The sequence below is a fragment of the Elaeis guineensis genome, chromosome 1 (assembly GCF_000442705.2).
Source record: "Elaeis guineensis isolate ETL-2024a chromosome 1, EG11, whole genome shotgun sequence".
Lineage (NCBI taxonomy): Eukaryota > Viridiplantae > Streptophyta > Magnoliopsida > Arecales > Arecaceae > Elaeis > Elaeis guineensis.
In genome coordinates this window covers 113,147,794-113,219,882 of record NC_025993.2, presented here as the reverse complement: position 1 = coordinate 113,219,882, position 72,089 = coordinate 113,147,794, and the positions used below count along the sequence as shown (strand labels likewise).

The 72,089-nt window shown below is 36.4% G+C and overlaps 5 protein-coding genes and 1 non-coding gene across 6 annotated transcripts in view; 4 read left to right on the top strand and 2 right to left on the bottom strand.

Moving 5' to 3' along the window:
- Positions 1–7,797, bottom strand: part of LOC105038611 (rab GTPase-activating protein 22) — a 16,307-nt gene extending 8,510 nt beyond the window's left edge. Inside the window, exons 1-3 of the mRNA XM_010914468.4 lie at positions 7,659–7,797; positions 7,116–7,280; positions 307–405 (exon numbers count right to left, since the gene is read on the bottom strand). Of these exons, the coding sequence (XP_010912770.2) occupies positions 307–405; positions 7,116–7,238 (222 nt within the window). The 5' untranslated portion in view covers positions 7,239–7,280; positions 7,659–7,797. The remainder of the gene's footprint in view (positions 1–306; positions 406–7,115; positions 7,281–7,658) is intronic.
- Positions 7,798–15,678: 7,881 nt separating this feature from the next.
- Positions 15,679–22,592, top strand: LOC105038610 (protein NLP2-like). The gene is given in 6 exon segments (XM_010914467.4): positions 15,679–16,720; positions 16,723–17,244; positions 17,837–17,878; positions 18,004–18,756; positions 21,021–21,165; positions 21,294–22,592. Coding segments are annotated over 6 exon segments (2,895 nt in total). The 5' UTR covers positions 15,679–16,366; the 3' UTR covers positions 22,373–22,592.
- A 2,519-nt stretch (positions 22,593–25,111) lies between these two features.
- On the bottom strand, positions 25,112–25,185 carry TRNAV-AAC (transfer RNA valine (anticodon AAC)). The gene has a single exon. It is a non-coding gene; the product is annotated as a tRNA-Val (tRNA).
- A 4,679-nt stretch (positions 25,186–29,864) lies between these two features.
- LOC105038609 (uncharacterized) lies at positions 29,865–30,886 on the top strand. The gene is made up of 2 exons (XM_010914466.4): positions 29,865–30,009; positions 30,238–30,886. The coding sequence occupies exons 1-2, from the start codon at positions 29,960–29,962 to the stop codon at positions 30,719–30,721; spliced, it is 534 nt and encodes a 177-aa protein (XP_010912768.1). The 5' UTR covers positions 29,865–29,959; the 3' UTR covers positions 30,722–30,886.
- Positions 30,887–43,199: 12,313 nt separating this feature from the next.
- On the top strand, positions 43,200–46,868 carry LOC105038608 (uncharacterized). The gene is made up of 3 exons (XM_010914465.4): positions 43,200–43,449; positions 43,708–43,845; positions 46,529–46,868. The coding sequence occupies exons 1-3, from the start codon at positions 43,321–43,323 to the stop codon at positions 46,706–46,708; spliced, it is 447 nt and encodes a 148-aa protein (XP_010912767.1). The 5' UTR covers positions 43,200–43,320; the 3' UTR covers positions 46,709–46,868.
- Positions 46,869–57,456: 10,588 nt separating this feature from the next.
- LOC105038607 (large ribosomal subunit protein uL18) lies at positions 57,457–63,408 on the top strand. The gene is made up of 9 exons (XM_010914464.3): positions 57,457–57,602; positions 58,652–58,721; positions 58,806–58,897; positions 58,997–59,123; positions 59,211–59,290; positions 59,383–59,499; positions 61,813–61,947; positions 62,766–62,935; positions 63,128–63,408. The coding sequence occupies exons 1-9, from the start codon at positions 57,516–57,518 to the stop codon at positions 63,243–63,245; spliced, it is 996 nt and encodes a 331-aa protein (XP_010912766.1). The 5' UTR covers positions 57,457–57,515; the 3' UTR covers positions 63,246–63,408.
- The last annotated feature ends 8,681 nt before the right edge of the window (positions 63,409–72,089 follow it).

The following is a 72,089-nucleotide window of genomic DNA, read 5'->3' as shown; positions in this document are numbered from 1 at the left end:
TATATAACTTGCGACTTGAGAGCACTACATAAAGTTGCATTGCTCAGTTCTTTCCAAAGGATTTTTACATGCAACATGAAATTTTGAGAAGAGTGTGTTCAGATCTCAAAAGCTAAAGAGGTTGAAGGATAATATTAAGATCAGGCTAATTAATATGAATTAATAATTATGAACCATCATGAACTATTGGTGGTATACTTATGGAACATGTTAGCAGGCACATCAGATGAAATAAAGTTTTAGTACAAAAGCATGAAAAGCATTAAATATTTGGAAAGAGCAACAAGAGCCTGACAAGCAACTTACCCCTAATACAATTAATTTAAGTACTTTTCGAAAGCCTATAACCTTCCCCTCGCTATCAAAAATTGTTTGCCACTTTTCTGGCTTGAGCTTTTTGCTTCCCTGTATATACAATTCAAAAAGCAGAAAGAGGAAAAGGAAAAGGAAAATTTAGAAGAAAAATATTACATACTTGCACAGTGACAGAATTTCAATTAAATTTGGCATAATTCATATGCAGAACATTAATTTAATATAAAATGATATATTTAAAGACAATTATTCAACATTAATATTATCATGATTACAAAATTTTCTAAAATTTCCACAAGAGAGAATCAGATAACAGCATCAAGTTGCAAGTGACATCAGTAGAGGATGTTATCACATTGCTATAGTTGAGAATGAAAATATGCAATCACAAAAATAATATGATCTTGATCATCATTAGATTTCATGTTATGGTGCATAATTTTTAACTGCATTTCAACCCAGTCATCACAATATCACATCATAATAATAATCACATTTGCCTTCGCCACAAGCAAAAGTCACAATATGTCAGAAAATGATGAAGGTTAAAATTGTTGCCTACTTGTCAAAAGTCCAGTTACCGAACCACCATTAACAACATATGTAGCAGAAATCATTTGGTGGCAACATTATCCTCATTCATTTCTTTCCATCAGAAATAGGGATGAAAATGGGCCTAGGCCAACTGCCATATGTCTAAGATCCAAAATTATTTCATGCCAAGTATCAGCACATCCTATCTTGGCCAAGCTCAAGCCCAAGCCAAACTCCAATATTATTACATTGAATAATAAAATTCTACTGTTAAACTCAAATTCCCAAGCATATTTGTGAGGGTCCACTTGGGGTGTTGTCCATCTCCACACCACATGCATCACACATGTCAAAGTTGCATATGTAACTGCCACTCAGCATCTTGAAGGATCAGCAGCCAACAGTGCTACAAAGTGGAAGTAAGCTAAAGCCTAACTTCTCCCCTCCCGCCCCTGTTCTCTCTTCCATTGTCTTTGAAACAACAGAAAAAAAAAACACACACACACACACAGAACAAGAGAGATAGAGAGAGAGAGAGAGAGAGAGAGAGAGAGAGAGAGAGAGATTGGCCAACAAGGCAAGTGGTTCAGCTTTGCTTGGTGGAGCAAACCCTATTATAAAAACATAAATCATGCTCTCACTGCCTCCCCACACACGTGCGCACACACGTGCACGCACACACAGATCCCATATCTCTGCCACCCTCCATATCTATCTTTTTCTCTCAACTTCCAACTACCAATCAATTCCATAGGTTTGGTAGTTGCTACACTTGGGACCACCTAGCAACCCCAACTAGCCCACCAGTTAACTCCAGCCCTCATTTCTGTTGTAATAAGCCTTAGTCCTTAACCCATCCCAAACTTCATACTGGCCATTCCTGTTATAGCCCAAAATATGGGCTCTGCTCACCTCCTTGTTACACCCAGTCTGTAACTTCTCCATTCCCTGAAGATCCAACCCACCACACTAGCTCTGTAACCTATCCTTCCTTCCACAACGTCTCTCCCTACAACAAGCACTCAAGCTTGAGTCCAGCAACTCTCAAGCCAAACCTGGCCTAGCCAAAGCTTTTGAATTTGCCCTAGCTACATGATACATCCATAAGTTAAAGAACTAAGTACTTTTGTTAACAACAAAGGTTTTCTATGTAAGATTTTCTTTAAAAAAAATGTGATGATAAGATTTGACTGCAAAAGAATCTGCATTACTAAATCCAAATTAGGAACTAGTTAATTTTACAATATTTCAATGCATATGCATAATCCTTGATTCAGCTATTTAGATTAAGGCATACTTACCAATTTTCAAATGAACATGAGAGAAAATATAAAAGGCAACCAGATAAATGAGCATCAGAAATCATTGTCAGATAAAATAAGGAAATATTCAATAAAACAAGAGACAACACATGGAACTCGCAATAACCACCAGCAACCAAATGGCTACCATTATTCTTTTAATTTTTTGGCCACATTCCAACAAGTATCTCCAAATTTTTTACTCAAGACTTGTTCAAAAAGTAGTTTAGATAATACACAAAATCCTAACACTTAACCAAAGAGCAATCCCTGAGAAACCTAAGGAGAGACTCTTGAACAGGTTGCAACAATGGAACTAACCTACCATTGGGGACATAGCTTAGTATATACAATTTCAATAAACCGTTTGAAAGTAATTTTTTGTGAACATCGTACAACTATATTTTACATTAATTTCTTTCACACTCCACTCAAGCTCATTTTTTTAATTACAGGTCAGAAGTTAATAAACATGCATATCATTGACCTTCTTGAAGAAGTTTGGAATTGCTAGTTGTTAGTGATACAATGTCAATCAATAGATAGAAACATAGTTGGCCATAAGGAATCTTATAAGATTCAATAAGGAGGTACAACTAAAAAGGGGGTACTGAAGATAGAAGACTCTCATCATAAATACCAAGAGGCAATATAAATTTACACAACATGCATACTGCATACAAAATGTTCACCCCAACCAAGAAATAGTCAAGTCCATAGGACAATCCACCAGCTGATGATGCTGAGAGGGATCAACCAATCAAGGCCCATTATCAAGCATCAAGTCAAGTAGGCATCATCGATGAGATGAGAATTTTATTGCTGCATCAGAGAATACCTTTGTGAAATATAGGTAAAGTTGAGACTTGAGAACAAAGAAACAATGTAGCACGCCAAGGCCACAAACCAAAATTGGAAAAATTTTGATTAGGCCACTATATATACATCAACATGAGTAATAATCATCTTGTTGGCAGTAGGCAGCACTACAAATTTGCTAGATAAGATCAATGTGAAGAGAAAACAAAGCTTGCACCAAATTTGGATGGGAAAAATAATTCAAACAAGGCACAGGGAACTTGTCTAAGTCTATTTGACAGAGGTTGGGGGAAAATCCTGGCCCCTAGAGGGCACAAATAATCAAACAAGTGGCATCTGGAACCCATTTTTGAAAGAACATCACAAAAAAATTCAGCTATTCTTTATGTTAATCATGTTAATTCCATTAACAAGGTCATTCATGAACTGTCAAATATGGAAACAAAAGCATGAAAAGTCATCATCTAAAGCATAAGATATTCATAATTGTGTTGTCGCTTAGGAAACAATGCTATGTCCCTATGTCAAAAAAGAAAAAAAAGCAAAGCCAATAATTGATCATGCCTACTTGCAACCTTTAACAGTATGCTATCTTCAAACAAGATAGAAGGCCTTGACAGATTGCTGAATTAAAACAACGAGTAAAACTACGGATTGTTGAATGCATCAGATGAAGCACCCATGGAAAGAATAAGACTCAAGAAGAAAGGTCTGAAGAGAAAATGACTCAAGAAAATATAACTCTGCTAAGGTGTATGAAAAATACAGGTATATCACCCAAATGTAGAGGCACGATTCACTCCAAGAAAAGAACTCACTAGAGTTAAAATGAACCAATGTAAAACCCAAGACTCGCAAGATTTTTGAAGCAATGATCTTGTTTGTAAGCTATTGACCTCTCTGTTACAACTTATAGTCTTATACAGTACCCACAGCACTATAGCACAGGTACATGTCAAAGGCTGACCAAGGAGCAAAGGGATTTGACGTCAGGCTTGAATTTAAATCAATTTAGAAGATTGGTACAAGTTGATAAAATAAATCTTGAAAATATAATCAAATATGGCTGATATCATCAAATCTAGACAGAGTTGGAAGAATGGCTGATATAATCAAATTCTGACAGATTACAAGAATGATTCTTTTCTATGATTCTTTTCCTCATTTGTAAAAATCTCTTAACCTTTTAGCAAGAAACGAGTGTAAATGCATTCATGGGTTGGTTCAAAGGATCTTGCTAAGATAAATAGGGGGTGCTGATCAGTATAAAAGCAATCTCTTAAGTTATAATTTTTTATTTTCTGCATTAAATACCAGCAAGAGCATAATTTTCCTTTCTATTTCGTTGTTCTTGGAGGTACTTCTCTCCCTCGAAGTGGAGAAACCATCGTTAGGAGCGGAACATCCTAACACTATCCAAATCATTCCAGTGGTCAGGTCAAGGGTTGCCAATTAAATCATGGATCAGTGACCATTCAATAGATTCAAGGGTTAACAACTTAACATACTTAAAACAACTTCTCCTTCCTCACATAAAATTCTCTATCTTGTCCATCAGGTCAACCCCAGTATGGTCTCCTCCTTGGCTCCTCCTAATGTGGCCACCTCCCATATTTGCTATCTCCCTCAATAAAGTGAAAGGAGAAAAGCACCAAGAAAAAGGAGAAAACCAATAGCGAAGGTAGTTTCCTCTCCATCAACCTTGATGGCACATGAGTTGATGCTGGTAGATGACATTGTTATGGACAATAGCAAGGTTCGAGAAACCCTCAAGGCATGATGGGAGCAGCCACTACCACTAATTGGATTAAGACCGACATACATGTTGACCCTAGGGATGATTAGGCCATTATTGAGCTTCAAGTCAACAAGAAAATCATGATCCATAGATTCAATGCCAATGGTTGGTAATCCATAGAGTAATAGCTATGATGGTAAGCCCCTAAGTCACTGTTGCCAACAGAGATAGAGGCAAAACCATAAATAAGCGAAGAGGAAGCTCTTCTTCCTCCCTTCTTCTACCACCTTTGATGTTAAGCTCACCACATTCCCTCACCTCCACTACTTTGATGAGGAGGCTCCATTCTTGTCCAACCCTAGCTACACACTAAGCCACTGGAGATATGGCAACATAAAATAAGGGGTAGGAGCAGTGTGAGGGGAAGGATTAAGAAAGAAGAGAAAGTCTTAGGTTTAAGGGATTAGGGATTAATTTTTTTCTTTCCTTCTTAGTATTGCAACTAGTTGACCCAACAGGTCATTTGCCATCCAACCTAGGATGTTCAGATGGTTAAACCACTCGAGTCAATAGGGTTAAATGATTTTTTGTAGGTGATTTATCAACCTGGCTAGTCCACCCATCCAAGTTTTAAAACATGATCTTGAGCAGAAGTTGAACAATTTACATCAAGCATTATCATGATAAAGACATCAGATATGGAAGCTCAAGGCAGAACTTTATAATAGTTGATAGCATGTTAAATTTCTGAAATCATATTTCATTAAGACAAATTGTGGTAAATTATCATTCATTTAGACATGTCATGCATTACTCTTTAAAAATATTACATTTAATACAATGTCTGTCCTAGGTGATGGAATGTTTACACTACCTTATTTGATAGTGCATAATGCCCAATGGTGGCCGATTCAATTGTCTAGTTTGGCATCTCATTCATTATCCTATCCAAAAAATTGTGCCTGTGTGATGCCATCATCTAGCAAACACAGGGTGCTCAAAACATCCGTTCCGTATCAAAACCTCCAAGATTTGCTCCATCGTATTGGTGCATCAAACCTCCAGCACCACCTAATTCTAAAATTTTGAAGTGCCACTGCCTTATTTTCCTACTATTTATGCTTCTATAGAATATTCAAGCCACAACTTAACATAGGTTCAAGTTGATTTGTGATTCCATTTGCCATATCTTCATCAATATTTCCATGTTATCTCTTATTAGCTCCAAGAGTCAACAGAAAAGGTAAAAAAAAAAAGACTAGAACTTCATACGTTGACATATATAATGATGTAAACTTATTAGTTTATTTACTCAGAATAGCCAGCAAATAACTGTATGATCATGATACTAATAATACATTGGTACTTGTAATTTCATGCACTATCATCCTTCTTCATTTTACTTGTGTTGTTTGTACCTATGATGCATAAGCATAAAACATATAAAAAACAGAAGATATGCTCCGTAATGTTGGGCATCCTTCCTTATGAGTGGAATCCACTCTCATATTAAATCATAGTAGTTGAGGGCATTTGTGAAACTTCATCACCATGATGTTTCTTGTAACCCAAGTGGAGGAGGGGGGGATTCCTCTCTTGATGATAAAAAGAAGATTAAAAAAAAAAAAAAAAAAACTAAAGAGAGCCCACTTTTGTCCATGGTGTCTTGGTAAGAGGGGAAAAAGGAGGAGTTCTCTTCAAGAGGTCTTGGCAAGGGTTGAAGCAAAAGCGAAGAAAGAAGAAACCAAGGCATTTGTCATTGGAGTTGTGAAGCTCAACCACAACTCCAACATTGGTTCAAGCTATCTCCAAGGGTTTGTTGGAAGGAATCAAGAGCATCTCCAAAGGTTTCATAGAAGGCATCAGGAAGATCATTTGGTGAGACCTTTCCATTGTCTCTTGTTACCCACCTTTCTCTTTGGTGATGTGTTATTGTGCAAATCAAGTTTGCTGGCTTTTGATGTGGTGATCCTCTAGTTTTGTCTAGAGGGGAACAAACAAATTATAATCCCCAAATTGCTGATAGTAGAAGAGTTCGGAGAGGGCTTGGTGAACCAAAGGTTTTTTTTTTCCCTTTCACATTGGAGGGGCTTTCCCCATAAAAAATTTTGGGCCTCTTGTGTTTCTTGAATTGTCTCCTTGATTTCACGTGAGTTATCATATTGTTCACACATAGAAGGGAAAAGATATCACTTTTGCTATTCCAGTGTTCTATCTTTCCCCAACTCTTGACAGCACAAAAGAAGTTGTATCAGCTAATGTCCTCGAATGCTTCCCAATCGTCAAGAAGAGCAGCTGCTTCAAAGTTTCAAACTTCTTAAATGAATCAAGACACATTCCACTTATAAAACAATGCAGTGCAGATAGCTAAATACTAGAATCCATGGAATGCCTTAGTTTGAGCCGACCTTGGAAGGCGAGTGATGAAGACATGGGTCTCCAATCTCTCTGACCATGGAGCTGACCCGTTGCAGATTCACCACGCCAGACGTCCCACACATCCATCGCGACTCCTCCCCGTCAAAAGACATCGCAACTCTTCTCCTACTTCACCGTCCCTTCCTTCTCACTCCCTAAAACCCAACAAGTCAAATTTTTTTCTCAAACTCCTCCCAAGATCAAACAAATAGCGAAACTCCCAATCACCCAATTGTCGGTCCGATCCGCAAATCAACCAAAACACATTCCCCCCAACCCACACACACAAAAAAAAAAAAAAAGAAAAAAAAACGTAACCGATCAATTAAATAGCCAGACGCAAAGATCATCGTCGAATCTCGTTAATTCGAGAAGAAAACGAATCAAACGCGAAATCAAGAAAAGAAAAAAGCCAAAAAAAGGAAACGGGAAATCAAAACCCGGCAAATCGAAACAGATTTCGTTCGAAAGAGCTCGAGAAGACACAACCGGCGAGGAATCGAGACGACGAATTGGAAAGCGAGAGAGAGGACCTGAGAGCGGAGGAAGATCGGGGAATGGGGAGCACGGTGGGGCGATTGGAGAGCTCCGGCAGCATGGAAGGATGCTGTGGTTTTTGCCTTCGGCTGTGCGTTGTTAAGTGTATTTAATTGGGGGCTGGGGAGAAGGGAAAATAGTAAATAAATAAAACCCAACGGCAACTGCAACGGATGACGGGCTTCTCGTCGAGTGTAAAGCTTCCCCCTCTCCCCCCAAACTTTTGTTTTTCGTTTTTTTGTTTTTACTGAGAACGCGGACCGATGCGTAGTACGCTCTGCCGGGGCCCGCTCCCCCACGTTTGGCGTGGACCGTTGAATCCATGCTCTTGGACCACACTTGCTCGCCCTAGGTGGACCCGTAGGGACAACGTTTTTACAAAAATTTATTAGAATATTTTTTCTAGAGCCACTACTGATTTGCTTTATGTTGCATTCTCTGATCGTGAACCTCTACCATACGGCCTGCATACTCTAAAGTACCATGCATCCTTGGATGGTTGAACAACCATCAAATAATATATATTATTATATTTTTAATAATATAACATCCATATCATCTTTGATTCTGAATGGATCATCAAATATCAAACACCTTCTATATTATATTCTCTATCACGATCCTCTATCATGTGACTGCATGCTATAAAGTATCATGCATCCTTAGATAGTTGAACAACCATCAAATAATATATATTGTTATGTTTCTAATAATAGGAAGACATCAATAATTTCACATCAAAAAAGATTTACGTTTAGAAGGAAGATCATTTATTGTGGATAAAGACTTGATCCGATATATGAATATTGTCCATTCTGATCCATGAACCTCATGATTTTATCTTTTAAGGACTATTGGAGCCCTCCAATGTATACAGTCTGTGGTGGGTCTCATGATTTTGCATGTACAGTCCGAAGAGCTCCACACTCAGTCAAGATGGATCTTGAACTGCCTTTCAAAATGTACCTCACATGAGAGAAAATGTCCAATCTATATAAGTCATACTCTCTTCAAAAGATGCCTCACATGGGAGAGAAAGTTCTTATTTATATAAGCCATACTTCCTTTTGATTCGTAATCAATGTGAAACTAAAGATGTCCTTCCTATCTATACTACAATACATATATTTTACTAATTAAAATGAAACTGAATTTGGAGATACAAAGATTCTTATATTTTAATTTTAAGGACCGCTCCCGTATCAAAGTGATATAACCATTCGCTTGCATCCAAAAAAAAAAAAGAAAATCTAAACCTATAAACATATTTTAGATACTTAATCTGCACATCTTGTGCGGCTCTACATGCAGTGAATATAATCTTAAACATGTAAATATAGTGACACTGTTTCTTAAACTACTAGTACATGGTCTGTTTGTAAATTTATTACTCCGTGTTCAGCATAGATGATTGAATCAATGCGCCGTTTTTTATTGGTGAGCTGTCAGTATCAATCTTTTTCTGAATTTCAGAAACATTCTTGAATTTCTTCTGCTTTTTTTCTTGCAAGGATAATTTAATTAGAAATTGCCCAATGACCCACAATTCTTATGATTTATTTTATTAGCCATTTAGAATATTTTTTATGAAGTCCTTTATTTGCAGGCTACTGATGTTCTAGTGAAAGTTTTCCTGGCTTAGGATTCTATTTAGAAGTCAATAAGATTGCTTGGTATTAGTTCATGTAGACTACCAATGTTTGGCATGGGTTTCTGAGTCCATGCACGATAAACGTTAGTGAACCAACAATAACAATATCTTAGATCATTAAAAAAAAATGAAGGGAACTTGATCTTCCCCCCACTTAATAATTTGATTAGAAATTACATAGTGATTTACCATTTTGATAGTATCTATGATGTTTGAGGAAGTTTGGATTGCAAACTCATAATGCTCTATTCTAGTGTGAAAGTTTTGCTTGATTAGAATTTTATTGAGTAGCTGTGAAGATTGCTCAAAGTCAGTTTCATGGGTTAAAAGGCTTCTTGTGTTGCTATGTCCAAAGCCTTGACTCAATCATGCTTTTGGAGGTTAACATTCCTTGAAGCAAATTCCTTTGTATAATTAGTTGTATGCCTAACTAATATTGACCAACTCTGCCAGCAAAATAAAGAAAGAAATAAATAAAATAACATATGATAGGTTGATAGGAAGTATAATTGGTTTCCTTCTCTCATGCTCACTGATTCTTAAGTCCATAATTGTTTTGGCTTCATTAATAAACTGAGACAATTTGCAAGGTTGGCGCTTTATTTTTGTTCTATTTGCATCTTTACTACCTTCAGTCTTCTCCATGAGGGATGCGGATGGACAAGGCTTCGCTTGGGCCAGGGTGGTATGGCTAACATGAGTTCGAACCTACTGCAACTCGAACTATATGCCAAGGTTAAGCCCTCTCTACTCCATCCATAGTAGCCACACTGACCTAGCTCAGGCTCCACTGATTGGTTAGTACCCTCACAAAATCCACATAATTTTATTTGGTATTCTGTTATATACCCCTTTATGTCTACAAATAATTCTTGTTTATATTGACATTCTGAAGGAGGCATGCTTATGTTATACAGATGCATAATAAAGCAATTAGCAGCAACAACTATTACTAAACAAGTACCTATGCATTGTAGTATATAGGGTTTTGCTGCGATGCTTCAAAGAATATTTTAATTTTTTTACTGTTTACTTATTTATTGGATTAAATATGAATCAATCGGATTTCAATTGATTGAAGTCTGTTGTGATAAATATTTTAAAAATTAAGATTATTTAATATTAAATTGATAGCGAGTTTTGTAATTAAATTAAATTTTATTTTTTTTTTATCGTAGGTGTTGGGGGGTGCATGAAGAAGCCACTGGTGGAGAGAAATGGAGGACCCATAGGCAGAGGGCTGAGAGAGGCGCGGAGGAGCCATGGATGGCATCGGGGGTTGTGGGTGCGGAGAAGCTGCGACAGAAAAAAAATAGGAGAATCAAAGGGAGAGAAAGAAGAAAAAAAATTAATAATAAAATATTTTTAAAAAATAATAAAATATATTTAAAAATAATAATATGTAATATCTTAAATTTTTATAGTAAAATATTATAAATGAGCATCATAATAAGATCCATACATATACTATATAACCCAGTAGCTAGCTCAGTGAATGTGAGAGGAATGCTATCTCTAGCCCAATCCAACTTTGAAATGGATGAGCCTTGTTAGGCTAGTAGCTGGACCCTCAACCACATTGTGTTAGTCAATATTCAATGCTAAGTCCACCATATATGCACTATTTGGCATTTTCTCATGCATTAGCTTTTATCATGCATCGGAACTTTTCATGCATAATCATGCTTGCATAAGTCAATGTGTTTTAGATTGTGTGTCACACAACATATTTACAATTTGCATGCATGGATATATTTCATAATTCAGCTAATAGGCATTAGCATCATTAGCTCTTCTTCATTTTCTTTTCAAAAAAAAAAAATAATAATAATTACGTCTTTGCTCGAGTGAGAACCTGCGTCACTTGGAAACAGTAGATTGCTGATGTTTTCTGAGCTTCTTTCTTTTTCCCCCATAGCTTTTAATATCCCATATATTTTAGGGGCTTGCATGCCAAAATTACTGTGTCCATATGCTACAGTACTATAGAAATAGAAGAGACAAAATGATTGTGAATCAATCATAGCCCTCTTTCCACCCACCCACCTTATGCAAAAATGAACTCCATTATTTTTGTTAGTTTCTTTGAACTAATTCTACAACTTTTGATATCCAATGGGAGTATGCCATGCTAGTACGCTCATGCGTTGCTTTCAACTGAAGGTAAACTGCAGGGCTTGACCAGTTCAGTGGGGATATATATGCTTCATATCCCTTGTTTTTTCTGAGCTCTCTCTCTCTCTCTCTCTCTCTCTCTCGGTGTGCGTGTGCGGGCGCGCACGTGTGTGCGCATGTACACCTTCACCCATTGCCCCACCCAGGCGTTGATGGGCTTTCTGTGTCCCAACCAAGCTATCTTTAAGTAGGTTGTGCTTGTCTGGAGGGGAGAGAGATATGAAGGGAGGGGCAGTAATTATTGGAGAGTTCACATTCTCTGTAGTGCACCTTTTGCATCACACAGCGCTACGTTAACTTGGATAGCTATCGTATTATCCATCTCGAAGATAAATAACTATCATTTATTGTGTGAATTCAAGCAATCATGCTTTGTGCTATATACAACATGCATTCTAGACGAGCGAGAGTCATCTATTTTTTAAATGGATGATGTGGTGGCTATCTGAGATAATACAATAATGTAAAAGGCATATTACAAAAAATTCTAGATCGTTATTCGATATTTGGAGGAGGTGGAAACTAAGGGACTTTGAGTTTGCATGAAAGTTAGTGGTCCTAGAATCTAATAAAATAGAGATAAAATTCCACTCACTAATTTCTTAAATCTTAAAACTGGTTGAACCAGTAAACCATTCGAATGGAATTTAATAATCATCAAAAAATACCATAAGTGAAAAAAGTACAGAAGCAAAATATTTATGAATTATAGAAAAAATATCATTGAGATAAGGGCTATTATTTCTTATACCAAAAAAAATCACATCGTCCCCATCCTTACATGTGCATGATATAGCAAAAATATCCAAATCATATTGACACTACTACAATTATGAGGTATTTGGTTGGGAGGAGTTGGAATCTAGAATGGAAGTAGAAATGGATGACTCCTATTCTAATTATTTAGTTTGGAAGAGTTTCATTCCAATTCTGATCTCATAATGGAACGAGAATGGTCTGATCTTCCTAAATCAATTCTGACTTTCTCCTAAAGATTCAAATCTTCATTTTGATTCCAATTCTAATTTCGATTCTGATTATAAATCAAATGCTTCGAAAGATATGGTCATTCTAATTCTCATTTCAACTCATTTCGATTTCAACTGATCTCGTTATGAACCAAACACCCTCTTAAAATCAATATAATTCATAGATAAGTGTGATATCATATTCTATAATTGCTTTTTATCGAGTTTTAGTCTTATCCACCATCCAAAGAAATTTCATCAATGGCTTCTTTGGCCCTCTAGGAAATTTCAATACTTGATGAGCCCGATGCTTTCTACTTAGTGTTTCAGTTCTTACTCTAGAGGAAGGGAAAAAAAAAAATCTCAACTTGTGCTATTGATTTTGAAAGCCCAGGAGCTTCCTACTGTCCCATATAACCGTGCTCATCACCTCTCTAATAGCTTTCTGATTTAATCTCTATGAGATCGAGTTCCAATGTACTTGGCTAAATCCATTAATAATTATGTCATATTATAAGTGTTGCTTATTTTATAATAATTAGCTTGAAATTTGACCGGAGCAAATTTTATCTAATCTAGATGGAAAGTCTAACCCAGTCCAAAACTCTTTGGATAATGGACGGCTCCAAGCGAAGTTGATCAAGAGAAGAGATTGCATGGTATGAAAAAATTTTATTCATTGTGAATAGCAATCAAAAAAGAATGATGCTATTATTTTTCATCAATACCTGTTATCTCCATCAAATATGGTTATATTCGCTATTATAATAATGATCATTTCAATGCTAAAAACTTGAAAATAGGATATATTAAGGTAAATAGTGATGATATAATTGTTGTATCAATTAATAACTGTTCTAGTGGGGTCTGTTATAGCATGATATTATTATTACATAAATGAATTTCAGTTATATTTTTTATATAAAAAATAATTTTTTTTATAATATTAATCATTGGATCATAAAATATCTGTTTTAAAATTCATGCAGACAGAATGGTAGGTATAAAAAAAAAGATATTAGAGTACTTTACAAGTCATATAAGAAATCATCCATCGATTGATGTGATGGGAAAGATCAATTTTTCTTTCGTGCCAAAGATACAATCCGAATACTTAAGAAATATGAACATGAAGCAAACAAAGATTAAGAAAAAACCCCACTTCTCATTAACTTTAATTTAAGATTAAATTAATTATAATATTTAATTTGAATAGCAATATTTTTAGTATACTTTTTTTTTTCTTGAAGTAGCATCAAGCCCATAGGTCAACTCTGTCGCTGAGAAAGTGTGGGATTAAGACTTGATGGGGTCCTCCACAAGCGGGTGAATTAAATATTCTTATCATTTGTCTTGAGCAAGCAGCTAAGTGGGACTTTAGGAGGAAAACAAGGGGTGAAATCGCTGGTTTTCCATGAAAGAGAACATGCCTGCCGAAATGTCGCTCGGAATCTTGCGCTGGAGATTCCAGATTCATCCCCAAGCCAAATCATTCTGTGCTTGCCACGTCTCTCGAATCTTGTCACAGCATCTGATTCCTCCGCCAGCCTCACGAACTGCGCCCGGTTGTTACTTTTGATAAGACCAAATTGCTCATAATCTTTTATTTATTTTAAAAAAAATTTGAAGACAACCCTCAACTTGTCCTAAATTTTAAACAAATACTTTAAATTTATAAATTGTTCCAAACTAATTCCGGCCATTCATCCATGTTTAACGCCACACGATGTTTACCAAAAAAAAACACCACATGACCATTATATGATAGTAAAATTATATTACAATCAAACTGTCCTTCGTATCATAAAATTATATTAGGCCCAAACTTTTCTACTCATTCACCTACATAGATCTCAAAACGATTGATGGATGATAAAATCATCTATTTATTTATATAGTTTTAAAGCAACTGTATAGATGATCCAGATTATTCATTCTTCTGCACAAATTTTAAAGTGATCACATGGATGATTAGGTTTATTCTTCCATTTGCATAGATCTGAAAACAATCAGTAGATAATTAAGATTATTCATCCAATTGTACAACTCTTAAAGCAACCACAAATGTCCACATAATCAAATGCCTGCACAAATTCAAAGCAACTATAGATGATCCAAATGCTTGTCCACTTGTATAGATCCTAAAGTAATTAGTGAATGATCAAGTTTATTCATCACCTGCATAAATCTCAAAGCAATATTGGATGATCTAGATATCCATTCGTTTGCATAGATTTTGAAGCAATCATGGAAGATCTAGATGCTCATCTACCTCTACAACTCTCAAAGTAATCAACAGATCACTTGTGGTTGCTTCGATATTTGTGCAAGTGGATGAATATATGAATTATCTATGGTTGCTTTGAGATTTGTGTAAACGTTTGAATAATCCAAATCACCTATTGATCGATTTGAGATTTATGTAAATAAATGAATATCTGGATCATTTGTGATTGCTTGAAGAGCTATACACATGAATGAATATCATCTATAGTTATTTTGACATATATGTTGGTGGATGAATACTCCCGAGTATCTACTGATTGCTTTGAGATTTGTGTAGAAAGATGATAATTTGGACCATCCATGCGGTCGTTTTGAAATTTATACAGAAGGATCAATAATCTGGATATTCACTAATTACTTTGAGATATTTGCAAGTGGATGGAAGATACCGGTCATTCACCAAACACTTTGAGATCTGTGTAGTGGATGAATAAAGGAGTTCGGAGCATTTTGAGATTCATGTGATGGATAATCCAATATTCATTCATCTGGATAGATCTCAAGACGATCAATATATCATTTTATTATTCATCCATCTATATAGATATTAAAGTAATTCAAATATTTATCTATCTACGCAAATCTTAAAGAATCTCAAAACAACATAAAAATGATCTGAATATTCATCTGTCTGTACAGATCTCAAAGTGATTATACGGAGGACCTAAAATATTTATCCACTTGTGTAGATTTTAAAGTTGGAATAGATTAGAAGAGGATGCGGACATTTTCATTAATTAAAAAGGCAGGCTAACATCGGCATTGCAAATTCGAGGGATTCATTTGAAATTTTTTAGCCTCCGGTGGCGTCTTTGAGACTGGCCTAAAGAAAAAATGGGCATATGGCAATTCAAGGCACCTTTGGGTGCATTTTTCGATACCCGCCGCAATTCTGCACCGCATACCTTCGCGGCTTTGCGGCCGCCACTATTCCTTCCGTCAATCCTGACCAATTCTCTTCCATCTTTTCGCCATATATAATTAATTCCACGGAGCCGAATGCTGACCAAAAATGGAATCCGTCGCAGAGAAAAAGGAGAAATCCGCCACCAAGTGAGCCTCTCTCGTCCCGGATTCTTCCTGTTCTCCTCCCCTAGGGTATCAATTTCCGGCGAGCTCCTCAGTTCTTCCACTGCTCCATTTCTGGGACCAGGATTTCGCTTTTGGCCCCCGGATCAGCAGTAGTTTGGTTGGATGTCCAGCTCCGAGAAATCGGGGGTTATGTGGTTATCACAGACGGTTTGATGTTCTAGGATTTGTTTCAGCAAGGAAAAGTTCTTTTTCATAGTCAAGATTTGATTTTTAGCTCGGAAAATGGTTCGAGGATTGGAAATTGGAGGTCTTGTTGGGTTTCGGAACGGTCGGGCCAACAAAGCCGTGGTTGCAGCGTTTTCAGCAACGAAGATTTGAGCCTTTTTATGTGGGAATTGGTCTCTAACGCCAAGTTGGAGGGATTTCTGAGTAATAGGTAGCCGGGTTTTCCTCTGTTAAGACGAGGGAATGCGGCTCTTTTGTATAGAAATCCCTCTGCTGAAGATGAAAGATTTCATTTTTTGTCGATTACTATACCAATATTAACCCAGAGGAGTGAAAAATCGATCATTTGGTTTACCAGAAAGAAAAGATGGATGGTTTTTTGCTTATGGATAATGGGACTGGAGGTGCAGAGGATCCATTCGGCCTTTCGGCACTCACGAACTTTGATGATTTCGGTGAACCTTTCAGTCCTTCAACTGCAGACCAGATTTGCTCTGCACTAAGCTACTCGGCTGCTGCTCAGTTGATGCCCGGGAATTTGGTTTCCATTGGACTGCCTAAAATCTCGGTGGCACAAGGACTGGATGCCGTTACCGGGGATGCTAAAGTCTCAGCTGGTGCTTGTTCTAGCAGCAGGGAGGTGGCTTCCCCGAGGACTAGCATGCAATTTGTGTTGTCCCCTAATTCTTCAGGGATGGAGGGAATAAAGAGGAGCAATAATATTATTTTGCTTCTGATGACATTTCCGACAAGGGAACAAGCTTTGTTCCCAAGCCCATTGCAGGTTTTTCACTTCCAGAGAGGTTGCTCAGAGCGCTGTCCTTGTTTAAGGAGTCTTTATGTGGTGGAATTCTTGCTCAAGTTTGGATGCCTATCAAACAAGGTGATGTGTACATGTTAAGTACTTCTGAGCAGCCCTTTCTGCTGGACCAAAGTCTTGCCGGCTATCGTGAAATTTCAAGGCAGTTTACATTTTCAGCAAAGGCAGCACCTGGCTTGTTTCCTGGGCTTCCTGGACGTGTATTCATATCCGGAACACCGGAGTGGACCTCAAACGTTGCCTATTATCATAGGTTCGAGTACTTGAGGGTAGACCATGCAATTAGTCATGACGTCCATGGATCGATTGCAGTTCCAGTGTTGGATCCCTCTAAAGCTTCGTGCTGTGCAGTGCTTGAGATTGTTACGACCAGGGAGAAAACTGATTTCGATATGGAGATCGATGGTGTTAGCCAGGCCTTGGAGGTCAATGCTGGTTTCTCATTCTTAAACATTAATTTCCTGTTTATGTTTTAGTATCAGGTGGATAGAGTATACTCACAAACATAGCCTCATTAGAAGCATGTTAGTGGCGTGTTTCTGTATTTCTTTGCTCGTCCAACTTCTGCAGATTTTCCACAGCATATGGAATATCACATCTGAACAGTTTTATTGGTAACATATAGGTGGATAGAGGATCACGAATGTGATCGATATTAGCATGTGGACACCTAAATTAATATTTTTGATCAATAAAAGGTGGAGTTTTTTTTTTTTTTTGTTTGTTAATTAGTGCATTATTCATGGTGTTTTCTCTGCCAATTTCATGTTTTCATGGTAGCAAAAATAGTGGCAGTTAGGTTTCCTAGGTGCATCTGGAAGATTTGTTATCTGTGCATGTCTAATATGTCCCCTGTCATGCACTGCTAATCACAGTGGCCTTGTAAGGACATGCCTATCTATATCTAAGTACTTTTAATCAGATCTACTGTTGAAAAGAAACATATTTGTATAGCTCAGCATGTATGCATGCAAACGCATAGTCATATCTGAATCCTTCCTTTGTTGCATTTTGCAGGCTGTAAATTTAAGGACCATGAAAGCCCGGACTCATCAACAGGTGCTAACTAACTCCATGTTCTAATCACATTATTATTAAGATAAGAAAAGAAAACCTTTTCTTAGTCATTGCTTTTTTAACTGTTATTGTTCTCTATTCTCCGAGCATGTTTTCCTTATGTGCAGAATCTCACAAAAAGTCAGAAATCCGCATTCACAGAGATACTGGATGTTCTGAGAGCTGTTAGTGTTGCACACATGTTACCTTTGGCACTTACGTGGGTTCCCCTTTCCTATGGTTGTGGAAGTATGGATGAATGCATGGAAGCTGATGTTCAGATACAGCCAAGTTTTCCTAGGGAAAAAACTATGCTCTGCATCCAGGAAATGGCCTGTTATGTCAATGACAAAAGGATGCAGGGTTTTCTTCATGCATGTGCTCAACATCACCTTGAGAAAGGACAGGGAATTGCTGGCAAAGCACTTCAATCAAATCACCCCTTTTTCTCTCCCGATGTAAAAGATTACGAGATATGCGCGTATCCACTTGCACATCATGCTCGCAAGTATGGTTTGTGTGCTGCTGTCGCAATCAGGCTCAGGAGCACGTATACTGGCAATGATGATTACATACTTGAGTTGTTTCTTCCAGTCAGTTGCAGAGGTGGTGAAGAACAACAACTGTTGTTAAACAACCTTTCAAGTACCATGCAGAGAATTTGTAAGAGTTTGAGAACTGTCTCAGATGCTGAAATATTTGGAGCTGATATAGCCAGAATAGGCATTAACTGGGGAGAAGGAATAGGTTCCTCATCAACTGATTTCTCTGTGAAGTGCTCTCAACTAACGGACGGTGATGATGAACCAACAACTGAGAAGCCTTTTGAAAATCAAATTACAAGACCTAATGAGCATGGAGGAGGTCCTTTTCACGAGCAGGTGGTGGTCTCAGTCTTAATCTTCTTCTTGTTGTCATGTTTTTCTAAGAAATACTCTAGGTGTCCGTGAACCATCTTCATTCCTTCCCCAAAATCTGTAAAAAACTTAGACTTCTGGATTAGTTGCCCCATGACACACACACATGCATGGTTAATGCCTTTTATCCCCGGGTAAGAGATAAGATATGGAGGAAGCCTTCTGAGGCGTATGCAGGAACTCTAAACTTTTCTCAGAGATTATCGTTCCTGAACTCTTATGTCATTAACATGTAACATTTTGCTACACATGATTTGTTGTTTCTTAGTTCTAAACTTCTAATCACAATTTTGCACTCTTGATGGTTCTCATACTTTTAAGATATGTAATATACGTGTTTCCTCAGTTTTTTTTGGCATTTATCATTTAGATCTAAAACATGAGATCATAATTAGTTTAAACATATTCCGACCCATTTTAGTTGTTTCACTCTAAATGCATTGTGTCTGGTTGAAGTCCAAATCAAAGTGCTTGGAATGAGTCCAATAGATGGGGGTTCAATTCAAATGTTTTATTTTAGGTGAAATATCTGGAACCTTAGGCTAGCAAAGTGGGCTTTGAGATAATAAAATTTTAATTTTTGAGTATTGTTTGCTACCACAAAAGCAAACGAGGGAGATTATGTAATCCTGTGCGTAAAAGATTAAGAAACTAAGCAAGCGAATGTAGAATATACGAGAATGAAGTTAAGGAGGAGCAAAGTTCTGTTAGTTGGGTTTTTGGTGGAAGAGATGGTGTCAGACACTTGTGCCAAGTGTTAAATTTTGCATAACTAAAAAATAGCATGAAGCAACTTGACTATGTACAGTTGATGTGAATGTATGCATGTAAATGCATAATTTTTGACTTCATATTGATGTTATTTTAAGAATTTAATGATGATATCTTCTCAAAAAAAGCAAAAAAAAAAAAAGGAATTTAGTGATTTTTTCTGGCATAATGATTTTAGAATGAAAGAAAGGATGAATCATTTGTATCATGTAAAATTTTTATAATCGATAGAGCCAAATATGTGGAACACATATTCAATGTTAAGTAGGTCCAAATAGTTCCAAACATATACAATGTTCTATTCTGCATATTTGTTGCAACTGGATACAATTGGTGACCAATATGCTGCTGATGAATATGAGTGTTTTGATTCTCTTCAATTTTTATCTTTAAAGATGGTGATGTTATAGCTGTAAGCCAGGTTAAAAATACTGGTACCAAATCTTGTACTCATTTGGTTTTGGGTCAGCATGGGATGCTATAGTACTGACTCTTGGGATGGTCTAGTGTCCCAATACCATAAAAATACTGGTACCAAATCTTGTACTGGTTTGGTCTTGAGTCAAGATGGGATGCTATCGTCTTGACTCTTGGGATAGTCTAGTGTCCCAATACCGTACTGAGTTGCCTTTTTTTTTTTTTTGTTCAATTTCTTTTTAACTTTTCTTTTAAATTCTAAATGATTATTTAGTCAATGTTAATATGTCTTTTAGTCAATGATGGTTATATGCTCCGGTGTTGAGGAGGCTGAATCATTGTGAGGGAAGGAAGGCTGGACATGATCTCCTTTCTCCTCACCCTTCTCCACTCTCTTTCTCTCCCTCTCTCTTGTTTGGTCTTTACCTACACTGCCCTCCCGTGACTAAGACAGATAAAGAGAGCATGGTCCCACACTGCTCTCTCTCTATTTTAATTCAAAATCAAACAACCCAGTGGGGTCATGCATGGTACCTGTTTTAGCAGGAGCTAAATCCTTGGTTGTGGGATGAGTAACCCTACCCTTCCATAGCATATTTAGTATGGACAATTGTATTTGCTCGTGCTATTTCTATGAATTTGGTTGAGATGAATGATAAGTGGAAAAAAATATATATATATACACTAAGGGCCTATTTGGATGATTGGCCCCAAAATCCTAAAGGATTTGTGTACTAGGCTAATTCAACTATCCAAATCAGGCTGGGCCAGGCTATATTTACAAAAGACCTCAACAAGCCTTTTTTTTCTCTCTATGGGATTCAGGCCAGTCTACTCCAGAGGCATTCGGGATTTTTGTAAATATAGCCTAGGCTAGCCTAATTTGGATGGTTGCAATGGCCCAGTCCACGAATATTATGGGATTTTGGGCCCAACCATCCAAACAGGCCCCAAGAGATTTTTCTTTTTATTGGTAGCAAGTGATGTTATAGTTATAATGTGGAATTTTAGATTATTTATTTCATATGATTCAATTGCAGCATCTCGATTCTATGTTGCAGTCAAAGCCTAGCTCGACAAGGCATCTGGAAAAAAAGCACAGTACAACCGAGAAGAACATTAGCTTAAGTGTTCTTCAGCGGTACTTTCCTTTTAGTCTCAAGGATGCTGCGAAAAGCATGGGAGGTTAGTTTCTTTGTCCATCTGTATCAGTGCATTAGCAGTTCCATTCTAATGGAAAATATTTTTGTAGCTTAAAATAGTCTTCAGCACAAACCTAAAGTTTCATAGTTATATGATCATCACTGTTTCAGTTTGTCCAACAACACTGAAAAGGATATGCAGACAGCATGGGATTTTAAGATGGCCATCTCGTAAGATTAACAAGGTCAACCGTTCATTGAAGAAGATCCAAACTGTGATTAACTCTGTGCAGGGAGTGGAGGGAGCATTAAATTATGATCCTGCTTCTGGATGTCTTGTTGCTGCAGTCTCTTTGCCTGAAAAACCATCAATGTTAACCTTAGAGCCATCTGGTCGATATTGTTTTCCTGTATCTTCTGCTCCTCGCGTTGAAACTAAACAATTTATTGGGAAATCAGAACCAAACCACTCTTCTATTGATGGTCACCAACAAGTGACTTCTAGCCAATTAAAACTCCCTAATGTGCATAAATGTGAAGGGAATGAACTCCATGTTGCCCCAGATGGCAGAAGCAATGAGTGCAAGTTTACTTCTACTGATGGACCATTACAGCAGGCTAACACTGAAGGTACATCTTCATGGCCAATAAATTTCAAAGATATTTTCCATAGTTCATATCTTACAAAAGAAACAGGCTGCCAACATGCATTCGGCAAAGGTAACTTGAGTTTACAGAGCCTTCAGTGTCAGATTATGTCAAGGGGCTCGAGTTCTATGGAAGCAGTGGATGAAATGAATGCTAAAATACATGCTGATGATGGAATCAGAGAACACAGCCATCCTTCTTCTTCCAGCATGACAGACTCTTCCAATGGCAGTGCATCAAGTTGCCCAATTTTTATGAAAAGCTCTAAAAGTATGGTAGCTGCTACTGAAAGCGGACCAGCCATCACGGTGAAGGCTACTTATAAAGATGACACTGTGAGGTTCAAGTTCTTACCATCCACGGGTTGCCACCATTTGTTTGAGGAAGTTGGAAAGAGATTCAGATTGTTGGCTGGGACATTCCAGCTCAAGTATATAGATGACGAGGAAGAGTGGGTGATGTTGGCAAGTGACTCTGATCTGCAGGAGTGCATTGAAGTATTGGAGTATATAGGATCCCATAGTGTAAAGCTTCAAGTTCGAGATGTGCCTTGTGCTATTGGCAGCTCTAGAAGTAGTAATTGCCTGCTAATGGAGTCATAAAGCCTCAAAGAGAGGAGAGCATCCATTTTAGATACTTGTGTAGAAGTAGGAAGTGTTTTTTGCAGGATATATACTTCGTAGTAACACGTATAGATGTTGTAGATGTAGGAAGAGATATCGAGGGTGTTGGTTGGCAGGATTGATAACAAGCTGCTTGCTATGTGTTGTACAATACAATTTGCACTTTCAGTATTCTGTATATAAAGTAGGTATTTCACTACTTTGAGCTCTCCGAATCTGCATTATTTTCTCCAGTTTGTCCCCTCCTTACCCCATGTTAGATGCTGAGTTGCCAAAATCAAGAGCGAGTGCAGGGCAATAGATACTTTAGACTTTTAGCCAGAGCTTATGGTAAGTGAAAGCAGGTTCAAGATTCTGAGAAAATTTCAAAGCCACAGTTATCCTAGGTTTAGATGTCTACAAATGCACAAATGACAATCTAATTTTTCAATTCAGTTTAGAAACTTGTTTTTGTCATCCTTTCTAGATATTTTTAGTTCAATCACATCAATATTAGCTTATTGGTTTCAAACTTTGAAGTCAAATTTCATGTGTAGTTCATTTTATCTGGATGAAAACTGGATGTATGTGACTGTAGAACCCATACTTTTGTTTGTAACTGATAAAACTATTATGGTATATTCTTAAACTTTTCGCTTATTGTCATCTATATATATATATATATGCATGTTGAAGGATAGAAACTTTTTTTTTGTTGAAGCTCTGCACTTGTCAAAATCTTACTTTAAGTATTGTCACTGATATATATTGCTAGAAGGGGAGAAGCTAAACCTCCTAGCTCCACTACCCTCTCACTTACCTGTGCTGGCATGGCACTCATGTAATGGCTAAACCGCACTTGGGCCCTGCATAACATCCATATAACCTGTGTGTGTTTGCACCAGTGTCTGGAGGGGTGGCAATACTCTTCTGGAATCACACTTTAGACCTCCTTGCTGTTACTGGCATCTATTTATGTGATAAAGTTGCATCAATAGTCTTGCTAAATGTATTTCTCTTTTTTTTCTTTGGAAAAAAAAAATACATGACTTACTAAGTGGGGTTAACAAATATCTAGTGAATCGTTATGGTACTCGGTGATGCAATTTGCATGGTACTTTGTAGGGTTACTTTAATTTTAACTAAGGATAAGTCAAAAATACTTTTTGAAAATGTGAGTATTTAACACAAAATAAAAATATTAATTAAAGTATATATTAATGCTGGATTCAATTCGATCCAAATAAGGATGCATGAGATTGATTTGGCTAAGGATCTTGATCATTGATCCATCTAGATTTTGTACTAAGAATATATTAAAAAAAAATTATTTAAATAATATATAATATAAGAATACTAAAATTTGTACATTAAATACCACTATTAGTCTTTAATTGCAGCATAAAGAAAATTATCCATATTTTTTAAAAAAAAAAGCTCATAAGAAAAATTTTATTAAATATTGAATATATTGGAGTTATTGATATTTTTAAATACTTTATTTTTTTTGAAAATATCACAAAGAATAGAATGAAGTTATTCTTTTTTTAATGTTTTATTAGAGGAAAATATTGAATTTTTTTATGAGAAGAATAATTATTAAAATATGAAATACCACAACATATTTCGAAAGGTTATATTTCATAACATGAATAACCTTTTAATAATTATAATAAATCTTAATTTAACAAACTAATTTGTCGTTATGGTGGTCGGGTGGATCCTATATAATTGATGGATCATTGGTCCAATTCCTTCTATTGGTGCTACCAAATCCCTACATTTAGCTTTTGTGAAGTTTTCTCTGATTTTTTTTTTGTCGTTGGAGATTCTATGATTTTTTGTAGTGACAAGTCATATAAGACATTATTGTTGTAAATATGGATGGTCTATCAAGCCCCAAATGCTAGTGATATGTTTTGGAGGAGGAGATCCGATTACATCATAAGTGGAGTCTTCAAGAACCTTAGATGATTAGATAGAGTCCATTTTTTGATAGTGAATTTACATTAAGTAAATATGTGTCATTTGTTACCCTTGATTAAGTTGGAGGTGCATTGCTTAAAAATGAATTAAGAGAAAAAGATTGCAGGGATGGCTAGGGTTCATCAAAAGAAAAGATATTAACATTGTTTATTGAGCTAGCCCACTGGGCCTATGATATTGCTGGCTAGAACAAGATGATTTAGTTGGTCCATCACATAAAGCACCTATCTTCAGCTAGTTCCAAGCTTCTTAAAGGGATATTGTTAAGGATTATCCAATCCTTGGAATAACATTATACATGCATTCAAACTGTTGGAGACATAATGGCAGGGCTCTATAAACTCACAGACCAAGGAAAGGATATTGTGTTAGAGATTGATTAGTCATGTTTTCATGCTTTTGCACTAAACTCATAGATGTATTCCTCCAACCGAGGCCACTTTAGCTTTACCTTTTATAAGATGATCACTAGAATGATATATGTGCCTTAGATAATTTAAAATACTCTAAATTTTGATATCAATCTGACATATAGAACTGTAATTTTTCTTTTTAATTTTTTTTTTTACATGCTTATCTTTGCAAATATAGCTTATTGCATATTTACTCTTAAAAGTTATTATTTATATATACCTTTTAAATCATCCTATTGTAGCTGAATGATTTTAATAAATAACCACTTTAAGTGCAAAATAATTTTTTTGACATTATAATCTTTAACAAAAAATTTAAAGAGCGTTGGATAAAAGGTCCTGGCGTCGCCCGGACTCGAACCGGAGACCTTCAGTGTGTTAGACTGACGTGATAACCAACTACACCACGACACCATGATGCGTCAGTTGATGATCATTTTTACCCTTGATAAAGTTACAGATTTTGCGTTGCTTACATAATTGAGAGAAAAATGCTGCAAGGATGGCTGGGGTTCCTTAAAAAATAATAGTAGCCGGATATTAGCATTTTTCATTGAGCTAGCCAATGCTCGTAACTTGTCAAAAGCTAAGATATGGCATTGTTGACAGAACCAAGATTGATTCATTCCAAGGCACCTATCTCAACCAATTCCAAGCTTTTGGAAGGAAATAAGGATCATCCAATTGGAGTAATATTATAAATGAATTCAAATAGATAGGAGACTTAGTGGGCAAGCCTTATACGCTCGCTTATGTGCTAAGGGAAGGAATTGTGTTTGCGTTGTCATGTTCACATACTTTTGCACGAAACGCATGGTTATATTCCCCTCCTATCCTTAGACTCCTATGAAAGCTCCCCAGGCCACTTAGCTTTAAGTTTTACAAGATAACTAGAATAACCTATATGCCTTATACCATATTAAACTCAACTAACTCAACTAAGCCTTAATCCTAAACTAGTTATATTGGCTACATGAATCCTTTTCTTCTATTCTGCCTTATTTAGGATCATATTTTTTGCAAATGTAGCATTATCAAATTCTTCTTGATTACTTTAATCTATTTGAGTTTTGATCTACTTTTACCTCTCTCTCCTTCTACATGCAATAAATCACTCCTCCATAAGGCACCTTTCCACTTATATTGTGCATATCCAAACTATCTAAATTATCCTCTCAATTTAGTCTCAATTGATACTCCATCCATCCTTTTGTGAATATCTTTAATTCTTATTTTATCTTTTTTGTGTTATTATACATCCATCTCAACATTGCTTTCAGCCATACTTATCTTGTGCATGTGTTGTTTTCTAATTATCCAATATTTTATACTACAAAACAAAACTATCGTATGGTTGTCCTATAAATTTTTCTCTTCAATTTACATTTATTCATATTTATAGGATTTGACTATAATTTTGCACTAACTATCAACTACCATAATCCTCCTTTATTTGGCTCGCGACAAACGATTGAAAAAAAAAAAAAAAAAAAGATAGAGTTGCCTTAGACAAGATAAAAAAATCTAAATATGGACATCAAGTCAGCATATAGTGCCATAACTTTTTTCTTATTCTTTTTTATAATTTTTTAGATGCATACCTTTATGAATATAGGTCATTGCATATTTACCCTCCACAATTGGTATTTGTATATACATCTCTTAAATCATTCTATTTTAGCATCCCCTCTCATTAGATTTTAGCTGATTATGTTAATAAATAACCATTTTGAATGTAAAATAATTTTGTCATCTTTTCCATTAACATCCTTAACCATTCTATAAGAAACAACTCTTTTCAATGTAAACTAAATGCTGATATTTTCGGGGTTAAATAAAACTTTTTGCATTGTCCGGACTCCAACTGAAGACCTTCACTGTATTGAAAGACATGATACCTACTACATGGTGGCACCAAGCTATGGCAAATGATACTCAAGACAATTATTTATTAATATTGTCGGCTAAAAACTAATACTCCAATGCAAAAATAGAACGATTTCGAAGAATACATACATACATAATACATGTATGTACATATGTACGTAGTATGGGTGCGTGGTGCCTGTGTGTAAATAGTGATTTTTAGAGGGTGATGTGTGATAAGCTATTTTTGGAAGGATATTTTGTCTTGCTAACAAAGGCAAGATCTGAGTAAATTTATTTATCATGAAAATGAAACAAAAGTATGATTAATTCTATAAAAATCAACAAAGGTTTACCAAACCCAGTATCGATGTTTCAACTAAAAGGTTAAAGACTCTTTGGAGAGCCAATGAGCAGGCTGACATATAAGGCGGATATCTTTAAGCAATGCATAGCTAAAAATGCTGGTTTCTCTAAGTATTTCAAACGCAACAATCATGGTTTTACAAGTAACAGTATATTAGTTTAGAAACACTACTTGCATGATTTTGATCTTAGAATGAACAAAACATATCTTCTTCCTCTTCTTCTTCAAACACTTAGTGCTAAGCCACACATTCCCATCTTCATCATCCATAACTATGATCCTCCATGATAATACATCAAAGTTATTATGGGTTCCCTCAATGTCCTTGGTAGGGTTGGGGAACAAATTGCATTCTTTACTGTTATCACGGACTATGAAATCTCACTCCAAACTGTGTCTCAGCTATTGAACCGGTACAATTCACAATGCCAACTCAAAGGGAGCGAATGGTATTGAAACAAACCAGCTGAGTGTCTTTTTGGGTGACAGTTCTGGGAGGTGACCGACGGCTCCTGGATGGGCTCCTTTCTGGATATGATTCAGTACGACTAGAAGGCCAACTTGAACCTGGGAAGGAGGATGGCATATGTCACTTATCAGATTTGACTTTTTAGGAATAGTCTGATCTTCGATGCCGAGATGGTGTCTGTACATCGGATGTTACAGAGAATATGAATCTGGCTGAGGAGTACTATCGTTTCGACATTGCTGGCTTATCCTGTGATATCCTTGAGTTCTGAGACTCTTATGCGGCTCCTGCAGCGAACCGAAGGATTATCTTTATTTTTTGGGATCCCCTACTATCGGAGATTGTTAAGGTCAATTTCGACGGCAGTATCAAAAATGGCAGAGGCAGTGCTGGCTTTGTCATTTGGGGATCGGACGTCAGGTTACTGGCAGTAGGGGGTTCGCATTTGTTTGAGCCCTCTGTCTTAAGTGTGGAGCTTCGAGCTGCTTGGACGGGCGTTATCTATGCCAGACGGGAGCTACAAATGGAGAGATTTGCATTGAGGACGATTCGGTAACCATTATCGGCTAAATTCGGGATGACATGAGATACCTTGAGGCTCATCCGCTTCTCTGTGACATCTAGACTTCTCTTTAGAGTTTACTGAAGTGCTGGTCCATTATGTCTTCTGAAAGGCAAATAGTGCGACAGTCTAGGTCACTTCTTTTGTCGCTAAGTGCATCAAAATTGGACTTGATGACATAGCTAGAGGTGCCTTCGGGCTTTGCAAGATGTTTTGTATTCTGATCTGATGGGGTACATTCACACCAGATTCGTGTGATCACCCATTTGTACCCAATTTTTTTTTAAAAAAAAATTGTTACCATAAAAGAGCTTTTTTATTTTTAGTCTACAAATTTTACATGTCACTTGGCTTATGAGCAAATGCTACGGTGACTTAGAGAAATTTGATAGTGGCCATGCAACCCCAAGGACTTTGTACCCATATCATTAAATCTTGGCCATACTATGCAACACAGACCATTCCCAACAAGCTTAAATAGTCCTCAAACTTTGATCCTGTTTCCATGACCTCACCATGAGTCCTAACATGTTTAAAGTTCACATAGAAGTGTGTGTCCCTGTAGTTTTACTTATGGAGTCCACTGGACCCATCGTGAGGTCAGAAAAACAAGCACAAAATAAGCTGTACAATACTGGTCAATTTGGGCATATATTGGTCTGCTAGTTGATCATGAACTAAGATCAGTTGGCAGAAATTTGCCTTAGCATTCCCAACCAGGTTTGGATTTAGCTGAGTTTTGCCCAAGATATCAACTAGGATCGAGCTTGCCCCTAATTTGGTCGTGCCTTAGATTCTTAAAAACATGTCCAAACTTAGTGGACAACCCATCTAAAATAATTAAGGAACATCACACTTCAGAAACCAAAAGTGTTCATAGGAACTTTCAGTTATATTTTGGGATCATCAACATTTTATTTAATGAATTTTCCATCACCATGAATGATCTTGACCATCTAAATCCATTCTTTAAGATCTTACCATACTTCTGGTCAGCCTTTTCAACTTCTGTCAAGATTAAAGAGCACATGAAGACCTTGAGTGTCCTAAAGCATCCAAGTCTAAATAATCATGTCCCTTTCCTCCCTTTCTCCACTTTGTTTCCAGCCTTTGGACATAACACCACCAACAAGGGAATCATGATGCCATCCATTGGCAATTATCAATGTCTAAAATATGCATATATCAATGTCTTAGCATACTTCCTACCAAGGCAATGAGAATGTTCCCCATCTAACTACACAAGGAAAATGATGGGTATGAGATGTTATTCTGCAAGCTTTTGATTCTTCATACGAAAACACTGCAATTACTAAAGAAATGCTCTTTTTATCATCCTGACTTTCCCCCTCATAAAAATTGCTGTTTCCACTTCTGTTTCAGCATTTAATCATAGTTAGCCATTGTTATGCTTGGAGCTATATATGAATTATCATCATGGCCTTTCCTATTTATTTTTCCTCCATAGAAGTGTAGCTGGCACTGATCGAATATTTCAGTCACAACCAACGGTCACGGGCCAATTTTTATGTTTATGATCGATCGATCTTTATTGTTTGTGGTTATGCCGACAACATTGGCCACTGGGGTCATTGGATTTGACCCACAATAGCTTTGTTATACAATATCATGGGGCCTAAATAGCTCTTATACTAGTGAAGGGCCCTGTTGTGGTTTATATCTAAAGGTGGTGATGGGGGCCATTCAACTTTTCTGGTGTTGTTCAAATCTAGTTTTCAGCAGTCAGCTCTTATCACTCCGTTGTAAGGAATCCTGCCAAAGCAAAAGCATGCTACAATAAAGAAAAGAAAGAGGAAAGGAAAGGACCACATTGCCACTCTAGAATCTCTTCACAAACTCTAGCTGAAGCCACACCACTCTGTTCCACAGATGAACTCCATCGCTCCCATCCTCCAACTCTCCCATGTTTCTCCACTCCTTGTTCATGCAAGATCAAAAGATTCAACAAGCAAGGCAAGCGAAAGTCCCCACTATCTTCCTCTTCTCCTGTATATGCTAGTATTTCATGATATAGATTATAAGCTTCATGCCTAGTTTTTTGAATTGACTCATAGTATTAACATCATAAATTTTTTTTTGGGTCAAAACAATACTTCTCCTCTGAATGTTTCACAACTAGCATAAACACCTTTGTCCTTGTCTTCTTGGGTTCACTTGATCACTTACATGCTCATGTTTCAGAAAGCCGTGGTACCAAAGATTGATGCAGATTGTGATTTTATGGAAGCATGCAACAAAGTCGCCAGGAACAAAATCTGATGGAATTCCAGCAAATTCCAACAAACCAAAGCTAAGGAAATGTACTTCTCTAAGGGTAGCCTCTTCATTCACTCGAGTCTGTCTCTGTGCTCCCATCTCTTCATACACCGAGGTGTTTCGAGCCGATGTCCCTCCAAGAAGAAGCTGCAGCTTGTCGAGATCGAAATCTTTTGTGGCTCCTGATAGAATCATGACTGCCAGAACCTCGGTGGAAGGTCGGAGAGTTTTCAGGGGGAAGTCGTTAACCGATGACACCTTGATGAGGAGATTTGTGGTGGAAGAGGAAGCAATGATGCAGCTGAGGAGGAGGAACCAGATGGAATTTGTGACAAAGAGGAATGCCATGAGAAGGAAAAAGCTTGGGCCCAGTCCTCTTAGAATGATGGTCATGGCTGGAGAAGAGTAGTTATTAATTTTTAACAGATACTATGGCATCTCTGTTTTAGTTGTCCTTGAAATTGGCAAGTAGCTGAACTCCTCCAAATGGAGCTTGCTTTCATTTCTTCATAAGAACATGATATAAAAAGAAATTATCTTTTTTATTGGATAGAAAAAATGTATGAAAGTGTGCTTATTACTTCATGTTATCTTCCATCTTCAGTTCCATCCTTATTCGCCTGTCCTTGATGCTTCTAATAAGCATTGCAAAAACAATGAAGAAGATGATTAATTAACCATGGAGTAGGAATCTTTTTTAATAGGTTTTAATTGAAGCTGAGATAAGAATGGAAAAATTTAAAGATAAAAGCATGTCACCTTTGCTGGCAGCCAAAATTTGGTAGCATGTATGCACTACCTGACAAGATTAAGTTGACTAAAGTGTTAATATATTGTTGTATAGCAAAAAAAAAAAAGCGTTAATATGCTGTTAGAATAAGCAAATTTGTACCACTGTTGAAGCCATCTTTCTAGGACTACAAAGTTCTTTTGCCTTCAGTTCACACCTCGAAAGGTGCTTGATGCAAGATAAACATGCTTACATCTGAGCTTGATTGATATGCACAACCAACATGTTATGTAGACTCTATCAAACATTGAGTCTAAAAATGAGTAACGCTAGGGCTTGGGATTCAGGTAGGGCGAGTCCTTCGGCCTGGTCGAGATCAATTCACATGCAAAATCTTTAACTTCTCACAATTTGATCCAATAGTTGACCATCAAGATGTATGGATCTCATGAATATTGTCACAAGATGTTTAATCCAAAATATCTTAGTTGAGTCAATGCTGAATCAGGCAATTCCAGGCAAGCAGCTAAAGATATTGAATTGACATAGAGGGAACAAAACTGTAGTCTTGGCACATATTGAACATACTCTTGGTAATTATTTGGATTATAAGTAAAAATATTAATGAGCTACATGCTAAAAACACTATATTATATTGCAGAGGACAGAAAACCAAACATTAAGGTCTGCAACTCAGAACTTCAGCCATATTCCAAAAATTGTCAAAAATAATCCCGTCAACTAAAATTGATCGATCCTGCACTACCCCAGGAGAAATTGCTACTTTTCGATATCCATTTTCAATAAAAAGCTGGGTGGCAGCTGCTCTGCTTCCCTTTTCCTCAAAAAAAATAAAAAAAGAAAAAGAAAAAGAACAAGAAAAAAGGCACACAAAGTACAAAAGAACTGACTATCTTTTAAATTTGCTAGCAGCAATTCGCCTTCAAACCCTGAATCTGAGTATGGGAACTGCCTCCCATCCACCATACATTTCTTGTCACATCATTGATGCATATCTGCACTAAACAAAAAATGTCCAATATATTCAAATGATAGACCACACTCATTGGCCTTCGGAAGTCGGCCTCACAATATTCGCTATAGAAACTCTTTAGTCCTTGGAGATGCATGAATTTTCGGTAACTTCATATCTTATCGTATAAACAAGTTAGAGGATTAAGGTTAAAAATATGAATAGATTTAATTTTGTTAAGATCCTATTTAAATCCCCAGATATTTAGATAAATGGGCCCTTAATCCCCCATCTCATACGTAGAACCTAAGAGATAGAACTTGGAATGAGAGGCGACAGACTCTAATACTATGTTAAGTCCTATTGCGGCCAATCTCCTGTTGCACCCATTATCGGTGAAGAATACCTGTTAAATAAAGTCTGCACTAATCGAAATTGTATCCGACTGGGATCCTCCGATACTTAAATCAGTGGAGAGTGATGAACAACAGATGAATATTTAGAGAAGCAGAATATCAGCTCAAAAAAATCCTTACCAAATGCAATTCATTTATTTTTTTTTTATAGACGAGTTGTTGGTAATCGTTTGTAACGATTAGACACGTGGATCCCGCTTATTTCGGTATTATGTGATCATGAGATGGGCGGTTATACCAACCACTGATCATGTTTTAGCCATTATGCATTTTCTACGCTGGCGGTTTCTGGTATGCTGACTCTATATCGATAATCAGAATATGTCGATCGTATGTCGGCAGTTGTCGAAGTCCGAATGACCATCGGTCAGCAACTCTGATATGTCAATGATCTTCGATCTGAAATCAGTTAAGTCGTCATAGTTGGAGTTTGCTAAGGATGGTTGAGAATAGCCGACTATTGATCTACCAACTGATTGATAGTCAGCAGTTCGTGCTTATCAGGCCGATTGAAAGTCAAAATCGAAGGAGTCGGCTGAATTGCCCCCAACAGTTGCCCTCCATTCCCAAATTCAAGGTAGTCTGACACGTGGATTGGCACGTAGTTTGACATGTTGGATGAAGGAATTTGCCACGTATTGTCTCGAGCCCCGATTTTACTGTAGACATTAATGATTTCTTCAAAAATGAAGGGTCTCCAGCTATTTTGTTGTTTTGATAACCGTGAGGTCATCATTGGGGTGTCAATTCAAGAAGATAGTCTGACATCTGACGAATCTAGATGATTTGATTCTGACTAGTCGATTTCGACCACGTATCTAGATGTCATTGGCTCTGTGTCGTTCATGCAGATAGTGGTGAGGTGGCGTAATCTGAAGTAGGTGCGTCGAACCATCCGATCAATGATCAATTTCGATATAGCCACGTGTCGAAATCTGGAGAAGCCTTAATTTGAATAACTTCATCCAGACCGTTGAAGATTATATATATATAATATTATTTTATTTGGATCTTCTGCTTTTGCATTCATCATTTCTTCTACAACAGAAGGTTTCACCTCGGGTGCTGAGAGCTTTTGGTTTTGAGAGCTTTCACTCCTTCCTTCTAGATTTTCTTCTTTCTTCTTTAGGTTTCTCTATCATCTATCGTTTTCAATGGCAAATAGGGGTAAGAAAGTGAAGGCTTCAACTTCTCGAGATAGTAGATCAAAGAATCCGATCGTTGATTCTCTTTTGGATCCGGAGAGAAAGTTTCTTCCTTGTCCAGATCCAATGTGATCAACTCCGAGAATGGTATCGTATTCTGGAGTAATTTCAACTCTGTGCTTCTGGTTCGGATGGTCGGGTAATTCTCTTCCTCCGGATCAGGTTGTGTTTTATGTAGAGGACCTTCGAACCGGTCTTTGATTTTCAATTTCAGAGTTTGTCCAGAATTTTCTTGATTACTATCATCTTTACCTTGCTCAATTAGCCCCAAACTCCATCCGACTAATTATTAGTTTTGCTTTGTTGTGTCGTCTCATTCCGACCAACCCTCATCCTTCTTTTTTTCGAACTTTTTCGTCCTTCATCCTCACTCGAAAGTCAAAGATTGGTGGTTCTTCAACTCAAGGAAGGATTTATCCTTTATTTTCGATCTTCCATCATCCATTTATGGGTGGAGGAATCAATTTTTTTGTCTCTTCTTCGTCTTCTTAGGGCTTTCCTTCATCCTGGAGTGATCCGAGAACCGACCCCAATGAATATAGTCGGATCAATATTATTGATTGGAAAGATTTTCTCTGACTCAAGAATATGAAAGTTCCAACAAAGCGAGAGCTAATGACAAAGTAAGCTCTCTATGACGTCGAATTTAGTTTTGTGATTTCTTTAGGTATAGCATAGTCAGTTATTTTATTTTTATTTACTTTCCGACTTTGTAACTGAACTTCTATTTTTTGATTACAGCTATGCAGTCAACAGTACGAGTCTCAATTGCCGACATTCGTCCACATATTGCCAAGAAGAGAGTAGCGATCGATGTCGGATCATCCCGAATGATGAAGAAGAGTCGGGTTGATTTTGAGTCGGTACCGACGAGGGAGTCCGACATTCCATCGGTGATAGCTGAGTCGATCATAGCATTATCAGCTTCGACAATGCTTCTTCCTGTTGAAGTGTCGTCGGTTAGAGTAGAGACGGCAAGAGATGAAAATGCCGCACCAAAACCACCAGCGGTTCTATTAGCGGGGGTTTAGGTTGAATCTGCAGCCGCAGTCGAACCAGAACCATCTGCTACCAGACAGACTATTTCTCATGTGCCTCTAGCTGTGCCGATGCAGTCCTGGGCACAGTCAAGCTCCGACTTCATTGTGGATTCAAGTGAACGATCACCAACTGGAGAGTGGAGAAAAATGCCGGCCATTTCTATCGAGGATGGATCGTCGACGGTTCTCCCCACCCTCTTCGACATTCAGATTTCAATCGGTGAGTTGGCTTTGACCAATCCAATATTGGCCAAATGACTCATCGAGGCTGCTCTTCTTTTGACTGATAGGGAGAATAGGAAAGATCAGACTGTGTCTGAGATATTTTCTTCCTTCTACCCGACGATCCTCAGGGTAAGTTGACGATACTTCTTTCTCTTTGTTTTTAATCTGACTTGTTCTTTCTTTTCAGTTGGCACATGATATGTACACTCTAGAGAGTGGATATTAAAAATTTATCGAGCTTCGTCGGGCTTGGATGGATAAGGTCACAGTCATAAATGTCGAGAAAGTTGCTGCCATCGAACAGCTTCAAGCGGCAACTAAACGGGAGAAAGAGCTCTAGGAAGAGATCTCCCATGCGACGGTCGAACTGGAGTCCACCAGAGCTAAATTAGGATCGGCTCAACAAAACATCGCATCCCTAGAGTCCTGGATTAAAAGCAAAAAGCATTCAATCAATTGGCTCCGGAGGAAAAGGGATATATGCATAGAAGAACTTGAGGCGGAGCGTGAAAGGCATCGGGCCACCAAAGAGAGATTGGCACTGGTCGATCCAGAGTCGGCCTTCACCAAAGAAGAGGCAGAGTCGACGAAAGGTACTTTGAATTTGACCATCGAGAATTTCAGAGAATCACAGGAGTACAAGGATGAAATTCTCGAGGATGGATTCACCTCCTATTGTGTCAGATATGAAGATGGCAGAGATGCAGTCGAAAAACTATATCTGAACTTGGATCTGAGCAGTATCGTCCCTCCTAATTCGGGAGAAGCGACTGTCGAGGAGACCACCACGCCGAACGAGGTAGATGCACCGGTTGCACCAGAATCTGCTCCAACCATCGAAGCTGTACCGAAGCAAGCTGAAGAAGAAGCCGACTGGTGATCGATGTAATATTTTTTTTTTTTTTGTAATCGGATAATAGTCCAATTTTATAATCGGACCTTGGGTCCAATTTTATAATCTCTTCTTTAATGAATGAAAATAAATTTTTTAAGTATGGAATCCCTTTTCAATCTTAATGTACTGTCAATATCATTGAATAACAGTCGGATTACTGATTATTCATCAGTGAGTTGAATGTCAATCAATAATCGTAATAGAGTTTGTCTATTAGTTGGATGTCAGCTGACTTAACTTGTAGACTTTTAGGTATTTGATAGTCGGTGACAAGCTGAATATATTTCGACTGATCATAGTCAAGTCGGTATATTTTCTACTCGATCGAAGTCGAGTTGACATAATATTTTACTTAGCTAAAACTAAGTCGGTATGAGTAGTCATTCGACTTAAGTCAATTTTTACAGTAAAAAATTGAGATATAGTCGGTACAATTTGACTGATTATTTATCAATTTGACACCATCATTCAACTTAAGCCGATTTTTATAGTGAAAAATCGAGATGTACTCAGTGTGAACTGATTGATTATTTATCGATCTAATGCCATTTCTATAGATAACTTATAGATGACTAAAAATTTCAAGATTCAAAATCCAAATATTTCATTCCGAATATGTCGTACATGTGAACAACTTTTAGTACATCTTCAAATTATCGATATTCCAAGTCTGAGGAACAATCATTCCATCGAGAGTTTCTAGTCGATATGTATCTGGACAAAGTGTCTTGATCATCTTGTAAGGTCCTTCTCAGTTTGGAGATAGTTTTTCTTGATCCAGATATTTTAAAACTTCTGCCTTTCTTAGGATCAGGTCTCTTGGATGAAAGACTTTCGGTTTGACCTTTGCATTGTCATACCGGACTATTTTCTATCGATATGCTGCCATTCGAATTTGAGCTTGCTATCAGACTTTCGAAAGTAAGTCTAGATCGGCTCTCCGACATTCAGAATTACTCGGCTCATTATATTTTTTGACTCTTGCTGATAGCAATCCGATCTCAAATAAAATTATCGCCTCAGCTCCATAGATTAAGTTGAATGGCGATTCTCCTATTGGTATACGAAGAGTTATCCGATATATCCATAAGACTGGATATAATTCTTCTACCTAGAGACCTTTAGCTTCATTCAATCTGATCTTGAGATCATATAGAATCATTCAGTTTGTCACCTCCACTTCACCATTGGATTGTAGATGGCGACTAAAGTGAGTTTGTGCGTAATATAAAATTTTACATAAAATTTTTTAAAATTTTGATTGTCAAATTATCGACCGTTGTCGATAATGATGGTGTGTGATAAATCGAATCTACATATGATTGATTTCTGAATAAAGTCTTCCATCTTACTTTCAGTGATTTGTGTCAAGGGTTCAACTTCTACCCATTTGATGAAGTAATCAATGACAACTACTATAAATTTTCTCTGATCAAATATCGGAGAGAAAGGATCAAGTATGTCGATTCTCCACTGCGCGAAGGATCATAGTACAATAATTAATGTCAGCTGGCTGGCTGGTTGATGTCATATGTTTAGCATATTTCTGACATGATTCACATCTTCAGACAAGTTCAGTTGCATCTTTCTTCATGGTGGATCTATAATATCCTTGTCGCAAGACTTTATAAGACAATGATTTGCCTTCTAAGTGATTTTCATAAATTTCTTCATAAACTTCTTGAAGCGCATAGTCGGCATCCATTGGTTTCAAGCACTTTAATAAGCGATGAGAGAATGACCTTTTATAGAGCTGTCCATTCATCAAAATATATTGTGAAGCCATCCACCTTAGTCGTTTAACTTCTAAAGGATCTGCAAATAGACTTCTATTGGTCAAATATTGGATGATTAGATCCATCCAACTTAGCTCGTCATTGATTGTAGCACTTCTTCGACTTTGTCAATACTCGATTGTTCAAGATATTCGATGAACGTCCGATCAAGTGAGTTGAATAAAATAGTTGCGAATCAGGAAAGTGCATCAGCTCGAGCATTCTCTGCTCTTGAAATATGAGAGATCTCAAAATATTTCAAGATTGGTGTGAGATCTTTCACTTTCTAAAGGTACTTCATTATAATGAGATCTCGAGCTTCAAACTCATTCTTAACTTATATGGTGATCCATTGTGAGTCGGTGAAGACCTTCAAGTTATTAATATCAAGTTCTTTGGCAATCTTTAAGTCGACTAAAAGAGCTTCATACTCGACTTGGTTATTTGAGGCTTTAAAATTAAACTGAAGGGCATATTTGGTTACGATCCCTTTAAAATTGATGAGGATGAGATCAGTTCCACTGCCTTATGCATTAGATGCTCCATCAATATGTAGCACCCACATCGATGCTAAGCTAGCCTTAGGAGTTTCAATTTGCTTCGATTTGCCGTTAAGTTCATCCTCAGGATTATCATCAGATACGGTGCACTCGATGATAAAGTCGGCCAAAATTTATGCCTTCATTGACAGTCGTGGACGATATTGAATATCAAATTCACTAAATTTTATTATCCATTTTGTTATTTGGCCTAAAGTATCGGATTAATACAGAATTATTTTCAACGATTGATCTGTCAAAACAACTATTGGATATGCCTGAAAGTATGATCGAAGTTGTTGTAATGATATAATCAGAGCATAGATCATCTATTATGCTCTTAGATATCGAATTTCAGCATTATGAAGTACTTTGCTGATATAATAAATTGACTGTTGAATTCAATTTTCGTCCTCCTAGACAAGTACCAAACTAACTACCTCTGCTAAAGTCACCAGATAAAGATACAATGTTTCTTCCACCTTTGATTTTATGAGTAATGGTGGAGATGTCAAATATTTTTTCATATCTTCAAAGGATTATTGGCACTCATCTGACCATGAAAAGTCTTTTGCTTATCACAAGGTCTTGAAGAAGGATAGACATCTTTCTGCCGATCTTGAGATGAATCGGCTAAGTACAGTGATCCTTCCATTGAGTTGTTGTATCTTTTTCTTAGAACCTGAATGCTTCATATTAATGATAGTCTTTATTTTTTCAAGATTAGCTTCAATTTCTCGTTGCGACATTAGAAATCTAAGAAACTTTTCATAAGTTACCCCGAATGCACACTTAATCAGATTTAATTTTATCTGATGTCGTCAAAATTTGTCGAAGATTTCTTCCAAGTTCTGAATGTGATCAGAAGTTTGAAAATTTTTCACCAGCATATCATCAACATAGACTTCTATGTTACGTCCAATTTGTGCCTTAAACAGTTTGTTGACTAGCCATTGATAAGTAGCTCTGACATTCTTTAAACCAAATGGCATTACTTTGTAACAGTAGATGTCTTTATCGGCTATGAAGGTAGTATGCTCTTCATCTTCGGGTGTCACATGAATTTGATTGTAGCCCACGAAGGTGTCCATAAAGCTCAGAAGTCGATGTCCCAAATTGCATCAACTAGTTGATCGACTTTTGGTAAGAAAAAATTATCTTTCGGATAAGCTTCATTTAAGTTGGTGTAGTCAATATAGATTTTTTATTTTTTATTGACTTTTCTCACCATCACTACATTGACGAGCCAATCGGAATAATTAGTTTCTCTAATGAAGCTAGCCGTGAGGAGCTTGTTGACTTCTTCGTCGATGACCTTTTATCTTTCAGGAGCAAAATTTTTTTTTTCTGCCTCACTGGTTTAACTTTAGGATCAATATTTAGCTGGTTAGTTATTACTTCTGAAAAAATTTCTAGCATATCGGTTATCGATCAAGTAAAAATATCGACATTTGCTTTTAGTAGATTCACCATTGTTGTTGCTCCAAATCAGATAATTGCGATCTAATTTGGACTATCTTCTCAGGATTATCTTCTCTTAATGGGATAGAAATCAGTTGCTCGAGTGGTTCTCTTCTTTCTTTATTTTCTCTTTAGTCTAATTTATCAGCAGATAAAGAGTCTTCAGATTGATTATTCTTTATAGAGACTATGAAGCAACATCGAGCAAGTTGTTGATCTTCATGCATTTTTCCAACTTCATTTTTTGTTAGAAATCAGATCAATAAATGATATGTTGATACTACCACTCTTAAGGTATTGAGTTCTGATCGTCTAAGTATGGCATTGTAAGCTGAAGAAACTCGGACAACTGTGAATATCAAGAGAATGATATTTTGTTATGGATCTATTCTCGCAGTTAGTGGGAGAGTAATTTTTTCTTTCACGATAACTGCATCTCCAGTAAAACTAAATAATAGTGTTGAGATTCTTCTGAGTCGATCAATCGATAGTCGTATTTGAAAGAAAGTCGAATAAAAGAGAATATCAGTAGAACTTTCATTATCAACTAGAATTTTTTTTACATCATTTACTATCATTGCTGAGACGACGACGACAGCATCATCATGGAGAGTTTTTATTCTCCAAACATCATTCGATCATCCAGAAATCATGTTGATCACTTCCATCGTTGATCGATTGTTGATCATTTCTTCAGCTTGTGGCTGAGACTGTTGGTCAGTGGGAGATTGAGTTGGACGATCTCGTTGAAATTTTTTGAGATAGCCATGTCAGATTAGTGCCTCTATTTCATCCTTGAGCTGAATATATTGTTCGGTATCGTGACCATGATCATGATGAAACCGACAATACTTCTTCTTGTTGCAACTCCTCAATGGTGCTTTCATCGGTGAGGGATGTCGAAGATACTCTTCTCTTTCGATCTACATTAAGATCTACATCAGAGAGCAGAAAGAGGAGTATAGGAGTTATACCTGCTACCATAATTATTCGACCTTGGACTCCGTCGATAGGGTGAAGCTCCTTTATTGGTTGTTGACCGATTTGGTTCGGTCGGAGCTCTATTTTTCTTTTATTTCTTTTTCTGATATTTTTCTTCAGTTTGACGTCAGTCAGAAGCGCCTTCATTTATGCAAATATATTTGTATGCGCGCTCTAAAAGTTCAGCATATGTCCGAGGGAGAGTTTTATTTAGAGAGTAGATAAATCTGGATTCTCTCAAACCTCTCTTCATGGTCGAGATGGCTATATCTTCATTAAGATTCCTGATCTCAAGTGTGGTCATGTTAAAGTGAGCAATAAAATCTCTTAATATCTCTGTCTCACCTTATTTGATGGAGAAGAGACTATCTGATGTTCGTAGCACCTTTCAGCTAGTACTAAAATGGGCCACGAAGGAATATTCGAGCTGCTCAAAGAAACTTATACTCTCAGACTGAAGCTCAAAATATCAGGCTCGAGCAGCTTTTCGAATAGTTATCGAAAAGCCAATACAAAGGAGGGCGTCGGTCGCCCCTTGGATCATCATGAGAGTCATGTAACTCTCTAAATCATCAATTGGGTTGGTGGAGTCGTCATATGGCTCCATTTGTGGTATCTTAAATCGAGACGAGATTGGCTCGTCTAAGATACGCTGAGAGAGAGATTGGACAGTGTAAAAGTCGGAGTCGTTGGAGGACTTTCGACCTTTCATTTGGAGTTGGATAAGTTGATGATCGATCTTCTTGAAGTTTCGTTCGTAGTCATTGAGCCGCCGTTATTGAAAAAATCCAAAGATAGGATTTTCTGAAGAACTTGAGGATGGAGAAATAGAAGGTACACGCGGCCTCTTCTCCTTCTTGATGCTATGTACACGGGAAGGAGAGGGAGATCGTCACGAATGATGAGCGACATGATGAGAATGCCGAAAAAATAGTTGCTCGACTCAATAAGAACGTCAAGATGGTCGTCGTTCTAGAGATGAAGAGGGTGAGTGCCATAGAGGACGGTGGCTGTGCTTGGATGGCATTGAATGAGCCATCGATTTCTCCATCAACGGTTGCTGCTGTTGCTGTGTCTGTTGTTATTGGAGGTTGTGCACCGCTTCTGTCAATACCTTCATTTGCTGCATTAAAGTAACAATTTGTACATCCGTAGTGATTACAAGATGTGAAAAGCTGGGCTCTGCCAATAGAGATGGGGAAGGAAGATCTTTTTGGTGGAAAATTATCTCACAGATCTTGTGGAGTTGTTTTGAGCTCTGATTTTTATCATGATTTCTTGTAATCTTCTCCTACCTAGTGCGCCAATCTGTTGCGGCCAATCTCCTGTTGTGTCCATTGCCGGTGAAGAGCACCTATAAAATGAAGTTTGCACTGATCAAAATTATATCCGATGGAGATCCTCCAATGCGTAAGTCACTGGAGAGTGGTGAACAGCAGATGCATGTTTAGAGAAGTAGAGTATCAGCTCAAAAGAGTCCTTACCAAATGCTGTTCATCTACCTCTTTTTATAGACGAGTTGTTGATAACCATTTGTAATGGTTAGATATGTGGATCCCGCTTATTTCGACATTATGTGATCGTGGGATGGACGGTTATACCTATCATTGATTATATTCTAGCCATTATGCACTTTCTGCGTTGGTGATTTTTTGTATGCCGACTCTATGTTGGCAATTAGAATATGTCGATCGTATGTCAGTAGTTATAGAAGTCCGAATGACTATCGGTCGGTAACTTTGATATGCCAATAGTCTTCGGTCTGAAATCAGTTAAGTCGTCATAGTCGAAGTTTGCTAGAAATGGTTGAGAATTGCTGACTGTTGATCGACTAACCGATTGATAGTCGACGGTTCGTGTTTATCAGACTGATTGAAAGTCGGAATTAAGAGAGTCAGCTGAATTGCCCCCAACAAGTCCTATTCAAAAACCTAAACATTTAGATGGATGAAGGTCCAAGAGTATATAAATACCAGAACAGTTCTTGACCGATTCGATGTGAGACTAATATTTCTCAACAAGTTTCACCTTCACTCTTAACATCACAAATCCAAATCCAACAATCTGATGCATCTAGTCTAGAAATGGGCAAGCAAACAATAACCTTAGAAGAGTTAGATATAACTCACCATGCAATCTGCATAGGATCCTCTTTCATTCAAAGTTCAGACTCATAGAAATCTAATTTATCAATCGAGGACTATCATATATTATGTAATGATTGTGATTAAATGCACTTTATGGACATATGACACATAGATAGCTATGATTGAAAGACTAGATCTTTGCAATTCAAATCCCAATTACAGAGGATATCAGCTCTATCCATATGTGCTCGGTCTTCTGTTAACTTTTAGAATTTTGATGATGGTAAGCTAAACAAAAGTTAAAAGATATCAATTATTCTGAAAATCTTATCTGACAATAATGACCTCATGTGATTTTGGGTCAAATAAAAATTTCTCTCTCCACATTTTCGTTTGAAATTTTTTTCTAAAAAAAAAAAAATTCAAGTATACAAGTTGAGACCAACATTACCTAAATTTGACTGGGGTTTGGGATAGGTTAGCTTTAAACCGTTCCGGAGGAGTATCGTGACGGAATCCTCTTCTCCGAGAGCTCCCCAAACCCCAACGCCGCTTCTTTTTTTGAGGTAACCCCTTAGCCTCGTGAAAAGCGGCTACTAGAACGAAAACAACAACAAAGCTACTCTCCTCCTCGTCTATTCTTAGCTACCAACCGAGAGAAATCGAGGGAAACAGATAGAGATGGATCACATAGCGGCAGTAGAAGAACGAATAGTATCCGATAGATTGAGAAGGAAGCTCGAGGAAGTGAACGTCGCGGCGCAGAACCAGCTCTCTCCCATCCAAGACCACGTCAACTTCATCCTCCAGGCATCTCTTGTTCTCTTTCACCCCTTTTCTCCAACTATCTTATTTTTCTGTGTTTTTTCTCATAAATATAGTTCTTCCTTCATTTTAATTAGAGTCCTCCCCTTTTTTTTGATGCCAGTTCTTATCCTTTAAGCAGTATTTTCTTTTTTTTTTTCAGTTCTATTGCAAAAGGTTTGTAACTTGTTTCTTCAAGATTGATTTTTTTCAATCTTTTTATTAAGTTTTATGACAAATTGTTAAATCGAATGGGCATTGCAGCAAGCATACTTCAAATGTGCATATGAATGCTTCGATAGGAGGAGGAGGCAGGAGGATATAAACAACTGCGTGGAGCATTGTAGTGTTCCGGCTCTCAATGCCAATAATCTTGTTGAAACTGAAATGGCCAAATTTCAGGTATCCTTGTTTTTTCTTCTTTTTTTGCTTCAATAAACCTAATTGATTTCTTTGATTTTTCTTTGATTGGCATATTCGCTGTTGATTTCTATGAAGATAAATTTTGGCAAGTTGTTGTGTCTTGGTATTAATAGTTTGAGTTGATTGTTTGGGATGGAATAATTGGGTGCTTAAGGTTTCATTATTGTGATATATCACATGTTTGGCTCAAAAAGAGGAACCAAGAGAAATTACAGTTGTTAATTTGGGGCATTGGACTAACACTTTGGAACATGAGTAAGAAAACGTTTCAGCAATGATGATGGTTCATTGTTGCTGTCAATCCTTAGTTATCGGAAGCAGATGTGGATGTGGAAGCATGTGTATGGGAAAGTGGCTCTCATAAAAAAGGAAAAGGAGGAAACACATTGGAAGCAGGTGCAAGGATGAGTTTATGAGTAGATTCCAAAGCGGATGCACTACTCTAAGCGCAAGATTCCTGCTACAAAGGTCAATTGTAATCGTAAATTTAAATCATTGGAGAAAATGAAGCATGGATTGCAACAGGACTTGTAAGCACTCAAGACTTGGATGCATAAAATAAGCATAAAGGAAGGGGCTTCAAGCCAATTATTTGATGTTTTGAGGCTGCAAAATCCCATTGGGTGCCAAAGACACCTGTGGATATGTCTATCGACAAGGATGGGGCAAGTATAGGAAATTAGGAGCCTGGACCCTTTTGGAAGTTTGTCAATTGACTTCTTTGAGATGCAATCAATCTAGACTTTTGGTGGAGGATGGTCCAAAGGCAATCGAACAAGTAATCGTACATTTGGGGCAAATGGATGTCGTATTCACAAGATGTTTGGAGGAGGAGTACAAGGCCACTAGAGGAGTAAGGAAATTGGGACAGTTGATAAAAGTATTTTTTTGCAAAAGATGTTTCTTTTTTTTTTTTCAAATTGAAGGTTCAATTTTTTTTTTGACTTGAATTACGTAAGTCCACACATGCATGCATCAGATTTGTTGGATCAATGCACTAAGCTTCATTTCTAATTTTAATAATTATTCTTTGTTCTTATTATACTTCATTATCATGTAAAAGATACAATATTTTAGAAAGGAGAGATGCTAAAGGGGTATTAGTAAAGCCATCTATTGGAGCTTGCAATATCTTTTGGTTGCATACTTTAAAAATAAAGCATGTTATAAATCTAATATAGTAATTGATAATGCAACCAAAACTGAAGTAACACTCGTAGGTTAAATATTATCTCGAGTTAACATATCGTTTATATCTTTCAGTATTTATGTGTGTGTATAGAGTTTTCTTTGATTTTCTTATTTATTTAGGTTTTACAATTTTTACCACACTCAAATATTACTCACTTAGTAATAGTGTAGTACAGTAATAGTACTAGCTAGTATGATTCATATTGGCCGTATAAACTTTTGGTATTTAGGATTGTTATAATGCATTTGTAACAACTTGACTCATCACAAATTTATATGGAACAGTGTGTAGGAACAGCATTCTTACCTTTTTCTCTCTGTCTCATTCCTTCCTTAGCTACCCTGCTACTTCTATTTCTATTTCTAGAGAAGAAAATGAACCATCTTCTTCATGATACCGCTGATTTGAAATTCTCATCTCGTATAGTGTTTTGAAAGTAATAAAATTATTTCACTCAGAGCCAAATCCAAACTCCCAAATTGGTGCATTTGAAGCGTCAAACACCAAGAAGGTGTTTTCACGGAGAGATGGCCTATATCATTTCTTTTCCCTCTTTTGATTTTCTTTTCCTCACATTGCACATACAACAGTAGCATGACATATAGGATGTGGTTCCATATTCGACTTGATTTTAAGACAAATGTAATTTTTAACTGGAAAAAAACATTTTAAAGACTGCACCTGGTAGGTGGGCAGCCCAATGGCCTCCTAGCACAGAGATGTTAGGCAGGCACCTAGATGTCAAAGGGGACCCATCATAAATAAATTTAAAATCTAATGGTAATGAGAAACATAACATAATAAATTAGTCTAGTGAGTCAATGGGAAGTATCAACTTAGCAGCGTTCAACAGTAATTTATAAGTCAATATCATCCTCCATTATTTTTCAGTTCATTAAATTTTGTCATTCTGAACATGGGTTCAAACAATGAACAAACTCACAAATGGGATGTTTTTTTTTAAAAAAAAAACAGTAGAGCTGTACAAAATAGGAGAAAATATACTTTGGTGAATAATACGAGATCTGGATTGTGGCTTTGTTCAGTGTTCCAGCCATGCAATAAAAGAGTGAAGAATTTTGGAACTTTCAACTTCTAGTATGTACTATGGACTATGGAGAGTGTCAAGATTGTATATTAGCAAGGTCGTTAATTCTTGTGACGTTATTTCACTTGTGGCAGTAATATCATGGATCTATCCAAGCAAATATCAATTTTCAGCTTATGGGCTATGAAAAGAATAATACTAACATCAAATTCATTTGCTTTATCTAATGCTCTAGTGGCCATCTATCAATTATATGACAGTAGTAGGATGCTTTGTTCTAACTTACATCCTCATAATATTTGTTTGACATTCATAAGCTGTGAATCTACAACTATGTAAACACTGCAATATCAGAACCAAGTACCATGCCCTAGCTTTTTCGCCATATCATTGCAACTCAACTTATTTCTTTTCCCTTTCAGGAACGAATGAACAGGTCTCTAATGGTATGCCAAGACAAGTTTGAAGCAGCAAAACTCCAGCAGATTAAAACAAGTGCCATGAATGACTTGGAGTCTTGTGTTAATCAGGCTATTGACGATAATGTAAAAACCCTTCCTCACATTGTTGACCGTATCAAGGCCGCTCTCTCTATTGGTTGAGAGTTTAACCCAATTTGCTTGGGTAATTCAGAACATCATCATTCAAGACAAAGATGTGATTGATTTTTTTTTGTTTTTTTTGAGACTTTGTAATATTGAGACATCTTCAGTAGAAGTTTTCAGCAGCAGGCTGGATGGGAGGTCAGGCTATACTTCCAAATCAATTGTCTTGAGAAGAAGTATCGACTCATTAGACTCATTGCTCATCCCTGTACTTCTAAAAGCTAATACTTATCAGACGAAATAATTCCAGATGAGCTTATGCCATAAATTTTGTGGTGGCTTCTTGCAAATCACTTTTTTAAAAATTTAATTAAGTTTAAAACTACTGTCGATCTTCTATTAATAACTTGTTTTCACTGTGACCAGATTCTTTACATTTAATTGTGTGGGCGTGATATTCTTCTGTGTCGGTATCTAGATTATTAGAAATGGTTGCAACATTGCTTTTAATTATAATGAGGAAACCTAGGAAACCTTTAGTATGAATTGCTGTTAACCTTTCTTGAGATCCGTATGAATTGCTGTTAACCTTTCTTGAGATCCCAATATCTCACGGTTAAAAAATGAAGTCCTCTTATAATTGAAACAGTCATCAATTTTGACTATAGATCCAGCTACAAGTTTTAGACCTCTTGTTGTGGTTGAACCATACTTTCTTAGGCTCGTTTTTTTTTTAATTTTTGACAAGAAGGCTGCATTTTGGTGGCTTTATTGGATGGTCATCAGAAGTTAATAGCTGTTGCACTTCTTTTAAAGCCAGAAATATGTAGAGAAATTCATTTTGTTTGTCACTCCACCAAAAAAACTTATCCTCCTATAGGGAGGACATGTCTCTCGTATCATTTGGATTGTTATATCACCTGGTAAAATAAGAAGCATGAAAGGTATTCAGTCCTTCTTATTTTGTTGCGCTTTCTTTGTATTCTTTTTGCCATCGAAGTTTCTAATCGGTTTGTCTTTCTCCAAATGCAAGTTGATGGATTACGATTGAAGCAGGAAAAACACTTTCTTTAAGGCCCTATGTTTAAAAATATTTTGACACTATCTTTCTTGCCCATCTCTCACACCGGCACCAAGCATGGCAACCTCCTCCATTGAGCGCAAGCAAGCACTCTTTCGATGCCTAGCCATCAACACAGTTCTAGTTTTCACAGAGGTTTGGAACTATATCTCAGTTTTTGAGTTAGGCACAAGTCATGCTTAAAAGGAGTCCATCTTCTAGGAGCACATCATATTTGGGTTACCTTGGGCTAAAAGCACAAATAGTATAAGTTACATTTGAGTTGGACTGGTTCTCTCTCTCTCTCTCTCTCTCTCTCTCTCTCTCTCTCTCATACATGGATCAGCCTTGGCCCTTGTCCAACTAAACATATTTCTTTCCCATGGCAGATATTTTTAGAAAAATGGCACCTTGTCACTTCCACAATCGCATTTAAAAAAATCACTTAGTCCAAATTAAGGGGTGTCTAGTTCTAATCAGTATCAAAATAAAAATTAGAATAGTCAAATTCTTTAAAGCATTTGGTTCATGATCAGAATTGGAATGAAAATTTAAATTCTTGGAGGAGAGCAGAGATTAAGTTTTAGGCAATATTTTCAAAATCGAATCAGATTGGTCGGGTCGACCTATCGGACTTGAGGCCGTTTTTAATCTCTATCCGGAACTTAGGCTAAACATAGCTGAGCTTCAACTTGCAAAAAACTACTAAGACCCGGTGAACCGATAGACCCATGATAAACCGACATGGTCACAGGTCAATTATTTTTGGTTAAAAAAATAAAAATCATTAGTATTTAGCATGGTTAGGGTATTTGTCTCTTTTTGTTTGTCACTTCGTCTTCGCCGCCCAGAGCCCCAAACTCGTCGTCTTGTAGTGGAGAACTAAAGGAGAAAAAGGGGAGGAGACGGGGGCCATCATCGGTCAATCATCGACCAACGACCATTAGCCATCTGACACTGCCGGCTCGCTAGACAAGCACCGTCGAGTCTCTGGGATCTGAAGGTGCATGCTCTCTCTCTATATAAATCATGTTCCCGACCACCTCTCTCTATATACAAAGCATATGATCGTGAAGATTTTGTTTTTGGATCCCATCCATTCAGAATGTGAGAATTCAAGATTCTATTTCTTTTTCTGGTATATATAAATATACATATTACATCTTATTTATTTTGTTGCAGAAGCTACCGATTCATACTTAATTATTTTTCTTTTCCTGATATATACAAATATACATATCACTTCTTCTTTATTTTATTGCAGCAAATAGAAGCTACAGATTCATGCTCAGCTCCATCTGATGCACAAGCATAATCAACACAAAAAATTTGATAAAAGAAATATATAGCATGAAAATATATTACTGAAGTGTGAAATGACTAAGAAGAGAAGATACTCATTTATGATTTTTATCGTAAGCCACTTGCTGGTGCGAGCCTTAATCGAATGAAGCAACATCTTGTTGGGGTAAAAAGTCAAATTGAAAAATATTTAAAAGTTTTTTTGGATGTCCAGAATATAGTAGCACAATCCTTGCAAGAGAATATTGATAAAGCACAAGAGAAGCGAGGTATCTTTAATGAGAGAAATTCATATGGTCAAAATGTGCATAGTTTTGAAGGTGATGAAATGCAAGAAAATCCTTATTTGCCTACTAAAGGAAATGCTAAAGGTGGTGATGGACAATCTTCGAAGGAAAAAGAAAGGCTGATTATGATACTCAAAATTATTTTAAATTGGATGTTTGTGATCCTTCTCAACCAACTATCAAAGTTTGCTTGCAAAGTCTAGAGAGATGGCATGACATTGATTTGTCCATTGCTTATTGGTTCTACTATGCTTGCATCTCAATGAATGCAGTAAATGCTCCTTTCTTTTAAATTACAGTTGATAAAATAGCATCTATGGATCATGGATATACTGGTCCTTATCATGTTTTGTGTGTCAATTTATTAAGAGATACCAAGAAAGATATACAATTAACTGTTGATTCTTATAAAAGTACATGGGTTGATTGTGGTTGCACTATTATAGATGATGGATGGGCAGATACTAGATAGAAGCCATTGATAAATTTCTAAGTATATTCCCCTAAGGGAATATCATTCATTAAATTAGTTGATGCATCAGATATGATATCAGATTATGAGATATTGTGCAACTTGTTTGTTGAGATTGTTGAAATGTTTGGTACTAGTAATGTGGTTCATTTAGTGACAAATAATGCATCCAACTATAAAAAAATTGAAATAGAGCTTTTTAAGATATATCCAAATATTAGTTGGTCATCATGTGCAGTATATTATCTTAATTTGATCAAAAAAGATGTTGGAGAATTATCTCATATGCAAAGTTTTGCTGTCCTTGCATCAAAGATAACTACTTTGATCTATAATCATAAGCATACATTGAATTGGTTAAGAAAGAGGCCAAATTAGAGAGAGGTAGTTTACCCTAGGCCAACTCGTTTTGCCACTATTTTTATTATATTGAAGAGCTTACATGACCACAAGGAAGACTTGTAAGCTTTGGTTACTAGTTCTGATTATAAAAATTTTTAAAATTGCTGAAAGCAAAGGAAGTAAAACAAATTATTCTAGATGAGAGGTTTTGGAATAATTGCTTAATCATTGTGAGGATCACGGCACCATTGATATGTTTATTGCATATTTGTGATTCTGATGAGAAACTTGCATTGGGATATATGTATGAAGGCATATACAGGGCATGCAAAGGCATTAAGAAATTGTTTAAAGGCAAAAAGAGATCATATAAGTCATACACAGATATCATAAATAATCATTGGGATAAGATGTTGCGTTAAAGTATCTATGCTTCTACATATTGGTTGAATTCGACTTTTCAATATGATCATGATAACTTTTGTCAGAAGACAGAAATTATGTTAGGGCTACTTGATGTTATTGAGACCAAAGCAACAGGGAGTAAAATCAAATTGTTGGATGAGACAAGACTATTTAGAGAATGTCTGAAAAATTTTGGACGATTAATCGCTATCATATCTTACAAAATCACTCAGCCCGATAAAAAATGCAAATTAATAAGTTTATGACTTTATACTTGTTTATACTTTATAATACAATTTCTAATGCAATGTATGAAATTTGTGCAGATGAATGGTGGAGGATGTTTGGTGGTGATGCTTCTTATTTGCAAAAATTTGCAATCAGACTCCTTAGTTAAATGGCTTCTTCTTCGGGATGTGAATGCAATTGGAGTGTGTTTGAACGTATTCACACAAAAAAAAAGAATAGGTTAAAACACTAAAGGCTCAATGACCTAGTGTATATTCATTATAACTTGCGTTTACAAAATAGGTATTAAAAATAATTTTATTTTTTTATATATTTTAAATGTGATATTATGGTTTGGCTATATGTTTACAAGACTTGCAAATGAGATTTATTTTAAATGTTTATGATATTTTAATGTGTAGGCTTAAAATGGATAAAAGGCCTTGTGATCCAGTTGATTATAAATCAATTGACAAAATAAAATTTTGGATTGTGAAAGAAGATCTCGAAGGAGAGCTTGACTATGATGAGTTAGAAAGCATCTAGGAAGAAGAACTACTAAAAACTAATGAAGAATCAAATTCTAATACTCCTAAAGGTAAGTGTAAAAATATTTATTTTTTAAAACTTATTTGGGTATATATCCAAGCTTTTATTCAAAATATCTTATGATGAGTTATTTTTTTGTTTTGTTGTTGTTATAGACAAGAAAGATGATGATGATATGATATTGTTGGATAAAGGTATTGATGTGGCATCCTCTAGTAGAAGAGATAATAGTAATCGTGGTGAAGACAATGATAATATATGGTTGGATATGGATCGAGAGATGACTAGAAACATTATGTTAAGTTTGGTTGTGAAACAATCTCATTGAACATATTTGTATGTTTTTTTGTTTGTGCTGTTTATTGTGTAGAACTTTGTTTGTGTTATTTCTTATTTAAAATGTTATTGCTACCGTTCAAACTTATGTTAGTGCTTCTAAATTTTTAGGTTTTTTTTTTTAAATTAAGAATTGATGAAAATTTTAGATAAGCATCATACATGATCTTGTCAAATTATTAGTCTATTTTTTAGAAATTTTTTTGTTATTTCTTATATTTTTTTTATATTTTTGAAGAATAAAATATATTTATTACATTATAATTACGTCATGCTGATATCATGGGTCAATTGATCAAGCCAATCAGTTGACCCCTGACCATTTTTTCATTTTGATTCGATGTCTGGTCCAATTCTGAAACATTGGTTTTAGGTAGATTGAGCTATTTGCATTCCGTCCTAGAATCGATATCAAAATGAAACTCTTTCTAATCAAACAGTTAGAATAGGAGTCATCCATTTTCATTCCGATTGTAGACTTTAACTCCCTCTAACCAAATACCTCCTAAGATGATTTTGGCACTTTGAACTGGATGTGCGGATGCTAGAACTAAAATAATTTCAATCTGCACTTACACCAAGCCATTGACCAAGATAATTTCTCCTCTTCTATTTTTAGGTGGGCATGCGAAAGAGAAGCAAGCATAATGTTAGATTCTTAAAGTAATAGAAATCTATGTAATAATCACACAATGGGATTATGTAGAGAATAATTAGCGTATTGTTGCATACTGTTGGGTGGATGTCTGGCCAGGACACCACCTCCCAAGACTCTTTCAGTACCACGCGATACAGCAGGAAGAAAGAAGAAACAAAATAAAAGGAAAAACAATCAAAATACGTGGATCAGCCACAAAAGGGCTCGCCTCCACGGGGCATGCAAACTTCACTATGAAAAGAAAATTTTACAAGAGGAGACCTCACCCTCAACCCTTGTACACCCAATTCTCTCTCACATGAAGTTTTCCTCACAAAAGCTCTCTCTCTCTTGGAGACCCCCTGAACCCCTGAAGTGCCTGGCGACCGCTGTCCAGGAGCCTCCTGCTCCTCTCTCACAGCGCCCTCGCCTCTCTCTCTCTCTCCACAGGGTCGTACGGCCTTCGTACGACGAGAAACACAAAACCACCGCTCTCTGTTTCGTCTCAGGGCTTTTAAAGGCTTAAACACTCTTTAAACTAGATTAGAGAGGGATTAGGAGTCCTAAACAAAGTCAAGAAACCCTCCTGACCGTCGGATCAAGACTGGGAGCGTCCTCGACCCTTAGATCGCGCTCCGGTCCACGAAATAGGGCCGTGGACCGCGAGAAACGCGTGGGAAACGCCCACGCGGTCCACAGGCCGGGCCGTGGACCACCCGGTCCATGGTGGACCGGGGCAAGGGCCAGCAGGCCCGCTGGCCTGGGCCGGCCTGCGCGGCCTGGCGCGCCTGCGCGGGCCTGGGCCGCGCCTGCGCGCGGGCCTGCGCGCGCCTAGGCCGCGCGCCAGCCTGGGCCGCACGCCCGCCTGGGCCGCAGGCCCCCCCCGCGCGGGCCTGGGTCGCGCGTCCCGCGCGCCCCCGCCTGCGGCCGCGCCGCTGCCGTCCGCCGCCGGTCGCCGGCGGTCCTCCACCGCCTCGATTCTCGTGCCATCTTGAAAGTTCGTATCTTCTCCATCCGAGCTCCGATTCAGGTGATCTTAGTCTCGTTGGACTCCGTTTTTCGCCGCGAACCTCGCTGTGGGCTCAATGTGGGCTGAATCTCGAGGCGTCAAATCCTAACAATCTCCACCTCGACTCGATATTCGACCTCCTCCAAACTCCGAGAGCTTCTGGATCTCCTCGCCCCCATGCCCTGGGGCAATCGCCTGCTGATCATGGATGGGCAAACATGGGAGTCGAGCCAGGCTGCTCGATCCCATCTCCGTCATATGCTGTGCTCCTCCTGACCTGAGATCTGCTCGGGGCATCATCCTGCGGCAATAGGAATCTTACCTTGCGACGTCGCCTCTCGTCCTCCCGAGTCTCCTGTCTCGTGCCCGATCTGCCTCCTGGAGCTCCACCTCGCTCTGGGCTCCACCTGGCTCCCGATGCTCCACCTCGCACTGGGCTCCCTGCCAGGTAATAATGTCCTCTGCTCCCCTTCTTCCCCTCCAGCACAATCCTATCGCCGCGTAGCACCCTCAGGATTCTCCACCAGCTACCGTCCTGTAGCCTCTCGAATCCAGTCTGCTAAGTGAGATAAGATTCCGCCTGAAATCGGGTATGTATCGGACCTCCCCAATCTCCTCACTGCACCGTCATGTGTCCTCCAGCTGACCGTCCCAATGCCTCTGATCGCACAGCTCGATCCATTCGGCAGATATACAGTGCTCTCACTGTTCTCCAGGGAGTCAAACTGCTCCTCTCTGCAACACACATGATAGGGGCATGCAGAATCTAATATCCACTGCTGGGAAGAAGTAGATACCTCGTCAGATATCTCCAGGACATCTCCATCTGAATCGCTGCCGGCCGTCGCTACAGCAGCCACCGTCCGATTTTTCAGTTGAGGGCAATCTCTGGCTAGATGCCCAACTCCTCACACCGGTAACACCTGGTTTTGCTCAAGTCCCTCCTGGACTTAGACCGCCCTCGATGCGATCTCCTGTCGCTCCGTCTACCACCTCCTGCACCTCCAGAAGCCACCAAAGCTGAGCTACCGCCACCTGAGCTCGAAGCTGGGTTCTCCCTCCTGAGAACCTCGTTCTGGAGTATCGCCGCGGTGACCTCGTCCATCTTGATAGTGCTCTTCCCCACTAGAAGAGCAGTCACCAAGGACTCGTACGAAGAAGGAAGCGACGCCAGCAAAACCAGCGCCCTGGTCTTCTCCTCAACGTTCTCGCAACGGTGAGAAGGTCGGTGAGGATCTTCTGGAAGTGGCTCAGATGCTCCTGCACGCTCTGTCCCTCAGTCATCCGCAGTTGGTAAAACTGCCTCCAGAGGAAAAGAGTGTTGGTGAGAGACTTCGCCATGTACAACTCCTCGAGCTTCGACCACAGCACCGTCGGGGAAGTCTCGCTCAGCACATGGATCACCACCTCATCCGCCAGGTACATGCAGATGGTACTCACCGCCTGCATCTGTAGCCGTTTCCAATCCCGCACCTCCATGGTGGTCGGTTTCTCATCGCACAAGAGAGCTTCGATCAACCCCTGTTGGATGAGCACGTCCTTCACCCTTGCCTGCCACAAGGAGAAATTGCTCTTACCATCAAACTTGTTGATCTCCATCCTGATTGTTCCTGTTTTCTCCATCTTCAGTCTTGCTCACCACCACTGCAATCTGCGTCCTTGTACCGCCTTGCTCTGATACCACTTGTTGGGTGGATGTCTGGCCAGGACACCACCTCCCAAGACCCTTTCAGTACCATGCGATGCAGCAGGAAGAAAGAAGAAACAAAACAAAAGGAAAAACAATCAAAATACGTGGATCAGCCACAAAAGGACTCGCCTCCACGGGGCATGTAAACTTCACTATGAAAAGAAAATTTTACAAGAGGAGACCTCACCCTCAACCCTTGTACACCCAATTCTCTCTCACATGAAGTTTTCCTCACAAAAGCTCTCTCTCTCTTGGAGACCCCCTGAACCCCTGAAGAGCCTGGCGACCGCTGTCCAGGAGCCTCCTGCTCCTCTCTCACAGCGCCCTCGCCTCTCTCTCTCTCTCCACAGGGTCGTACGGCCTTCGTACGGCGAGAAACACAAAACCACCGCTCTCTGTTTCGTCTCAGGACTTTTAAAGGCTTAAACACTCTTTAAACTAGATTAGAGAAGGATTAGGAGTCCTAAACAAAGTCAAGAAACCCTCCTGACCGTCGGATCAAGACTGGGAGCGTCCTCGACCCTTAGATCGCGCTCCGGTCCACGAAATAGGGCCGTGGACCCGAGAAACGTGTGGGAAACGCCCACGCGGTCCACAGGCCGGGCCGTGGACCACCCGGTCCACGGTGGACCGGGGCAAGGGCCAGCAGGCCCGCTGGCCTGGGCCGGCCTGCCGCGCGGCCTGGCCGCGCCTGCGCGGGCCTGGGCCGCGCCTGCGCGCGGGCCTGCGCGCGCCTGGGCCGCGCGCCCGCCTGGGCCGCGGGCCCCCCCGTGCGGGCCTGGGTCGCGCATCCCGCGCGCCGCCGCCTGCGGCCGCGCCGCTGCCGTCCGCCGCCGGTCGTCGGCGGTCCTCCACCGCCTCGATTCTCGTGCCATATTCGAAAGCTCGTATCTTCTCCATCCGAGCTCCGATTCAGGTGATCTTGGTCTCGTTGGACTCCGTTTTTCGCCGCGAACCTCGCTGTGGGCTAATGTGGGCTGAATCTCGAGGCGTCAAATCCTAACACATACCATATGGATATTTATGTGTATATATTTATGAAACAAATTGCATTCAGCCACTGCATTTTTGCGATTTATTCTGCACTAAATGCAAAAATTAGCATGGCATATTGATGATTGCTGACTGAGTTGAGCAAAAAGGTGAAGTGTAAATATTATATTAAATGTTTTTGTGTGACATATTGATTCCTTATAATAACATGCATGTATTTGTTGGATAAGAGGTTGGAAGTGAAACAGAAAAATAACTTAAAAGAGCCGATGGAAGGTATTTAAATATTATTTTGGGAACCTAATTAATTATATGCTGTTGGAAATGCCTGATGGTAGCTAGCAGGATCCACTTTAATTTAGATCAACTAGGGTAGGATTATGTCTGAGATTTAGTTTGTAAACACACACAGAGATTGCAAGAGAGACCGTGATTACAAGTTAGATATCATCTACAAGAGATTCAACAAGGAAACTCTTGGATGGAGAGAAATTTATAAGCACTTTCAAGGGCAGGAAAAAGATCCCATATAGAGGCATTTGATATGAAGTGATCCATCTAAGATTAAAAGTGATATAGGTAAAGATGATGAAATCATCGTGTTTGATTATATCATGATAATTTTATATGATAATAATTTTAAATCACCCTCATTCCTCAAATTAATGTCCAACCCAATAATGGGATATCCGTCCTCGAGGTCAGAAATTCAAGATCACCCCCAAACAATGATTTTGGACTGAAATATGAGAACAAAAATATCCCTAAATCTAGTATAAAATTATATATCAATATATCATTAATATATTACATCAATATTGTATATGTGATGTTATATTATATTGAATATTATATATTATATTTATGATATATATTATATTATAATATATTATTAATCATATTATTATCATATTATAATTCAATGATAATTTTAAATTAGAATAAAAATATTTTATTATACTTATATTTATATAACAAAAATATTTAATATATTATTTTTATTTGTCTTATTTTTCTAATCAAAATAAATGTTCGAATGAATAAATAATATGTTATAAGTATAAATAAAAATATTAATTTTATAATAATAATTAATATATTTTTATAGGATTAATAATTTATAAGACTAATAAATATATTTTTATATAATCTATTAATTATGAATATATTAATAAATATAATAATATTTTATTTATAATCTAATATATATGATTAATAAATATATTTTTAAAGAATATATTATTGATAATTTTGATATTATATAGTTAATAATTTTAAAGTTTCATAGAATACGAAATAAGTTATTCGTGGAGAGGATTTTAATCATTGTATCGTAGTCTATTTTAGATTATTAATGATTAGAATGTTACAGGATTTAGATTATTGATAATCTTAGAATATTGTGTTGATCTCATTTGGATCACCAAATAATGTCTATAGAAATTTCATGTGCATCTCCGCAGAATTACATCCCGGCCCTTGCTCAAACGATCTGGACCGTCAGTCCGTACGAAGGAAGCAGAGCCATTAGATCTGACCGCTAGGTTTATAACAATGGAGGCTCTTCCCCGATGTTTCTTTTGCTCCTCCCCGTTGCCGCCAAAGTCGGATCTTGGAGCGCCGAAGAGGGGGAGCGCGATGGTAAGAGAGCTCGACCTCTCTCTTATCCTTGCATCACAATGGTTTTCAGGGGTTTTACTCGATTCCGCATCCGTCAAGCATCTAGTGTTTACAATTCTTGTCTCAGACTAGTTTGCTTTCCGCTTTATTTTGTAGATTCATACGTGCTCTTGGCTTTCAGGGTTTTGGTATCACACCACAAATCGGAGACACTTTTTCCATTTAGAATGTTGCTTTTTTTTAAAAAAAAAAAATTTGTTGGCGCTTTTAATGTATAGGATTTACGGACGTACGATCGAAGTCATCGGTGCTGTGTTTTTTTTTCTTCTTTTATAGTTTCGGTTTTTTTGGGTTTATGGAGCCCGATTCGTTACTTAGGGCTCATAAGGATGAATCCCCTCCTTTTTTTTTTTTTTTTCGTTTATTTATGGGCTTTGAGATATTTTCTTAGGGTTACATCTGTTGGGATCTCCTGGTGATCTCTTAAATATTTAAATTAGCTCTTGACAGATGCACTGCAACGTGGATTTTAAAAACTGAGTTTTTTTGCGATATTTTCTCCTGTGATTTTCTTTCTAACATCAGGTTGTTAACTTAAAAGTGTTTTTTTTTTTTTTTTTTAAACTTTTTAATGGCTAGTTTTATGTGTATGGATATATTTTAAGCACTTCAAGCCCAAACTTCCGTTGTGACCGCGTAATTGAAACATTTTCCTTCCAAAACTTCGCATTTATTTAATATCAATCTGTCATGCAACACAATGTAAGTTTTCAATCTCCTTTCGGACGTTTATTTTTCAAGTTCATTGACATCACACACATTCACCTCTTTAGGTTATCTGTTAGGTGGACGTATAAATAGAAGAATAATCCTTTGATATTGAATTAAATGACTTTATAGCTGCTAACTGTCTCCCAAATATTTGTTGTTTTTTACGCTGTACCTCTGTTTTTGAGGGTATACGTGGGTTACATATGTTTATATACAAGAATTATTGGTGATATATAGAGTTGACTTTCATTTTCATGTTTTTGTTAACTCTTTGCCATGTAATGTTATGCGATGGCCAGGTCTATGTGAAAACCCAGAAGACTAAAGCTTACTTCAAGCGTTTTCAAGTGAAGTTCAAGAGAAGAAGACGTGCGATGATATTCTTGCTTCTTTGTTCTGTTCTGTTATAGGTTTCGATTATTTGTGATGACATCCTCTTTCTTTATGAAACAGAGGGGAAGACTGACTATCGTGCAAGGATTCGTCTGATAAATCAGGACAAGAATAAATATAACACACCCAAGTATCGATTCGTCGTTCGATTTGTATCCTGAAATGACATGTTTGTGATTGATTACTTTGTTCATTTTAATTGTTTTGGTTGATGACAATTATTTTAGATCCTTAACGAGTTATATGATTAGACCAACAAAGATATTATTGCACAAATAATATCTGCAAGTATTGCCGGTGATTTGGTCCTTGCAGCAGCTTATTCCCATGAACTCCCTCGATATGGACTTGAAGTGGGTCTTACCAATTATGCAGCAGGTACTCTTACAGTCTATTGCCGCCTTCCTTCTCTTTTGATTGTGATGTAACTTACTGAAGATTTATGGATGCTATTTATGAACCCAGCTTATTGCACTGGGCTTCTCCTTGCTCGCCGTGTTTTGAAGATGCTTGAAATGGATGAGGAATATGAAGGAAATGTGGAGGTATAGAATTTGATGTTTAGTGCTGTGGATGAGTACTTGTTTTTTGGCATCTTGTTAAGAATAAGATGTGGACTGATATCTGTTGTTGGCAGGCTACTGGCGAAGATTTTTCTGTCGAACCTACCGAGAGCAGGAGGCCGTTCCGTGCTCTCCTTGATGTTGGCCTTGTGAGAACCACGACAGGCAATCGTGTGTTTGGTGCTCTCAAGGTTTGCTCATGTCTCTCTTTATCATTCACAAAAAATCTTCTATCACTAAAGTTTCTATTCATACAATATTATGATATGGTCATGTGGTAGTATAAGTGATAGCAGATCCTATAAATAGCATATATTGTTTTGCATGAAGGGGTAAAAAAAATTATGGTAGGATCAAAAGATTTGGTTGAGTTTTCATGAAAAATAAATGGATGTGTAAGGCCAGTTCAAAGGAAGCCTAAGGGGTTGGATCAACACCATACTTTCATGACTAAAATTAAATCCCACCATGTCAATGACTGGTTCATGCAATTGTTTGAGCCTGTATGCATACTACCCTTGGAAAATTAAATTTGTGGTACTTATTCCAACAAGATATGACTAATTTGTAATTCTAATGGGATAAAGTTTGCATTGCGGATGTGTTTCATTGTATCAATCTTTCAACAATTGCTTTCAAAATTTGTTTTTTATGAAATTATATTTATGGTTGTTAGACAAACAGTTATTAGAAAATTGAAATTTGTCAATGGAAAAAATGTTGCTGTGAATATTTTAGTTATGTGAATTATTAACATAACATTTTTTGTTAATATGATCATTAATAAACAATGAATGTGTGAAAAGCTGGTCTCCTAAAAATCTTTGTATTTTGTTCTCAATTATTTATATCAATAATTTTCTATATCCTAGTTGCCATGCAGTACAAATGTAGGGTTTTCTAACATCATTGTAGTGAGTTTTGAGGCTCCTTTGTTGCAATATCCATAGATGTATAGACAATGAATGTTACATGTGTACTCTGACTGGTGTGATGTTTTTCTCTGGCTAACCTTCATAGTATCTTGTTTTATGCTCTTCTTATCATGGACTGTAAATTATTTATTCTATTGTTATATGCTTGCTACATCTAATGTTTTATGATATATTACCTGAATATTTTAAATGCATAATTTCCATATTATTATATTTCAGTTTTAAAAACCATCATGTGTTGTTAAAGACTAGTAACATGTATTATTAGATCACAAATTTTAATGCAAATCTGTAGGTATTTGCACTTCGTGCCATCATGATCCGTTATAGCTATTAAGACAGCAATGTAGGGATTTTGGTGAAGAGGCACCCTTATGGAAATAACAGCATCATTAAATCATGTGACATGCTTTATAGAGAAAGAACATTTCATGTCTTGAATTTTTGGACTTAATAATAAATTAAGAAGTTTAAAAAAATATACATTTTTTAATAACATGGTAAAAGAAGAGTTGATGCAATTATCTAGATTTGCACATTTCAAGTCAAGGTTCAAGTGGATACAGATTGCGTTGTGTTGAATGGCCAGTCTTTCATGTTGACATTATTTTCAATGATTTTTATCCCCGAAAAAGAAGAAGCTGGAATCAGTGCATTCCTTCCTCAGAATGTCCACAAATTGAAGTGGTTCAACTTCATCTAAAATATAAATAATTTGACTCATTTTCTACATCGTAAAATTTTGATAGCTACTATTTGTAGTTCTTAGAATGTGCACATCCAAAATTCATATTACCGTAGTTTTATATTACAATATATTGTTCGGTCCATGCTTTAGTTATGCATGTAAAGATTATTTCTCAATCTGTTTACACTTTACATTGATAAGAAGTTCATTGTTCGTAAAATTTTAAAGTTATAATGATACTTTCTTTATTCTTCTAAATCTTTTTTTCTTATTTTAGTTAAAAATAATTATTTTAATTTTGACCTGTTTGGCTGATTCCATTCTTTTAGTCTAAGTTGAAATCTTAAAATGTACTTCAAACTAACTTTTATCAAAATAGCCTCATTTTTCCATGGAACGACAAGGATGACTCTTGCCATGTCAATATCTGAAACTTAATCCAATATATTGATTGAAACAAAGACCATGCATTTTGTGATGGAAAGGTTCATCAAAATCAAGGACCTGAATGTTCTTATGCCGTATTACATGACTTTTTGTATCAATAAGTTATTATGCATAAAAGCCATGCTTTTATTGAATCAATAAAGAGTTTGCCATTGTATAGCATGTCAAGTTCATCACATATGTTGCTACATTGTTGGAAGTTCATAATGTAAATGAATATGGAATATGTCAGTCTATCCTGAAGTAATGAATACGCAAATGTATAGATAATCTCACATAACCATGTTATCGTGTGCTATCACATTCTTTTACTTAACATTAATGATAGTTCATATCCAGGGTTCCTAGATTGTGCTTATGGGCTTTAGCAGAAGTGGATATTGTAGTTCGAGTTGTGTTCATATTCCATTAAGTTTGGCTCTTAATAACTGCAGGGTGCATTAGATGGTGGTCTGGATATCCCTCACAGTGATAAGAGATTTGCTGGTTTCTCGAAGGATGAGAAGCAGCTTGATCCAGAGGTTCACAGGAAATACATTTTTGGTGGCCATGTTTCCTCTTACATGAGGGTAAGTCTTCATTAATTCTATGCCTTACCCTTTATTTCCATCTTCCATGCCTTTTTCTTTTTAAATTTTCCCTCGAAAGTTTCTGGACTCTAAGTGTCCCTTCCTTGAGGTAAACGTTATTTAGGCTCTGGTACAACTAATTCTTCATTTTCTTTTTGCTTCTTAATGTTATCCCAAAAGAAAAATGACCAACATTTTCTTCCAACTTTTCATTGGTGTGAATTTATGCTGTTAAAAATATGCTGAAATATGCTACCTGCACATTTGGTCCATTTATATTATATCTCCTACCATGTTGATGTTATTATGCTTTGCGCTAGATATTTGAATGTGATATTTGGTGTTGTGGATGTGAAGGGTCAAGAGACTCGGTGTTGGCTTGTGATAAGGGTTTTCAGGGTGACAGTTCATGTGTAAGGGAAAATTGACTATATGTGGCACAAAGTAAGCTTAAAGATGTTTAATGTTGTACTTAGATATGCGAATGTGATATATGATTGGTGGGTGGATGAAGGGGCAGAGAGTTGATGTTCGATTATAATGTGGTCCTTCATGGTGAGGTTCAAGTTGGATTCTGTGTGGCACAGACCAAGCTCAAACCCTCTTCATATGCATGATTTTAATGTTTTTGATGTAGGCATGTGGGGTTTATGTCGAGAAAGGGTTTTCTGTGCTTGGCAATGTGTATATGTGGGATTTTGCTTATACATGCATGTATATGAACCAGGACTTAACATAACGATTGTTGAGGAAACTTGGCGTTATCAGTTAACCAATTTGATTGTTCCCTAACTCTGGTTATCGTGGTAACTTATCAGATGTTGATGGAGGATGAGCCAGAGAAGTACCAGACTCATTTCAGTGAATATGTTAAAAGGGGTATTGAGCCTGATGACATAGAAGAGCTATACAAGAAAGTTCATGCTGCCATTCGAGCAGATCCAAATATGGTGAAATCCACTAAGGAGCCTCCAAAGGAGCACAAGAGGTACGGACCCTACGTCACATGCATTCATAATGATTAGGTTTTTATGATGCTTCTCACCTGATGCACCACCATTCTCCCATGCTTCAATTTCAGTTTCCTAGATAAAATATTAGGAACTGACCATAAGCTCTTGAGCTACAGATGCTTACTGCTTTACATGTTCCTCCCCTTACTATTTGTTTTTTTTGGCAGGTTCAACTTGAAGAAGCTAACATACGAGGAGAGGAAGGCCAGACTTATTGAACGATTGAATGCCCTCAATGCAAATGCCAATGATGATGCTGATGAGGATGATGATGATGATGAGTGAAAGTCCAGCAGTGTTTAGGTTTAGGATTTGTCGGTCCGCATCAATTTGTTGTGGGTTTTTACCCTAGTTTATTTGGAAACTTAAAGTTTTATTTTTTGTGTCAAACAGTTTCTTGGAATTCTTGTTTTTCAATTTCTCGAGTTATAAAATTTTGTTTGAGGTAGCTGAAAATTTCTTCACTTTTAGATTATTTCGTGTCCCTTGGTGGTGGTTCTGAAATCTTTTTGGAATGGCATCCATGGAAGAAAGTGTGTATGCCTTTCGGCAAATTTAACTCAAATTTAATTAATCTTGGGTTTACGCTGGTAGAGACGTCAGCAATGGTAGAATGGTTGAGTGTAAAATTATACTTGTTTGTTCAGAGTAGCTTAGTTAATGTCCAACAAAATAGTTTGAAGGATAGCATCAATGTCAGTTATACTTTGGCATTGAGGGGTGTTATTAGGTGGTGTATGTAAGTAGTTCAAAGTTGGAATGTGGGATCATGATCATCTAATTCAAAAATGGTGTTACTATATGAGTTCTACCAGATGTAACTTGATCTTGACAAATCAGAATTTCTTAAGTTTTCATTAACTTAAAATTAAGAATTACAGTAACGCGGCATAAGGGGATGTATCTAGTCATGGGGATGATGATAAGGTAAAGAAAGGTCCAAAAAGACAGTTTCTCATCAAGTACACACTAAAAATTAGGGGGTCATAGAAAGCATTATACAAGTGCATCATCTTCATGAACCCAGCTCAACTTGGTCTTGAGAAACAAAGATCAGTGCTTCCATTATAATGGGAAAAAGTAACTAGAGTTCAAGCACTGCAGTTGCCCAGGTACAGGCCTGACCAGTCTAACTCTGCAAATGAGTTGGGTTGGACCCCAACTATGAACCCAATTCAAATTGGTCCAGATGCAGCTATCCAGAGTTGAGATTGATAATTTTATTTTTAGCAAAACTTTGGTAATAACAAGAAGGGAATAGATAGAGAGAGAACAAATGAAGATTTTTGAAGAGGGAAACTTGTGTTTATTTAGGAGGGTAAGGACCGCTATATATACTATATAAAGTTTATGCAATCAACTATACATAGTATGTGCAATTCTTTATACATGGTATACACAGTCAGCTAGATATGGTAATGCCACCATCTGTAAATGGAATATATCATTAACTATATGTTGTATGTGGTACTTCTAGATCCTGAAAAAGAAATATTCTCAGCAGAATATTTCCGGACACTTTATATCTTCATTCAAACAAAATTTTGTCGGTAGATAAAGAGTGAACCTATCCTCCTAGTTTCTCTTGCACGATCTTGATGTTCCACATAGTCCATGAGCCAATCTAGGGCAGTGATGCTTGTGTTTGTCATGTGGGTTCATGACCAATATCTTGTTATAGTTAAGCTTCGATTGCCTCAAAGAAATGAGTGGAACCACTCAGAAAAAATCACTCATATTAATTCATGGTTAGGTAATCAATTGGCTTGAAATTTCTCAAATCATGGAATCAGACTGATCTGGGTTGAATTAAATATAAATGAATAAGCTGTGATTGTACTAGAAACAAATAACATAAATAAGATAGTGTGTGAAATAAACATCATAATTTCATGACTAGGGCATGTATCGATTCTTCTAATACAATATTCATTGTACCACAAAATGGTATTTTATATTTTCAAATTAAAATTATCATATTTATATATTTTTGAATTATTTGTTTACTAATATTATAAAAATAACGTTTAGATATTGGTGGAAATTGAATTGTGAATTATGAGAATGGGATTAGTGGATAAATATCATAATTTCTTTAAGAATTAGTCTTGATGTCATATGAAAGTATCGTGAGTTGTTTAAGAGTTCAAAGAGACCTAACAAATCCAAATGTATGGAAAAACAAATTGAAATGTGTAAATTATTCAGATAATATTTAGTAGTTATCTTTCATGGATTTCATTGGTTTCAATTTTTCAAACAACATCTTTTAGCTTTTACTAAGAGGAAAAAAGTGAAGGTTACTTGTACATTCTTATAAGAAATTTTGTAACTTGAATTTTATTGAAACTTTAAACAAATTAGGCCTTCAATATTTTTTGTTCTAATTATCAAATTCTTTATGATATTTTAAAATATATTTATAGAACTAAATAAAAAACTAGGAAATAGTTTGTCATTCTAGAGATCCTTGTGGCACTAAAAGCACTATTATTCTTTCTTGCTATAATGAGCTGACGATAAATCATAGTAGTTTATGCCAAGGCATGTGATTTTGCCTTGCGACAATAAAAATTATTATCTCTTATTTCTCTACAGGTTTAATTTATTTGGCAATCTGACCTAACTGCCTATCTTTGATGAATCCGATGTCTATGATTTTGAGTTATTATACTATTGTCTAAAAAGCTATCATATAATACTACTTGGTTTTCATGACCAGCTTATGTTTTTCAAAACATGATTCCTATTTTAGTTATTTGTACCAAACTATATAAATGTTTCTTTAGCATGTGAGAAGTTTTAGTCATAAGCATTGTTTCTCATTTATATTGTCTTTCCAAAATTTATTATATTATATCTATTAGAAATTAATGTAATTTCAATGTTTTAGAAAATTATATAGTACCAATTTATTTTCATGTTTGTCATTTATGTTAACTCCTTGTTGAAGGAACTATCAATTTTTAAATCAATATTAAACTATCTAAATTGAATATCTAAATCATTAGACATGGTATACACCATAAAAAAATCTAGAAAAAAAATTCATGTTTTTTAGTGATTTGTAACCTATATATCAAGTCAATATAAAACTGAATAGTAGCAAATGCACTAGTAAGGTAAAATGCATTTCTTCTATCATGGCTGGATTAAATTTACTAGATTTTGATAATTAGATTATCCTAGAATATGGTATCATACTATTAAAATTATCCATTTTGATATCTATTTAATAATTAGGTAGAAGAACACCAAGATATATGAATTTTGATTTCTATATATATTTTTTAGTGTAGATTATATGCATCGCTGATTGACTCACCGCAGATGGTGCACACGTTCTGCGCCACCTTCGATGCATAAAGAATTTGTCAATTTTAAAATTGATATAGAACTTAAAAAATTTTATCCAAGAAATAGGAGAGCTAATTTACTGTCCTGGACGCACAGAGGGGTTGAGGGAGTGCTTTACCTAAATAATTTAAAAAAAAATATTTATAAAAATAATATAGTTTTCAACTTATTTATCAAACTAATACAGATCCTATAAAATGTCATTCAAAATGACGTTTTATAGTATCCACGTCACCACCCTTTTTTCACCTTTTTTCCATGTGAATGATGAAAAAAAATTAAAATCATCATTTCAAATGGTGTTTTTTAAAATGCCATTTGAAATGATATTTTTTAAAACGTCATTTGAAATGATATTTTTAAAAATACCATTTGAAATGACATTTTTAAAAATACCATTTGAAATGACATTTTCAAAAATACCATTTCAAGTGGCGAGTTTAATTATTAATTCTTCAAAAAAAATAAAAAAAATATAAATATTATAATTTTAAATTTTTAAAAAATAAAAATTATAATTTTGATTCAAATAAAAATTATCATTTCAAATTAGTATCACCATTTCAAATTATCTTTTTAAAAAAAATTTAAAAAAATTGATGTAAAAAAAATAAAAAATACCATAAAAAAAGAATTGAAAAAAAATTATAATTTTTAATTTTAATAAAATAAAAATTTTAATTTTAATTCAAATAAAAATCATCATTTCAAATTACAATCCCCTTTTCAAATTAATTTTTTTAAAAAAATACCATAAAAGAAGAAAAAAAATAAAAATTATAATTTTAAAATTAAAAAAATACAAATTTTAATTTTAATTCAAATAAAAAACATCATTTCAAATTAATTTCCCATTTCAAATTAATTTTTTAAAAAAATATTTCAAAAAATATCATAAAAAATTAAAAAAATAAAAAATATCATAAAAAAGAAAAAATGAGAAAGAAATGAGAAAAAATAAAAATTATAATTTTGAATTTAAAAAAAATAAAAATTTTAATTTTAATTCAAATAAAAAATATCATTTCAAATTACTTTCTTTATTTCAAATTAATTTTTTTAAAAAATATCCCAAAAAAAATCTAAAAAATTAAAAAAATAAAAAATACCAAAAAAATGAGAAAAAATAAAAAAATAATTTTGAATTTAAAAAAAATAAAAATTTTAATTTTAATTCAAATAAAAACATCATTTCAAATTACTTTCCATATTTCAAATTAATTTTTTTTAAAAAATATCCCAAAAAAATATCCTAAAAATTATAAAAAATAAAAATATCATAAAAAAATGAGAAAAAAGTAGGAAAAAAATTTAAATTATAATTTAAAATTAAAATAAAAATAAAAATATTAATTTGAATTCAAAAAGAAATTAAAAAATGCCATAAGAAAGTGAAAAAAAGGAAAAAACTAAAATTTTAAATTAAAAAAAATAAAAATTTTAACTTTAATTCAAATAAAAATTATCATTTCAAATTACTATCTCCATTTTAAATTAATTTTTTTATTAAAAAATTACATAAAAATAACTCAAAAAAATAAAAAATAATATGTAATATATAATATAATATATCATAATAATAATATAATATAATATATAATAATATTTATATTAGTTATTACAATATAATGTACTATATTATATTTTAATATAGTATATTAAAATATAATATAATTACTATACTATATTTTAATATAATATATTATTAAATAAAATATTATATTATATTATAATATTATAAAAATTATTATAAGATATTAAAATATAATAATATTAAATATATATTTTATTATAAAATATAAGATATTAATATAATATAATATATTATATTATTATAACAATATAATTATATCATAATATTTGTATAATACTATAACCCTATCTCACCGAGCGGTTGATAAAAGCACCCTATCGTACCGATGCCTTACCGACTTATACCGGTCCATATCGCACTGTATGTAATGATTCGTGCCCTACCGATTTATCTGATTTAGCTTATTTTTGGATATTTTAAAAAATATAATTAAATTATTTGATATATTATTATTATTTACGTTATAATTTTTATAATCCTTTTAGCATAACTTTTTCTCTCTTAATCTTCTGAGACACATGAGATAATGTGTATCCATGTTCACAAAGCATAACATCCGTTCACTTGAAATTAAAATAATCTTTAATAAAAATAATAATTAATGATATAAAATAAAATAAAAAATATCAAGTGTAAAAAAAATAGTACAATAAAAGTCTCAAAAATATTAAATACAAATCTAAAAAATACTAAGTCCCACAAGGACGTCGTGGTGCTTGTGGTCGCTTGGACCTTTTCAGGAAAGTCCTCAACGGTCGCTCCTACTCCTGTATCTGCTGTGATGGCTCCTCCCCCACAGCAATAAAGGTCTATTGGTCATGCTGCTCAGGAATAACCTCCTCAATCCCCTCAAGAATGGCCTGTTGTGCTATCGGAGCATCTGCGGACTGAGTGACACCCTCAATCCCCTCATCTAAATATATGGATGGCCCTGAAAAGAAAGTATCATACTCATGTGGCCAACTGATACTCGATGATGTCATCTACGGCATGTAGGAAGAAGAAGGCCCTACCATCTATGGATCAAGTAATGACATCTGCGGCATATGCGGTGATGGCATATGTAAAACAATGGTGATGGCGTATATCTCATATGTGGTGCATCGGCTGCTCCATACCAAGACGCACAGCTATCTGGATCAACGCCAATCACGACTAATATTTTCGAACTTGTTCTTTCTATCTCACGCAATATGCAGATCCGCTCGTCCTCATCAGCCGTAGATAAAGCACAACGAGTGTCGAACATAAGACCTGACATAGAATCAGTCTACATAATAAAAATAAAATTAGTAATATATTATAAAATATAAAATAAAAATATAACAGAAGTATATAAAATATTTTTTTAATTTTAATTATTAAAAATAAAGATATTGATATAAAATATAATTTTTATGATCTCACCAAAAGACACACAGCAGAACTCTCACCCTCGTACCCTGGAACTGCATACGAGACTGTCCAATGATTCGCACTGTAATGCTAAGAAACAAAGTTATGTAGTCTTCGGTATATGCACGACCTCTCAAAATGGGATCACCATAAACTATGTAATCTCGATGTGCATCCCAAATGATGATATACTCTGCATATCTGATACACCAGTCAATACGAGCTCTCCCTCATCGATCAATACGATGAAGTTTCTGACTGGTATCAAACTGCTCTAGGATGCTCTGAATCTGACCAAACTGTCGCATGACACGATCGAAAAGATGCCACTCCATTATATCAAAACAAATAAGTAGCACCCTAGCAGTTCATATATCATGTCCAACTGTACACATCTACGACAATATAGCCAATATCTCATCTATATATGGCTCCCACAAAAATTGATAGAGTTAAAATAAAAAAATTAGTAAGCTAAAATTTTAATAAATTATGAATACTGTAAAATGATATTTGTAAAAAAAATCAAATTTATCCGTCTATATGTATCAACTAATGTATCCAACTGGCACCTATAAACCCGTGCCACTCTCATCGATACGTGATGAACGTTGAATGCAACGTTCCATCTGTTTCACAATCTACTTATGTTAAATAAATTTTATCAGATTTAAAATAGTAAGTTTCAAGTAAAAAAAATAATATTTTTATACCTATATCTCAATGATCTGTCTAGTCTGAATGGAATATCAGGATCATGCTGCTCTGATGGCATCTCGAGCAACTATCATCGTAATAGACTGATAATCGACATACGCTCTCATACCTAAATCTGTAAATTTTTAAAAAATCATACATGATATACCTAATGTGAACTATAATTGAATATTAAAAATAAAAATTTTTAATTTACATACCTGTAATAATACAAGATAACCACCAATCTCGCTCTAATCAGCATAAGAACCCCGACACATAGCTCTGTACAGACAAGCTAGTACTGCATTGCCTCAACTGAGTCTACAAACGAAGTCTAAATCCTCTAATAATGGCAAAAACATCAACTTCATCTTATTCGATTAAGTATCGGATAACAAGACATCACCTAACAACTGCAGCACCTGACCCCTAACATACTGCTGCACCATCTCCTCTGGTCCATCATCCTCAATATGAAAATGTCGATAACGATCATCCAAACACTCAATCCTAAGTCGTGAATGATCGAAAAACTGGACGTCGGGCTCAAACCCTAGCAATCACAAGCACAAAGCCTGCCACTTCGAAATGGTAAGTGTGGGATCAACTCCGATAACTGGATCGCCATCAACTGGTAGTCCAGTAAGGATGCTGACATCCTGTAACGTGATGGTCGTCTCACCAAATGGAAGATGAAACATGTGTATCTCTGGACGCCATCTCTCAAGCAAAGTAGAAATAAGACCAACGTCCTTCTGTATACGATCAATCCGATATACTCTATAGAATCTAAGATATCGTAAATAATCCAGCACTCTATGTAGGATATCCTCTGTCCTCTAGAAGTCAGCATCGGATCGTCGTAGACGAAGGTGTCTGGGCTCCTGCAATAAGATATAATAATTAGATAACGTATATGATTTTTTAAAAAAAATTAAATAGTAAGAGTAGGATTGGAATACTTGCACCGCCATCTAAAATAGTCTGTGATGGATGGTGCTCCTGCAATGTAAGAATACTGCTATCTCAAAGATCGAGATGCTGCGGATCGTAAGCCATAATACGCTAATGAATCTAAAATAATAATATTATCACAAGTATATTAAAAAATAAAAAATATGTAGCCATTCATTTTATGTGAAATATATTTTAAATATAATATTATCACATAATACAACTTAAACACACAATTCAGTTCATCTCTGGATATTAAACACGTATATTCAAATACAATCTCACATAAATACATAAAATAATGATGAAAATATATCTTCGGAGCCTTTAATTTCTTTCACTGCTTGAAGTTGAAGTGTGTTGAAGTATCCTAGAACAGCGGCGATAGTCATGACCCTGTTCCTTACAAATGCCACAGTGGTTCTTACTTCTTATTTGCCTATCATTCATCTCATTTCGTAGTCTTGTTGACTTTGGTCTACCTTTCTGCTTGGGTCTCAAATGATGATAATCAGGAATATATTTGAACATACGTGTATGCATCCAATAATCTTCATGTGGTAATGGATTAAAGTCGCCGCTCCAAGCATTCATATATGCTATAATTGTATATGCATCATCCACAAACCCACTAAAATGTACAGTAATTTTTTGGCACACAGCTAAAACGTGTGAACATGGATATTTGTACATACTCCACTTTTCACAAGAATATTTTCTTTCAGCTAAAGTAATAGTATAAAAATTTTCTCCACCTCGTAACCCTGCGCTTGCTCTCCTCGTAAGTACTTTATATATGCCTATTTGAATGTTGAATGGTGTTACTCGGTGCTGGTTAGCTTTAATTTGATCTTCAGTAATCTTAATTGTAATATGAGGAGTAAAAAGATTATTTGAATTCTCCTTTACATATCTCAAGTCTTGGGCATACCTCGTATTGAAGTATTTCACAAGATGATAAAATGTCAATTGAACACAAGCTCTAATTGGCACATTTCTAGCTCTTCGTAAAATACTGTTAAAAATCTCCGACAAATTTGTAGTTAAGACACCATAGCGCAGGACATCATCATGTGCCAACGTCCACTTCTCATTTTCTAACTCAGACAACCAGCTCCAAGCCTCTTCAT

Excerpts from the sequence above, each read along its gene's own strand:
- LOC105038609 (XM_010914466.4), top strand. The coding sequence starts at position 29,960 with ATGTTTCTCCACTCCTTGTTCATGCAAGATCAAAAGATTCAACAAGCA. Across the intron at positions 30,010-30,237 it reads CAAAAGATTCAACAAGCAAG|AAAGCCGTGGTACCAAAGAT; the intron begins GCAAGCGAAAGT and ends CTCATGTTTCAG.
- LOC105038608 (XM_010914465.4), top strand. The coding sequence starts at position 43,321 with ATGGATCACATAGCGGCAGTAGAAGAACGAATAGTATCCGATAGATTG. Across the intron at positions 43,450-43,707 it reads ACGTCAACTTCATCCTCCAG|CAAGCATACTTCAAATGTGC; the intron begins GCATCTCTTGTT and ends TGGGCATTGCAG. Across the intron at positions 43,846-46,528 it reads CTGAAATGGCCAAATTTCAG|GAACGAATGAACAGGTCTCT; the intron begins GTATCCTTGTTT and ends TTTCCCTTTCAG.
- LOC105038607 (XM_010914464.3), top strand. The coding sequence starts at position 57,516 with ATGGAGGCTCTTCCCCGATGTTTCTTTTGCTCCTCCCCGTTGCCGCCA. Across the intron at positions 57,603-58,651 it reads CGAAGAGGGGGAGCGCGATG|GTCTATGTGAAAACCCAGAA; the intron begins GTAAGAGAGCTC and ends TGCGATGGCCAG. Across the intron at positions 59,291-59,382 it reads AATATGAAGGAAATGTGGAG|GCTACTGGCGAAGATTTTTC; the intron begins GTATAGAATTTG and ends TGTTGTTGGCAG.